The 70842-nt window shown below is 37.8% G+C and overlaps 6 protein-coding genes across 8 annotated transcripts; 4 read left to right on the forward strand and 2 right to left on the reverse strand.

Moving 5' to 3' along the window:
• The first annotated feature begins 15625 nt into the window (after positions 1-15625).
• Positions 15626-22980, forward strand: NRPB1 (RNA polymerase II large subunit). Its single transcript, XM_079075125.1, has 14 exons — positions 15626-15937; positions 16279-16542; positions 16745-17044; positions 17125-17283; positions 17359-17520; positions 17604-17824; positions 17921-18062; positions 18130-18465; positions 18543-18829; positions 18918-19176; positions 19272-22288; positions 22381-22452; positions 22541-22594; positions 22674-22980. The coding sequence occupies exons 1-14, from the start codon at positions 15854-15856 to the stop codon at positions 22774-22776; spliced, it is 5460 nt and encodes a 1819-aa protein (XP_078931251.1). The 5' UTR covers positions 15626-15853; the 3' UTR covers positions 22777-22980.
• Positions 22981-24690: 1710 nt separating this feature from the next.
• On the forward strand, positions 24691-28863 carry LOC145148617 (histone acetyltransferase of the MYST family 2). Its single transcript, XM_079075159.1, has 9 exons — positions 24691-24861; positions 26435-26523; positions 26679-26738; positions 26823-27032; positions 27351-27419; positions 27726-27887; positions 27975-28068; positions 28144-28286; positions 28371-28863. Exons 1-9 carry the CDS (start codon positions 24723-24725, stop codon positions 28572-28574), a joined length of 1170 nt encoding a protein of 389 aa, XP_078931285.1. The 5' UTR covers positions 24691-24722; the 3' UTR covers positions 28575-28863.
• Positions 28864-31339: 2476 nt separating this feature from the next.
• Positions 31340-36543, forward strand: ATSAC1 (Phosphoinositide phosphatase family protein). 2 transcript variants are annotated; one of them, XM_079075138.1, is made up of 13 exons: positions 31340-31724; positions 32266-32431; positions 33222-33444; positions 33605-33681; positions 33773-33960; positions 34041-34138; positions 34222-34355; positions 34435-34569; positions 34645-35041; positions 35122-35354; positions 35431-35847; positions 35952-36063; positions 36157-36543. In XM_079075138.1, exons 1-13 carry the CDS (start codon positions 31424-31426, stop codon positions 36409-36411), a joined length of 2736 nt encoding a protein of 911 aa, XP_078931264.1. In that variant the 5' UTR covers positions 31340-31423; the 3' UTR covers positions 36412-36543. The 2 variants fall into 2 exon arrangements, with proteins under 2 accessions (XP_078931264.1, XP_078931273.1); XM_079075147.1 differs by having other exon boundaries at positions 34654-35041.
• A 205-nt stretch (positions 36544-36748) lies between these two features.
• Positions 36749-38575, forward strand: LOC145148934 (SSUH2-like protein). 2 transcript variants are annotated; one of them, XM_079075191.1, is made up of 4 exons: positions 36749-36951; positions 37674-37733; positions 38036-38091; positions 38402-38575. In XM_079075191.1, the coding sequence occupies exons 1-3, from the start codon at positions 36814-36816 to the stop codon at positions 38084-38086; spliced, it is 249 nt and encodes an 82-aa protein (XP_078931317.1). In that variant the 5' UTR covers positions 36749-36813; the 3' UTR covers positions 38087-38091; positions 38402-38575. The 2 variants fall into 2 exon arrangements, with proteins under 2 accessions (XP_078931317.1, XP_078931311.1); XM_079075185.1 differs by having other exon boundaries at positions 36751-36951; positions 38036-38082.
• Positions 38576-38684: 109 nt separating this feature from the next.
• On the reverse strand, positions 38685-40603 carry LOC145148777 (transmembrane emp24 domain-containing protein p24delta3-like). The gene is made up of 4 exons (XM_079075171.1): positions 40236-40603; positions 39401-39613; positions 39252-39328; positions 38685-38976 (listed from the first exon to the last, which is right to left on the reverse strand). The coding sequence occupies exons 1-4, from the start codon at positions 40449-40451 to the stop codon at positions 38832-38834; spliced, it is 651 nt and encodes a 216-aa protein (XP_078931297.1). The 5' UTR covers positions 40452-40603; the 3' UTR covers positions 38685-38831.
• A 5904-nt stretch (positions 40604-46507) lies between these two features.
• Positions 46508-48917, reverse strand: LOC145104075 (protein SRG1-like). Its single transcript, XM_079041357.1, has 4 exons — positions 48538-48917; positions 48211-48458; positions 46980-47304; positions 46508-46802 (listed from the first exon to the last, which is right to left on the reverse strand). The coding sequence occupies exons 1-4, from the start codon at positions 48841-48843 to the stop codon at positions 46560-46562; spliced, it is 1122 nt and encodes a 373-aa protein (XP_078897483.1). The 5' UTR covers positions 48844-48917; the 3' UTR covers positions 46508-46559.
• Between the last annotated feature and the right edge of the window lie 21925 nt (positions 48918-70842).

Below are 70842 nucleotides of genomic sequence, written 5' to 3' on the forward strand. Positions count from 1 at the left end.
TAGGTGTGATCAAATCTCGGAGATGAAGTCACATATTGACAAGCCGGGAGAGTTGGGTGTCAAGGTCTTGAGAAAGTTGGTGGTTCAATCACTTTCTAAGTCACATAGTGAGTTCCTTTGGGACTCCTATGAAACAGACTATGACAAGACCCTTAATGATCTTATCTATTTGCTAATATCAACTTCCTAAAACTTTATGGACATTGACAATGAAGACACTGAATATCCAGTAAAGCTCTCTCTTCCCAATGGAAAGGGATCGGCCATAGTCAATTCGGTTGACCAAATGGTAAAGAGAAAAGCTAAGTCTGTGATAGTACCGGTACCATTACCAAAGGGTCCATAGGTTTATATTGCCAAAGGAAGGGGCATTAGTTGCGAAGCTGCCAATTTTACCTAAGGATGTTAAAGTCAATAAGTTTGACCCTACTTCAGGTAAAATCCACTATCTAACTCTGCTAAGTTTCTATACTGAGATTATTGATACATGATGTGACTGGGTCACATGTTGATGTTTGTAAGAATCAAAGAAAAGTGAAGAAACTTAAAGAAAGAATATGCTGAATCTGATCGCGTAGATGGATTTCTATCGCATAGTTTGAAGATCGGATTCTTGAGCTACTTCTTAGGAGTTATGATATATTGCTTAGGAATAGATAACACCAAAGTTTTCATGCTCTTTTGCATTGTAAGGATAGTTTTTCCGCAAAGTTTTTAAAATAAAAGGAAAAATGTTGATTTTATTTATTTTAAAATATCCTTACAATGGCATTTGAGGGAAAAAAAATGTTGTTTATATGATTCCATTAATAGCAAGAGTGGAAATATGAATTTGATTCTTTCGTTTGTGGTAGTGTCTAAATTTACCAAATAAGGAAAGATTCTCATCACCCAAGTTTCAGTTGGAGAGAAACTTGGAATCATGCAAGTTGTATAGTATGATGAATGAGAACTTTCAGCTTTGGAAAATTAAGACTAATTCCTTGTTCACATGTATATGTGAGTCAAGTAAAGGACTAAAGGGATCGAGTACACATTCTTGTGCACTGGTCAAGTCCACCACAAAGATCGATAAGACTATTCGTCATGATTTACTAAAGCTTAGTAAATATGGTTATACTTATAAGTTTAAGTATAATTATGAAGCATTGGAAAAGTTCCAATGTATGGCAGAGCAAATAAGAAGAATCAAATTAGGCAGAAGGATAAAAGTTTCTCAAATCTGAAAAGATGGGAGAGTACTTTAGTATCATATCATATGATCATCTTAACGATTAAGAGACCTTATCGCAATTCATCCTCTAAGTGCATTCTGATAGCTAAGAAGAGGAGCTATGAATTGTTGAAGTGGTTAAATCAAGAAGATGAGTCATATTTCATTCCAAAACAATTCTTAGAGTCATACTCCAAGACTATAAGTTGAGTGACATATCTTAAATAAAGGTTTAAAAACACTTGTCAAATGTAAGAGTAAAAGTTTCCTACTCTTCTACATTTGAAATTGGTAAGTTGTGATGTTTTAGATAAAACAAAGACCAACTAAGGCCAATTGTGTAAAGTGTTTGTCTTGATAAAGAATCCAAACTATCTCTTGAATATTTGGTAAGTGAGTCTTATATGTCAAGAGGACAGTGGGAGTCTTAAAGGTCTTGAAAGTCTCAAGAACTAATCAAGAATAAAACCTGAGGTTCTTCACTAGCACACGACTTGAGGTTTATAACCTATCGTGTTGACATATTTTGTGCCCATTCCAGTTAAAGTTGGCTTTGCATAGGAGTTCTGAAAGTTCTCAGTTGGTTGCATAACAACTTGGAAGCAATGGCAGGCCCTGTACTGCCAGGTGGCAAGAAGTTAAGATTGCATAAGTTCAGTCCATATGAGTTTGCATTTGTCATTATCCTTGTATTGTGACTATGGTTTTGACGATTCACATGGATAAGAACACATACACCATAAAATCTAAGGGTCATAAGGTTTCTCTCCGATTCATGAAAATGATGGTGAGGAAACACTTCGACCAAGTAGATTTGAAGCAGATGGAAAAAGGTCTAAACAATTGAGACTATGATTACGACATCCCTTTTCATAGTTCTGAAATTGTTTAGACACACATGCATGCTATCTAAGGAAAGGTGTATGATTTTGATAAAGTCTTATCAAGGCAATCTTGACTCAGAAATCTGAACTTTGGTAAGAAAGTCAATAAAGTATTGATTTGTAGAAGTCCAGCTGATTTCTGAGTACATGTCAAATCTAGTGGGAGCATAAGTGTTATGCTAATAATCATCATGTTAGTGGGAGCATGATAAGTATTGTTAGTGTTGCAAGTTAGCAATGTTAATTATAGAAAACAAAAGTTTCAATTCGTGAGGCTGCAAGGGTTGAAAAAGTTGTTTTGCTATAATTAAGGGAGAGGATATACTTCATTTCAGTTCTAAAGGCTTAGATTGAGACCTTAATCATCTTTAGTCAAGAATATATATATGAATTTTGTGTTGGATTGGTTCAACTTAAGGAAATTCTATATATTCTTAATCATCTTTAGTCAAGAATATATATATGAATTTCGTGTTGGATTGGTTCAACTTAAGGAAATTCTATATAATGCGTTCTCAAAATTCGATTATGATTGCGACATCCCTCTTCATAGTCAAATTTTGAAAACATGGCAAATAAAAATATTGTAGCAAAAGACTGGTCTAGAATCATGTCTTTATATGAGACATCATGAATCGTGTACCATTTGCTTTGGGTACAGGATCGATTGCATGTGCTATAATATTTGTCATTTCTAAATTTTTCCAAATGCCCAGAGGCATTAAGAAGGGAAAAGGTCTAGAATTGGATATGACTAAAATGATTAAGCAATTGTCGAAGACAATTTGAGGTTTACCAAAGATTGGTTGCTCAGGGACAGATGGAAGTATAGTGCTAATTTTGGAAGGACCATATTGACATATTCTGAAAAGAGGCATCTCTTGTTCAGAAGTGATAGTCAAAATGAGTATATGGAGTTGTCTCCATAGGTGGAAGTTATCTGTGTAAGATTAGAAAACTTAATGCAATAAGCATGTTCAAAGCAATGTACTTTGAATATGAGACTTAGTTTCCATGGAGTTGAACTCCATTGGAATACCTTATAATGACTGTTGACAAGTCTTTGTGACTTTGTACATATTCATTACAGGAGGATCAGTGCATATAAGTTTAAAATCTAAACAGATTTCGATAAATGATAGGAATTTGAAGTTCTCACATTTTTCGATAAGGATTTGGGAGTGTGAAATTAGAATCATTGAAATTATGTTCAATTGGTTTATTTCACAAAGTAAGGATCATAGACAAACATAGAGTGCATACTTGGTGTATGTCAAAGCTATTGTTCAGAAAAACATAGTGTACATGCTTGGAGCATGGGACAACTAATGTTTTTAATTCAAGTATAAAGTTGATAAAACCGAAACAATGAATAATCAGTAATCAGTATGGTGATAAATAAAAGTGTTTATTTATATTCATAGGGTTTGATACCATATTTTGATTCATTTATTCTTGTGTTTCTCTTTGCATGTTTTGACTTCCAGAATAACTAAGTCGTTCTTCCTGAATGACTAAGTTATTTAAACTATCCACAGTCGGTCATATGTTGGAAGTAGATATGAATCAAGACTGTCATGGGTTGGCTTGTAGAGGTCTAAGATGTTGGACAAAGCGGTGCTACAACACTCATGAGTGCTCATAAGTTCTGAGTATTGGATTCAACCCACGCTCATTTGAATCACTTCATGGATTTTATCACGAGTGATCATGAGACGATAATATCTTACATTCTTCAAACCTAGAGATATGAGTTGTTACTATGAGTTGGTTGTACATTGATTGCACGAAAACGCATTCGGTAACTCGATGTTATAAAACGTGCCTTTGTGTATGATTCAACAAGTAGTAGAACAAGCCATATGAGTCAAAGTTTATCCATTCCTTTTACCTTCGGGATAAAAGCGATATCTGTGGGCCCCTCGATGATTTAGTGATGACACATGTGAGTGCTTGGCCAAGCCAGGACTGATTTGATTTGTTCAATCAGTCAGTCGTCATAAATCAGAAATCGAGAAACAACAAATGGACAGAGAGAATGATTTTAATCCGTGTCTCAGTCCATATGATATCTAGAATGGAGGAATATATGATCCCTTATCTAATGGACAAGTCATTGACAAAGGTCAGAGTTCATCGACAAGGTCAGAGTTCGACAGAATCTTTTGAGAGCTACGATTGATGATCGGTTCCTGAAGTCATACGCAATAATAGTTTTAGACTTATCCAAGTGGGAGACTGTTGGATTAATGTCTAAGTCCATAACTATAATTGGTAAGACTTGACCCGACCCGGCATGGTCCATTTGGGTTGCATGGCATCATGCATTTGGATAGACTATAATGAGAGAAATAACACTTAAGGTTGATTAATATATTATAAGTTCTAATATATTAATAAGGTTATTTAATTAGTATTGATCAAGAATTAATTTGGAATTAATTAAGTGATCAAAAGGAGACTAATTAAATATATGGGTTGATTGTGTAAATCATTCATTCTTATATATGTGGGCTTGTGATCCAAGATTCCTTATGTTGGACTAAGTCCATGGGGTGACCCATGGATACTCCATGGAGGTTAAAATCCATGGAGCATAAGGAATGGGTAAAGTTATGAGTTACATGGTGTAACCCTAATAGCCACCATATAAAAGAATCCCATGGCTCAAGAAATCGTGCACTAGTGTGTGAATATGAGGGCTAGACGATTTCAAGGAGTGTTCCATTTCTCTCAAGTCATTCCATGTGCATTTGGTGTTATGTGAACCATTTGAGGTGTCACACTTGGGCCACTAGGCACTCAAGCTTCATGGAGACAAGCTACATCAAACAAAGGTATGTATTCTATCCATTTGATTACCCAAGTATCAAGTATTGTATGTTAGATAGGGTAATACCTTGGAAAGTTCATAATTGCATGTATAATAGAGAAAACATAGATCCAAGGTATTTAGGGTTGCATGTACACTTAGGAGTGTTAGAATGCTCAAAACCCATCAGATGTTGCGTGGTTTGTCGAGAGGTGCTTGACCTGTCACAGGGTTAAGGCCGAGCACCAGCGTTCGCATGGCAAGTTGCAGCCACTTGAGGTTCCCCAGTGGAAGTGGGAACAGATTTCTCTGGATTTTATCACCAAATTGCCGAGAACCGTGAGGGGCGTCGATGCAATTTGGGTAATAGTCGACCGACTGACTAAGAGCGCTCACTTCCTTGCTATCAGTGAAAGCTCTTCCGCAGAGAGGCTGGCCGAGTTGTATGTGAGAGAGGTGGTATCACGTCATGGAGTACCAATCTCGATTGTATCAGATCGAGATGTGCGATTCACTTCCAGGTTCTGGAAGAAGTTCCACGAGGAGTTGGGTACGAGGTTCCATTTCAGTACCGCCTACCACCCACAGACGGACGGGCAAAGTGAGCGGACGATCCAGACACTCGAGGGCATGCTTCGAGCATGTGTGTTGGACTTCGGAGGAAGTTGGGACACTGAGATAGTGCTTCAGACGACAGAGTTTTCCTACAACAACAGCCACCATTCGAGTATTGGTATGCCTCCCTTCGAGTTGTTGTATGGGAGGAGGTGTCAGACTCCCATTTGCTGGGGAGAGGTAGGGCAGCGCGTGATGGATAGCACTGAGATAGTGCTTCAGACGACAGAGCAGATACAGCAGGTCAGACAGAGACTATTGACAGCTCAGAGTCGCCAGAAGAGTTATGCGGATAGGCGACGATCCGAGCTCGAGTTCCAGGTGGGAGATTTCGTACTCCTGAAGGTGTCTCCTTGGAAAGGAGTGATTCGATTCAGGAAGAGGGGCAAGCTGGGGCCCCGGTACATCGGTCCGTTCAGAGTGACCGCGAGAGTGGGCAGGGTAGCGTATCGTTTGGAGCTACCTGCGGAGTTGAGCCAGATTCATGATACCTTCCACGTGTCTCGGTTGAGGAAGTGTATAGATGATGAGTCAGCGGTGGTGCCGCTGGAGGACATTCAGATAGATGCGAGGTTGAATTATGTTGAGAAACCGATCACGATTTTGGATCGGAAGATCAAGGTTCTGAGGAACAAGGAAGTGCCCCTGGTTCAGGTCCAGTGGCAACATCGGAGAGGGTCCGAGCTGACTTGGGAGCCGGAGTTGGAGATGCGGGAGCAGCATCCAGAGTTGTTTGCGGAGCAAGACTTCGAGGGCGAAGTCTGATTCTAGTGGGGGAGAACTGTAACATCCGGATTCCCAGGTATCTTATTTTAGTTATTAATCTTGGATTTTATGGAGGGACTCGGCGAGTAGACGCTCAGACTCGCCGAGTAGGATCGCGAGTTCTTGACTGGATTAATGACTGGACACGACGAGTAGATGTGTGGACTCGGCGAGTCCGCGCTGTTAAATGAAACCCTAAATCTCAGGGCCTGATCCCTATTTAAAGGCCCTTATGGCCTTCATTGGCGGCTACCATCCCAGAGAGAGAACCCCCATCGATATTGAGCGTGTAGAGTGAGAGAGAGGAGACCATTTGAGCTTTTGGTGTGATTTTGCAAGAAGGGAGAGGAGCTCCAGCAAGAAGGATCAAAGGAGATTGCTATTCTGAGTTAGCTAAGCAAGGAGTTCACCTTGAGGTATAAAATCAGATCTCTCTCTCTCTCTCTCTCTCTCTCTATCTGTTGTATGGATTTCATTGATTTGGGGCTAGGGTTTGAATCCTTCCTTTTTGGGGGTTTTGGATGCCTCCAACCCCCTTCTTCGAGTTGTAATAGAGATCTGGACCCTTTTAGGTCCAGGAAGTCCCAAGCATTCAGCTTTATGCAAGCAAATGAGAGATTGGGGACTAGGTTGCCATTTTTAGAGTTATTTCTCCATTTGTGACTTATTGTGGGTTGCATGCACGTAAAGGTTGCACCTTTACGTGACATTTGAACACTTGAAGGATAGATCTGATAATTAGGGAAGCAGATCTGACCTTAGAAGGTCATTTGAGAGATGTTATGGAGGCAACTCGTCGAGCCCATAAGGGACTCGACGAGTCGAGTCGGGTTGCCCCACGACTCGCGACCTGTGTTAACCCGTTGAGGAAAGGGCTGACTCAGCGAGTCGAGTGAGATCCAGGGGCGAAGTGGACATGCATGTACTCGCCGAGTCGCACTAGTGCACTCGACGAGTCGGGTCAAAGTTTGACCGTTGACTTTTAGGGTTTGGTCAATGTTAGGGTCTTTGAGCCACGAGATGGGTAAAATGGTCTTTTACCCTTCTGAGAGATTATAGAAAGAGATTTAATCTAGCCTTTGTGAGCTACTATTTATTTGAGGATATTGTGTATGTGATTAGGCAGGGGCTAGATTAGTATATTCGTGTGCGAGATCATCCGAGATACCCGAGGTGAGTCTTCTCACTATACATTACCTAGAGTGGTATTTACGTGTAGACCGGAGGGTCTTGTGTGCTATGTGTATGTATGAGATTATGTGCATTGTGATATGTGTATGCTATGTGTTGTATGGAAATGGATCTCTATATGAGTCGTTATAACCATGCATGATAGTGACTGAATTTCCTGTCTTGGCATTTTTCCAAACGCCGGATTTTGATCAAGGTTTTGTCACCCTAGACTGGCCTAGTCTAACTGTAGCGAACAGCTCAGGTGTGGGGGAGTCACCCCCGTATAGATCTATACACAAACTCTCGTTCTCCCTCCAGGAGACTCTGATTATAACTACAGGCTACAACCATACACTCAATGGTGTCAACCAACAAGTCTCTCTAGATCCCAATTATTGCCACATGAATATGTATACGTTATATGTATTTAGAATTTCGAACACCAGATGATACATGTATATGAAAGGATAAGCCCAACAAACATGAAGAAAAGACAACTATGGCCCATTAGACATGTAAGTTATTTCCAGGCTTGTTAAGTATGCCATGGACACATTAAAGCCCATTAAGCATACGATGAATTATTCCAGGCTAAATTAGCATGTAAATGGGCCACTAAGGCCCAATGACATGTAAAGGCTAATTTGGGCTCATTAAGCATGTAATTGGATCACAAAGGCCCAATAGACATGTAATGAATATATTGGGCCCAATAAACATGCAAATGGATCACGAAGGCCCAATAAGCATGTATAGCAAGTACTTGGCCCAATATTCGTACCATTGTTGTATTTCGTTTGTTTGTTATAGTATGAATTCTTTTGGTTGAAACGTTTACCCATAATGTTATAAAAGTCAAATGTTTGGTTATAACGATATTTTTAGTTTATAAAAAAATATAGCATTTTAACCCTTAAGTTATAAATATTTATATCTTCGGCCCAGTTGTTTAATAATTGACATATTTGGCCCAAAAATACATATTTGGCGATTTCAGCCCCTTTTTCACCGAATATTTTATTTTTAACCCTTGTTTAAGTAAAATGACATTTTTGGTGAAAATAACATTTTTAGCCCATTAGACCGTCAAACCTAGCATTTTCGGCCCAATTTTAAATTTGTTTTACAATTTCGGTCCAAAATACGTTTATTGACATTTCCAACCCTTATTTTGTAAAAATTTACATTTTTGGCCAAATTTCCGAAAACTTTACATTTTTGGCCCAATTTAGAAATAACTGTCATTTTTAGCCTATATTTTTGTTCATTTTCTGTTTTTGGTTCAAGTTTTGATTATATAACATTTTAACCCCTAAAAACTCATATTTTTCGCATTTTGGCCCCCAAAACCGTAAGGCCCAATTTTTAAGCCCATTATGCTAAAATTTACCCATTTGGTCCTTTGAAAAGTGTGATTATCATAAAAACCCAATTTTATGCAAACATGGCCTTTTTTATCCTTATAAAAACCGTAAGTTGCAAAATTTTCCCAAATCTTTTGTTTATTTGTCAAAAATGATCCTTATACAAGATCTTTGTTTTGTTTTTCACATCTTAGGCATGTATAACACTTTTATCCTTGTAGTATGATGTTTAGAGTGTTTTCGTTTATGAATCTCACCCATTTTTGTTAGAGTATTCGATATTCATCAAGATTTATCACATAATCACAACATAAACCAAGAAAATCACACATAACATGCATAAATACATAGATCTACACATAAACACTTGTATTCTCCCCCAAAAACATGTAAAAACCGAAAACAATGGGGTATGAACTCACATTGGGGTGATGGATCGGTTTTGAAGAAGAGATGGAAGAAGATGGTGTGATTTTTGGCTCTAATTAGCTCCTTGAGGGGACCTTTGAATTTTTGAGGAGTTATAGGGAGCATGATCACGAATTTAAGGTGGTAAGAAGAGTGAATGAGTTTAAAAAAAAAGTATGTTACTTAGGTTTGTAAGATCTTACCACTAGAGTGTAACTTGAAGTGATTTTTGGATGAAAAACCTCCTTGGAATGCTCTAAATCTAAAAAATTCTTGATGAAAGAGGAGAGATGTTCTTGAAAGTGTATTTGGAGAGAGTTTGATATTGTGTGTGTGTGTGTTTCTTGCTCTCGGCCGAAGGAATAAGAAGAGAGAGGAGAGAGGGGTGAGGATGTGATGGGTACATAGATGCATGAGATTTATGGATTACTTAATGGCTAATTTGCATGGAAGACCATCATGCAAATGTGATGTGTCAATTACAAGTTAATTCTTCTCTTTTTTCTTTTTTTTTCTTTTTTTACACTCATATATATTTATATATGCATTGGGCCGAGATTGTTGGGTTATGAGGAACAAGAATAAGATAGTTTGGGGCCCATTTTAAGCTTGGTTCGAATTCATGCAGCCCAATAATGGTTTTCGGCCCATTGGGCCCTTGTGAACATTCACGTCCCAATAAGGTATAAGGGAATGGGTTTATGGGCCATTAGGGCTAATTAATTTATTTATGGCCCACCAAGGCCCATTAAGGGTAAACTAATCCATTTTAGGCCCATTATGGCCCAAAATGTTAAGTTTTATGAATGTGGGTCCAATTAGAGCTCATTTAAGGGTTCTAACCCAAAGTAGTCAAACTGGAAGCTTATTGGTCCATTAGGCCCAATAAGGAAGTCCTAGTTCATAGTGAGCTTAAACCGGGATTCGTAGGGTTTTCAACCCCCAATTGACTATTTGAAACGTTTTGTATAAAGTTTTGGACTTCACAATGGATTTTGATGGGAGTTTGTTGTCATTGAGTGAGCATCATACATATTATCAAGTTAGGGTTACAATTGTTATCATAGTTAATGTTTGCAAGAGCATAGAATTTCCTAGCTAAAATTGCTAGTTGTGACAATACCCTCAGAAGTCAACTGGTCAACCCTTGGTCAAAGTCAAAGTCAACTGTCAAGGTCAACAGTCTATGTTGACCTCAACTCGTTGAGTACCCTCCGCTACTCGCCGAGTTCCTTGTATAACTTTCCAACTCGCCGAGTCACTTGTCTGACATGCCGAGCCCATGAAAATCTTCATCGGACTCGCCGAGTCACCCTACTGACTCACCGAGTCTACGACAATCTTCATCGGACTCGCCGAGTCAACCATGCCACTCGCCGAGTCCCTTCGGTCCTTCATCCATACAGATGCTTTTTAAGCCATGCTAAGGCTCCATACTGCAGATCCAGCTTCCCAAGGCATGCTTATCACGTAAAGTTGCAAACTTTACGTGCATGCAAGGCTCTAATGACTCATAATGCCAAATCCAAACTTGAAATGGGGTCTAACTCAAATGGAAGATTTCATACATGACATAGGGTTTGATGGGCTCTCTAGAGGTTTGATGGGCTCCCTTCACAAGTTCCACCTTCCAAAGCTCAAAAACACACTTAAATGAAGCTCTCACACGAAATAGGGTTTGATGGGCTCTCTAGAGGCTGTAAGGGATTAAGGGAGGCTAATGATTCCTTAAATATGGTGCAAACCCCCGGAAATTAGGGTTTCACCCTCCAACTCCAACTCGTCGAGTCACTCTTCCGACTCGGCGAGTTGGTTACTTAAACACGTGGCCCCAAACATGCTGCTACTCGACGAGTCAATGCATCCAACTCGTCGAGTAGACCTTGAAACTTGAAAATTAAAGCCATAATATTAATACCTAAGAATCGATGTGTTACAGGTATGGTGAGCAGACTCACCTCTCAAGAATGTTGAACTGATAAGACAGGATCAGATAAGTCCCAACGCGCGGCTCCAACTCAACTGCCTATAACCATCATGTGATTAACTTGTCAAAAATCCCGAAATACCATAAATACCCTCAAAGTCAAACTTAGTCAACCTTTGTCAAATTCCAAGTCAACAATCAAGGTCAACAGTCCATGTTGACCCCAACTCGTCGAGTGCATCTAGAAACTCATCGAGTTTCTTCAGAGTCCAGAAAGTCGGGACAAACCCTAGCCAACTCGCCGAGTTGTCTCATCAACTCGACGAGTTCACTCGATATCCAGAAGACGGGGAAACCCGAACCAACTCGTCGAGTTGCCAGAGCAACTCGTCGAGCCCCCCCTCCCCCCCATTGGTCGCTTATTCTGATGATACGTCGATTGCAGAGACTCTAAGGCTTAGATCTGAAACCTAAAGGTGTTTAGAAGGATAAAGTTTCCAACTTTATCCTCTAGAACCACTCTGAATGCTCTAAAGCCCTTAACAAAGGTTGGAAAGCTTAAAAGCTTAACCATTTGGTTCAAGACTCTAGGGATCTGGAATCCCTCCTTTCCAGAAGAGGTTCTAATCCTCAAAACGTTCCAAAGATTAAGGCTTTATGGACATGCATGTCCAATGCATTTCTTGAAGTCAAAATGGCTAAAAAGGGAAAATATACCCTAAAATCCATGCATGGCATCCATGCTTGACCAAAAGCTAGATCTAGCCCACCATGGGACCATTTTGCCCTGGAGATTCATAAAGTTGCAAACTTTATGAACCCCATGCATGCAATCAACAAGAATGATGGGAAATAAAGAGTAAACTCAAGATCTAGTCATATTCTAAGATAAAAATCGAATCTTGAGTGCTTACAATAGTCCACAAGATGCTCAAGCTCAAGAGTGAAGGCTTTGTTTGCTGAATCTCCTACTTCTTCTCATTATCTTCTTCTTCTTAAGCTCCAAAAGTCACTCTACCTCACAATATGAGATGAAATGGGATTAGGGTTTAGCACTGATGTTCTTAGGGTTTGGAGGCTGATGAAAGGCCAGCCTCAAGGTTTTAAGGAAATTATATAGGGTGCAAACCCTAAACTATAGGGTTTTCCTTTACAACACCTACTTGTCAAGTTGGGCCTTCCAACTCGTCGAGTATGTCCTAAATCCCGCGTCCCATAATGATCTCTACTCGACGAGTTGGAAGCTCCAACTCGTCGAGTTCCAGTCTAAACCCTAAAATTCTGAAAAGAAATAAATACCTGAAATGAGCGTTACAAATTCCTTCTTGAAACATGTGCTTCGTTTAGACTCCACGACGTGGGCATGCAATATCCACGACGTGGTGGCAACGGATGTGCAAAACCCTAATTTTCGAGCTCAAGGACACCTATTTAAAGGAAGTAATGCTAGGGTTCCTTCCACCTTCAACCTCCATCACCTCCAAAGTGCATTTGATAAAATAAAACCCTAGAATCCTTGCAAGTCTTGAGCTCACCTTTGGTGTTTTTTGATGTAACACCCATATTTTAGGTATAATTTATATATTTCATTTATGGGATTTTTTATGGCCACGACATGGTGAATAAATCACTACAATGTGGCATTCTGCCAAAGTCGCGTTTGCATTAAATGGTTGCCACAGCGTGGCCATGCATTTACCACGACGTGGCGACTCATTTTGGCAAACCCTAAATTTTTCGGGTTTTGTGCATTATTTATAGGAAGTGATGGTTATGGTTTCCTCCACCCTCAGCCTCCATCACATCCCAAAGTGTTCCTAAGCAAATCCTAGCCTCATTGCAAGCTTTGAGATCATTTTGGTGTCTTTGGTGCACTTTGAAGGAAGGAGAAGAAGGTTTTGGTGCAAGGATCAAGCAAACAACTCATCCCCATCCTTGAAATGACTCTCTAGACCATTTGTAAGTCCCCGAGTTTCCATATTGGTGATTCCTTCCTTGTGGATCTAACCTTCTTAGCATGTTTGGGGTTCGTAGTTGTGTTTTGGATGATTCAATGAGATAAATTGTGTAACTTTATGACTCGTCAAGGTCCTTTGAGTTGATTACCTTCTAGATCTATAAGTTGGTTGAGTTTTTTAGAGTCATGTATGGGGTCTAAGTCATTTTTCTCATGTTTTGGCCTAGTTGGGTGAAGGACATGCATGGGTCATGCATGTCCATAAAGTTTGTATTTCTCTGAGCATTTAGGGTCCCAAGAAGCATTTTGGAAAGTTAGAGTTGAAGACTTAACGGATTGAGAGCTTAGTCCATTAATCTGCCTTTATGCAATTTCCACGACGTGATGACTTGCATGCTATGACATGGAGGTTGATCTGGTCGCGACTGATTTGTTTGGACTCTGCCACGACGTGGTGGCATGCATGTCACGACGTGGTAGTGACTATTGATCGGGATCAAGTTGGATATCCACGATGTGACCATTGTCTGGCCACGACGTGGAGGTCGGTTGGAGTTGAATTTGACCATTGGCTTTTTGACTTGGTTGCCTTTTAGTAGCATTACCAGTTTTAGAAGGTAGCCCAAGGGTCTACCTTGTATGATTCCATAGGTGTTTTGTATCACCCACTTCTTGACTGTGTGAGCTAGCTAGTTGTCGACTACGTTTGGGAGGTGAGTCGTTTCACTATACTGTGTAGGTTGCTAAATTGTCTTCGTGTCTTTAGCATGGAAGGCCATAGGAAGACTATGACACTTGTATGAAAGACCATGGCCTTTAGAGCATTGGTGCCCCACCTTTTGAGCTCCTGTATGGTCGGGGATATCGTACCCCAGTTTGTTGGGGGGGAGGTTGGTCATAAAGTCATGGGAAAGACTGAAGTAGTCCTCTAGACCACGAAGCTTATCCAACAGATCAGGCAGAGACTGCAGACCGCTCAAAATCAACAAAAGAGTTATGTTGACCGGCGCCGATCAGAGTTGGAGTTTTAGGTTGGCGATATGGTGCTACTGAAGGTCTCACACTGGAAGGGTGTGATACGCTTCAGGAAGAGGTGAAAATTGCGTCCCCGGTATATTGGATCGTTTCGTGTGATCGCCAAGGTACACATGGTGACCTACCGGTTGGATTTGTCGAGTGAGCTCAGCCAAATCCACAACACTTTCCATGTTTCGCAGTTGCGGAAGTGCATGTTGGACGATGAGGCAGTGGTCCCTTTGGATGATATTTAGGTCGATGAACGCCTGAATTATATTGAGAGGCCGGTAGCGATAATGGAAAGAAGGATGCAGATTTTGTGCAATAAGGAGATACCTTTGGTAAAGGTTCAGTGGCAACATCGGAAAGGCTCTGAGTGGACCTGGGAGCCAGAGGCGGAGATGCGGGAGCATTATCCTGAGACTTGGTCGGCAAGGGCTTCTCTCAGAACGTGACGCGTGTCGACTTTTGGGTGGTGCTGCATGGCCCATTCTAGAAGGTGTGTGCGTCGCGCCTCTTGCGAGCACCTGCGGATTTCCAAATATTCAAAAATTCGTACTTTCTTCATACGAACCCTGTTTTTGATGTTTTTTATATCTACGCATAGTTATCGACGAGATCTACAACTTTCATTTAGACTTTGTCAGCTAATTCTCAGTTTATTTTTAAATCTATATTTTTAACATGCTTAAACTATTAAAACCTGTGTACAAATCATAACTTTCTCATACGATATCCGTTATCGACTGTCTTTATATCGACATAATCATATGAACGAGATGTTCAACTCTCGTTTATATTTTTTTCCTAACAATCGACCGATTTCCATTTCGGTTTTTATGTCGTACACCGTTACACTGAAACTTATAAAAATCACAAATTTCTCTTATGAAGTCAGATTTGGACGTTCTCTATACGCACGCTCTCGATTTTGCGATTACTATGACTTTCTTCAAGACTATTTATTCTAATTAGCCATCTATCAAAATCGCCTATTTACGTGGCTGATTATACTGTAGGCGAAAAAATAGGATGTTACACAAATCATGAAAAAAAGACATGTTGTGGTTTTGTGTCTCGTGTTCCTCCACCTTCCCGTAATGCCGCATCAATCCAGAACATGCAATAAATGTATACTGTTTAACCTAAAAAACAATAAAATCGGTAGAACACATTATATCTTGGCTCCGAGACAAGTATTTTGAGATTACATGATATTTTTAAAAAATACTTAGTTTTGATTGTTTTATATAATCTTACATAAGGTTAATTTTTGTATTATTCTTTAAATCTTTATTAAATGTTATTAAAAAAATTATTTACTTGGGAACCAAGTAATTTACCATTGCTTTTTTTTTTCATCCACAACCAAAAGACCGACTATATCCCTATAGAGGTCATTATGGTAATTTCCATCTCTCGAAGCAACTGCTAGGGCATAACCGGCTGTATCCGCTTATAAATACCCTTCTCCGTCCTCCATCCTTCATTCTTGATGCAACGCTCCTTGGTAGATCCCGAGAGCGAAAAACGAACCTCTCAAAAGAGTGAAGCAAAAAACCTTCGCAATCAATCCAACTTTTAAATCATTCCATAGATCGAATCAAAAATTTAATTCAAAATTATAAACTCGCTCAACCCTCTTCAAATATTTCGATACCCTAATTTTCTTGACTTTCGTCTGCAACTTTGGCCGATCTGTCTACAGAGCAACAGTAATGGATATACGGTTCCCGCACTCTCCAGCAGAGGTTGCAAAAGTCCGGCTGGTTCAGTTCGGCATCCTCAGTCCTGATGAAATCGTAATAACAATTTCTTCCCTTTCCGTTGCTTTTCTTGGTCATTGTAGACGGAATTCCAGAATCCATTCGGTCTTTCGTCAGTTGGTGTTGTCTTTTGTCTGGTCTTGATAACATTTTTTTTTCGGTTTAGAGGTGTTTGCATGAAATTTTTTGAGGTTAGGAAGAGTTTTCATTGTTTCTTGTTAGTGATCATCATTGGCGTCCTATAGTAATCGTAACCACTTGTGTTGAGCTGAGGGTTTGACTGAGTAGATGATTTTTTGTCTATTGTATTTGTGGGAGTAGAACTAGACCAACGCAAGAATCATCATGGCTTATATTGTTTATTTTTCTTGTTGCAGAGACAAATGTCTGTTGTGCATATAGAGCATGGTGAAACGACAGAAAGAGGGAAGCCCAAGGTAGCGGGACTTAGTGACCCGAGGCTTGGGACTATTGATCGGAAAATGAAATGTGAGACATGTATGGCTAATATGGCCGAGTGCCCTGGTCATTTTGGGCATCTTGAGCTTGCCAAACCTATGTTTCATATTGGATTTATGAAGACAGTACTCAGCATTATGCGATGCGTGTGCTTCAATTGCTCAAAAATCCTTGCCGATGAGGTACTCTATACAAATGCAATTTGGGTTATCTGGAGTTATGTAGATTCAACATTCTTTATGAAGTTTGTTTTATAGCTTGAATTGAAACAAGTATTTTGTTACAATCTGTTTGGCAGTGTTATGAGTTATGACCATGTGCATTGAACTCTGTATGCTAGTATGTCTAAATCTTGATGTCCTTTGATTGTTTCTGGTTCTACAGGAGGATCACAAATTCAAGCAAGCCCAAAAAATTAGAAACCCAAAAAACAGGCTTAAGAAGATTCTAGATGCGTGCAAGAGCAAAACTAAATGTGATGGTGGTGATGAGATTGATTCTCAAAACCAGGATACAGATGAACCGGTTAAGAAGAGCCGGGGTGGTTGTGGTGCACAGCAACCAAAGATCACCATTGAAGGTATGAAAATGGTTGCAGAATACAAGCTTCAAAAGAAGAAAAGTGATGACTCAGAACAGCTTCCCGAGCCGGCTGAAAGAAAGCAACAGCTTTCTGCAGAAAAAGTATCATTCTGGAACTCCACATTACGTTTACATAGTGAACTATTGTGTTATAATGGCTCATAAGCATCAATATATTCCAGGTTCTGAGTGTATTGAAGCGGGTTAGTGATGAAGACTGCATATTGTTGGGTTTGAACCCCAAATATGCTCGTCCAGATTGGATGATCCTGCAGGTCCTTCCAATACCTCCACCCCCAGTCAGACCATCTGTGATGATGGATACTTCTGCTCGTAGTGAGGCAAGTTTCTTTATTTAGGTTCTTTTTAGTCAAGATTTCATTTGACTTACTATTTTGTACTCATGTCTGAAACAGGATGACTTAACTCATCAACTGGCCATGATCATCAGACACAATGAGAATCTGAGGAGGCAAGAAAGGAATGGAGCTCCTGCACACATAATCTCTGAATTCGCACAGTTACTTCAGTTCCATGTTGCTACATATTTTGACAATGAGCTTCCTGGTCAACCAAGGGTATATATATAAGTCTCTATTCAATATCAAATTGCACATTTGTTGTAGTATAGTTACATTGTCCTCACATGGAATATTGTTAGGCTACACAACGGTCAGGGCGTCCTATTAAATCCATATGCAGTAGGCTCAAGGCAAAGGAGGGTCGGATTAGAGGCAATCTTATGGGGAAGCGTGTTGACTTTTCAGCACGTACAGTCATCACTCCAGATCCAACCATTAACATTGATCAGTTGGGAGTACCATGGAGTATTGCTTTGAATCTTACTTATCCTGAGACTGTTACTCCTTATAACATTGAAAGGTCTTCTTCTTCTTCTTCTTCACTTTATTATCTTTTTCTCTATTTCTTCCCGTTTGAATTTTAGTTAAACTTGTTTTTTCTTCCATTTTCCATTAGGCTGAAGGAGCTTGTTGAGTATGGTCCCCATCCTCCCCCTGGTAAAACTGGAGCCAAGTATATCATCAGGGACGATGGTCAAAGGCTTGATCTTCGCTACTTGAAGAAAAGTAGTGATCATCATCTGGAGTTTGGATACAAGGCATGTTGTACCTTCTGTATATCCTTGATTATCTTGTCATTCTTGATAACCTTGTTATCCTACACAGGTGGAGAGGCACTTGAATGATGGAGATTTTGTGCTATTCAATCGACAACCGAGTCTGCATAAGATGTCTATAATGGGGCATAGGATTAAGATCATGCCATACTCCACCTTCCGGTTAAATCTATCTGTCACTTCACCATACAATGCTGATTTTGATGGGGATGAAATGAACATGCATGTGCCTCAGTCATTTGAAACAAGAGCAGAGGTTCTGGAGTTGATGATGGTGCCTAAATGCATAGTATCGCCTCAGGCCAATCGGCCGGTTATGGGTATCGTGCAGGATACACTCTTAGGTTGCCGTAAAGTCACCAAGAGAGACACTTTCATTGAAAAGGTGATACTTATAAGCCTTTGAAGACTTTCGAGATGATAGTTGAACATCTATATGATTTGACCCTGTTTGATATGCAGGATGTTTTCATGAACATATTGATGTGGTGGGAGGATTTTGATGGAAAAGTACCAACACCTACCATTCTGAAACCTAGGCCTTTATGGACTGGGAAACAAGTGTTCAATCTCATCATTCCAAAGCAGATCAATCTGATTAGGACAGCAGCTTGGCATTCGGAAACTGAAACCGGGCATATGACACCGGGTGATACTCAAGTTCGAATAGAGAAGGGAGAGGTTATAACTGGCACCCTTTGTAAAAAAACCCTCGGTGCATCTACAGGGAGTTTGATACATGTCATCTGGTGCGTTTTCTTTCTGTACTTGTGACATTGTAATTAGTTGGTGTGGGTGTAATTTATGTTTATAATCATCCATTCATTCATGTTACAGGGAGGAAGTTGGTCCAGATGCTGCCCGCAAGTTTCTTGGACATACCCAGTGGCTTGTTAACTACTGGCTTTTGCAACAAGGGTTCAGCATTGGCATTGGAGACACCATTGCTGATGCAGCAACCATGGAAACAATCAATGAAACTATTTCAAAAGCCAAGAATGAGGTGAAAGAACTTATTAGGACTGCTCATGATAAACAGCTGGAGCCAGAGCCTGGTCGAACTATGATGGAGTCATTTGAAAACAGAGTGAATCAGGTACTCCATTGTAATAATAACTTTGACTATGGTAATGGTTACACTACACTGATTATGTGATTATGAAATAATAACATGGTGTAAGTTGTGTTCAGGTGCTGAACAAGGCTCGCGATGACGCAGGAAGTAGTGCCCAGAAAAGTTTATCAGAAAGCAACAATCTCAAGGCTATGGTGACAGCAGGTTCAAAAGGAAGTTTCATCAATATATCTCAAATGACTGCTTGTGTGGGACAACAGAACGTTGAGGGCAAACGAATCCCATATGGGTTCATAGATCGAACACTTCCTCATTTCACAAAAGATGATAATGGGCCTGAAAGTCGTGGTTTTGTGGAGAACTCTTATCTTCGAGGTTTGACACCACAAGAGTTCTTCTTTCACGCCATGGGAGGTAGAGAAGGTCTGATTGATACTGCTGTGAAAACATCAGAAACCGGTTATATTCAGAGGAGACTGGTGAAAGCTATGGAAGACATCATGGTGAAGTATGATGGTACTGTGAGGAACTCTCTTGGTGATGTTATCCAGTTTCTTTATGGAGAAGATGGAATGGATGCAGTTTGGATTGAGTCGCAGAAACTTGATTCTTTGAAAATCAAGAAAAAGGAGTTTGATCGGCTTTTCAAGTATGAAATCGATGATGAAAACTGGAATCCAAGTTACATGCTTCCGGAACATGTGGAGGATTTGAAAACCATCCGGGAGTTCCGGAACGTGTTTGATGCTGAAGTACAAAAACTCGAAGCTGACCGTGTCCAGCTCGGAACCGAAATCGCCACCACCGGTGACAACACATGGCCTATGCCTGTAAACCTAAAAAGACTGATTTGGAATGCACAAAAGACATTTAAGGTTGATTTGAGAAGGCCATCGGATATGCATCCTATGGAAATTGTGGAAGCTGTTGATAAGCTTCAAGAAAGGCTGCGTGTTGTCCCGGGTGATGATCAGTTGAGTATTGAAGCCCAAAAGAACGCCACCCTTTTCTTCAATATTCTTCTTCGTAGTACTTTTGCTAGCAAGAGGGTGTTGAGTGAGTACAGGTTGACCCGTGAGGCGTTTGAATGGGTTATCGGTGAGATAGAGTCCAGATTCCTGCAGTCGCTTGTTGCACCCGGGGAAATGATTGGGTGTGTTGCGGCCCAGTCTATTGGTGAACCTGCGACACAGATGACCCTAAACACCTTCCATTATGCTGGTGTGAGTGCCAAGAACGTTACCCTGGGTGTACCCCGGTTGAGGGAGATTATCAATGTTGCTAAGAAGATCAAAACCCCGTCGTTGTCGGTCTATTTGAAGCCTGAGGTTAGTAAAACAAAAGATCGGGCCAAAAACGTGCAGTGTGCTTTGGAGTACACCACACTGCGGAGTGTGACTCAAGCCACTGAAGTATGGTATGACCCGGATCCCATGAGTACAATCATCGAAGAAGATGTTGACTTTGTAAAATCTTACTATGAAATGCCCGATGAAGAGATCGACCCGGATAAGATATCTCCTTGGTTGCTCCGTATCGAGTTGAATCGTGAGATGATGGTTGACAAGAAGCTGAGCATGGCGGATATCGCTGAAAAGATCAATCTTGAGTTTGATGATGATTTGACATGTATATTCAATGATGACAATGCTGAGAAGTTGATTTTGAGAATACGTATCATGAATGATGAAGCCCCGAAAGGCGAAATGCAAGATGAATCGGCTGAGGACGATGTCTTCCTTAAAAAGATTGAAAGTAATATGTTGACAGAAATGGCGTTGCGTGGGATTCCAGATATCAACAAGGTGTTTATCAAATCGGGGAAAGTCAACAAGTTTGATGAGAACGAAGGGTTCAAGCCCGAAAATGAATGGATGTTGGATACAGAAGGTGTAAATCTTTTAGCCGTGATGTGTCATGAAGATGTGGATGCGTTGAGATCCACCAGTAATCATCTGATTGAAGTGATTGAGGTTCTCGGGATCGAAGCTGTTAGAAGGTCGTTGCTGGACGAGCTTCGGGTGGTGATTTCGTTTGATGGGTCGTATGTGAATTACCGACATTTGGCTATTTTATGCGACACCATGACGTACCGTGGGCATCTTATGGCTATCACACGACACGGGATCAACAGAAACGATACGGGCCCCATGATGAGGTGTTCGTTTGAAGAAACGGTTGATATTCTTCTTGATGCTGCGGTTTATGCGGAAACCGATTATCTTCGGGGAGTTACTGAGAACATAATGCTGGGGCAGCTTGCTCCTATTGGGACCGGAGACTGTGCTTTGTTGTTGAACGAAGAGATGTTACAGCAAGCGATTGATGTTCAGCTTCCGAGTTACATGGACGGGCTGGATATCGGGATGACACCTGGGCGGTCCCCCATTACTCCTTTCCACGATGGTGCAATGTCTCCCACGAATTATCTGTTGAGCCCGAATCTACGGTTGTCTCCGATTAACGATGCACAGTTTTCGCCTTATGTTGGTGGGATGGGTTTTTCGCCAACTTCATCTCCCGGCTATAGCCCGTCGTCGCCCGGGTACAGCCCTTCATCTCCAGGATATAGCCCCACCTCGCCCGGGTATAGCCCGACTTCTCCTGGGTATAGCCCTACATCTCCGGGTTACAGTCCCACCTCTCCAACTTACAGCCCTAGTTCACCCGGTTATAGCCCAACAAGTCCTACCTACTCACCCACTTCACCTAGCTACTCCCCTACCTCCCCAAGCTACTCACCCACCTCACCGAGTTACTCACCCACATCGCCTAGCTACAGCCCGACCTCGCCGGCTTACAGCCCGACGTCTCCGGCTTACAGCCCAACCTCTCCTTCCTACAGCCCGACTTCACCATCCTACAGCCCGACCTCTCCCTCTTACAGCCCCACCTCCCCATCCTACAGCCCAACATCACCATCCTACAGCCCAACCTCTCCAAGCTACAGCCCAACCTCACCTGCTTACAGCCCAACCTCACCTGGGTACAGTCCGACTTCCCCAAGCTACAGTCCTACTTCTCCAAGTTACAGTCCCACCTCACCAAGTTACAATCCTTCATCCGCTAAGTACAGCCCCTCGTTGGCTTATTCTCCTAGTAGTCCATACAGCCCTACATCCCCCAACTACAGGTACCAATTACCAACCAGTGTCTTGTTGTTTTTGAAAAGCATTATGTTTGTTGATGTGTGTGTGTGTGTGTTATTTGTTAAAATGTTTGCAGCCCCACATCGCCATCATATTCTCCAACATCTCCGTCTTACTCTCCTTCCAGCCCTACATATAGTCCCACCAGGTACATTACATTTACATCTTATCTTAGTTGCTGTATATTTATTATTCAGAGTAGAATCATGGACGTTTCATATTTGGTTTTTGTGCAGTCCTTACAACACCGGTGTGAGTCCAGACTTCAGCCCAGGCTCACCACAATACAGGTAACTTTTTTATTTATTATTATTATTAATAATAAAATATTTTGTTAATAAAATTGTATGTGGTTTTGGGTTTTGTCAGCCCTAGTGCTGGGTACTCGCCTAGTGCTCCTGGGTATTCACCGTCATCAACAAGCCAGTATACTCCTCATACGAGCAACAAGGACGATACATCAAAGCCATAATAAACATATTCTATTTTGGAGAAAACCCCAAAGGATGGAAAGATGGATGGATGCTAGCTAGTCTTGTCTTGCTTGTGTTTTGTAATTTGTATCCATCTCCATCACCTGTTTCCATGGATTGGATTGCTACTTGTTAGATAAGACATGATGGACTTGACTTTTTACTCGTTCGTATAAAGTGGGACAAGAAAGAGTATTATTGTTTTTTTTTTTCCAGATCTCAACTAAAAACTGGGCTAACTGAATATCCATCCATCAACTTGTAAAATTTGCTCTCCCAAGTTTCATGTCATCATCAACAATTAGATTTAGTGCATCTATCACCGGACTTGCTTTGAAATCAAATCTACTTATTTTTAACATTAAAAATTTAATGTATTACCAATTTGCCATACCACATCAGTGTTGGTTGGATGACATAAGAAACAATATTGCAAAAGTAAAAACTATAGATAACAAGTTTGAAAAATGCTAGTAAAATTGACATGAGCGGGAATAGACAGGCAAACACCTAACAAATCATGGTTTATACTTTATAGAAACAAATCAAACACTTGCATGTGATGCAAGTCTAGCGGTTGACGGGTTGAGGTTCAAAAATCCTATATGTCCAAAATGTTAATGCTCCATAATATACCCCTACATCTTTGGGGCGGGTTCAACATGGGCTCTAGAGGGTTCAACTTGCCCCATTTTTTTAGAAACAAATCAAACGTCTCACAAAGCGTCCATTTAAAAAATCAGTAACAAACCATCCTGCTGATTTGCTATGTCCAAAGGGTGCCGCTTACCATTTTTATAAAAACAAATCAAACACCTCATAAAGACTCCGTCTATAAAAAAATAGCAATAAACCATACCACCAATTTGCTGTGTAGACAATAAACTATCCTCAACAACAAATACAAATACGAATAATAATGTGAAAAATAGAAATCAGTTGAAGAATATAAACAAAACCCAAACACCATGATGTTTTAGGCAATACAATTATTTTCTCAAAGCTTTCTAACTTGGAGCTCATGAATCATCCACACATGTTCAACCACTTATAAAATAGCGAGAATAATGGACTGAATAACCATTTAGTTCATTATAATGAGCTAACGAATCCCCTTCTTTTTGCCATTGGACCTCCCAATCAAATTCCATAACACTCATAATGATCAACTTTACAAAGATCCATTGTATTCCGGAAGCTTGTAGTATGGGTCCCGATAAACCCCAATTTATTGCTTCCTCTCCACCAATAATGCCTACTCCTTCAACTTGCTCTAAAAAAATGGGATTCCGTATAATAAGCTTCTGATTTTCAATAATTTCTCTTAAAAAATAATCGCAAAAATCCAAACATTTATCAATCCAAACATATATATATATATATATATATATATATATATATATATATATATATATATATATATATATGCAGCTTTTCTCTCTCTCTCTCTCTCTCTCTCTCTCTCTCTCTCTCTCTCTCCAAATGGCTTTAGGGCTTCTTTTGTTTGAAAAATGTTTTTATTTATGTTGTATTACTTGTATATAGAGTTGCATCCAAAAAAATTGATATTGAACATTTTGGTCAAAACATTTTTAGAAAGCTCGAAAATGATGAAATCCAGGAGGGGGATAAAGAATAAAACGTCTTCCATCTATCACATTATCCATAACACATGAGTGAACAAGTGTTGCAAATTTGCAATTATGATAAAGTTATAGAATTACAATTTTAACGGTGGATAGACTTGGTGGTTAATTTGGACCAAAGGTAACTATTTTGATAATAGTAAATGATTTAAAACTATTGGACTAATCGCGCAAGATGAGAAATAGTTAAAGGACTAATTATGTCATTCCTTCCACTCTTCAACCCTCGTCCTCGTATAAGTTCATCAAAATTTGAGCCGAGGATCCACTTCGTATCATAGCTGTCTGAAATCATCGTTATGCAGCCACTAGAAGTGGGTACTCGCGTTCTCTGCCGCTGGAGGGACGGAAAACATCATCCCGTCAAGGTAATCGAGCGTCGTAGACTTCACACCGGCGGGCCTAATGACTACGAGTACTACGTTCATTACACAGAGTGTAAGATACAGACTCCTTTATCTACTTCCTTTTTGCAATATGTTCAATGATAATTGATATGAACTTTGGTCGTTTCTTGAGAATAATTTCCGTGTGGTACCAATTTTATCTGGAGGGACCTTTTTCTGCTTTCTTAGGCTGTTCCTTTGTTCCGGATAATTTAGGTTTTATGAAATTGGGGTTTCTTAGAATGACAAGGGCTTTCTAAGAATTGCTGGTTATGCCTGCAATTCACAAGTTGCGAAGTTTACTTTTTTTTTTTTTTTCTTTATTGTTTGGCCAGCTGAGCAGAAAGACTAAAAATAATGTATAACTATGTTGTAGCAACTGAACTTAGCTAGGTTTGAATAGGTAGATATATTGGACGCGTTGGGATACTTTTAGTAGATTTAGATAAAAATTGCAAGTATGTATGTGAAACTTCAGCTTCAAATAGATTGGTTTGCGAAATGCGAATGCAACCATTTGCATAAGGACAAGGTCCGCTGGATTCGAAGGATTCTCTCAGTTCATAGGAAGATTTGATGTTGAGGGGTCTTTGTTTAGCAGAATCACTAGGTTGGGTTGATTTTGAAGCTGTCAAACCAAGTTTTAGGCTTATTTTATCAATGTTCAATTCAAGTATCAAACACTTGTTTTATACAATTCATCATGATCTAGTGACCTTGGTAGTTGGTTTCATGCATTTAGATTAAATATAGTCCATGTACATGGTTAATTATTTCTATTATAGCAATTAGTGTTTCTATAGTCTGGTACTCTGGTTTATCTTATACATAGTTTATAGCATGAAAGGAGTCAACGACAATAAAAGTATCAGAACATAAAGAACAGATTTGTGTTTCCAAATGCTTTTTCAGTTTTCAGATTTAAATTTTTTGAAAATGGAACAGTGTTAGTTTATTTACATGGCAGTAGAAATAGAAATCAAAATACTGTTTAGGCTATTTAAATCTTTGACCATAATAAATGAAAAGCGTAATGGCTTCCACAAAAAATATAGGTCTATTGGCACCATATTACTCAGTTTTTGTGCAAAATCTGAATTTGTGTCTTTTATGATAAACCTTTTATCTTAATTCAAGTCATGTTATTTATTTTGAATCTTGGTTAGTAAGTAATCCAAACAAACTGTGAAGAAACTCCAGCATAAATTCTTCCGTTTTGATACATGGACAATTTCCATAAGAGAGCTACCACCTTACCTAGCTTCTTTAAGAGACTATGAATTTGATATCAACCATATAGTACCATGGACAAAGCAGTTGGTTCTGAAGAAGCTATAAATTTGATATCAACCATTAATGCTATACATTGTATTAACATATAAATAATATAACAAATTGATATGAAAGTTCAGTACATTCCTAAAGGCCAACCAAACATGATCATAGAATGTAATGACTTATTCCATTACCTTGCTTATTCAGTTATCTCGTCCATTCCATTCCACCCAACCAAATGAAAGAGACCCTTGATGTTTTGCAGTAGTGACTACTAGTAGTAGTGTATGTATGTGGCATAGTGGTTTTCTGCTTTTGATATGTGATGAGCTCTCTTTATTTCCTGACAGTCAATAGGAGGCTTGATGAATGGGTTAGACTTGAACAGCTTGACCTTGACTCAGTAGAAAACGATGTAGATGAAAAGGTGGAAGACAAGGTAATATATGTCTACTTTGTTCCTGTTTTTTTAATTAGTCATTTAGCATCTTGTAAATTGTAATGCTGTCCTTAGTCCTTACATATTGATTCAATATGCTGGACTTTGAAAGAGACTTTACCTAATATCCTTCTTTGGGCATTGATGTCTTTTAGGTAACAGGTTTGAAAATGACACGCCACCAGAAACGTAAGATTGATGAGACTCATGTTGAGGTTTGTGCTATTTCATTATTGAGTTTGATAAGGCTATTGAGGTCTTCTCAACCTTAGTTTTGGATTGGGTTATAATTTATATAGGGGCATGAAGAGCTTGATGCTGCCAGCTTACGTGAACATGAGGAGTTCACCAAAGTCAAAAACATTGCAACTATAGAACTTGGAAGATATGAGATTGAGACATGGTACTTCTCCCCCTTTCCACCAGAATACAATGACTCCCTCAATCTCTACTTTTGTGAGTTTTGTCTCACTTTCATGAAGCGCAAAGAACAGCTTCAGAGACATATGGTGAGTAGTTGTATGCTACTACAATTTCTTTCATTCTCATAATTTGTTAAATTTAGATGATGCCATGCCATGCTTCTGAAGATTAACAGTGGGACAAAATGCATAGTGAATGGTCACTTTAGGGACAGAAAACACAACAAATGTATCACAGGGATGATCTTGTAGTTTAGTCTTTATTCAACTTAAAACGTTCACTACCAAGAGATGTTTGAACACATAACTTGTCTATCCTAATATCTTTTGGTTTCTTGCCTTTGTAAAGAAGTGGAAGAATCAACTGAACAATTAAGTTATAATATCATTTGTCTTTTTTTGCAGAAAAAATGTGATCTTAAACACCCCCCTGGTGATGAGATATATCGGAGTGGTACTCTATCAATGTTTGAGGTATATATTCTTGACATTTTAATACATGCCAAGGCACTAACAGTAACACACTTCTATATTAAACATTTGTAGAATAAAAACACATGAAGGAGAAGTGCAATATTACAGTCTTACAGCAGAAAATAAATGCATAGTTTCATCAAACATTGTGTACAGTTATGGTATTAGAGCAGGAAACAAATAAAACAAACCAATATCAATGTACAAAGTAAAGTATAAATAGTAAAACTCAAATTGTAAAAGTAAACACGAGATGACAAGTTACTAGTTATAGTTGTTATTAGTAACAATTGTGTTTTGTAACAGGTTGATGGGAAAAAGAACAAAGTCTATGGCCAGAATCTATGCTATCTTGCAAAATTATTTCTTGATCACAAGACCCTCTACTATGATGTTGACTTGTTTTTGTTTTACGTGCTGTGTGAGTGTGATGATCGGGGATGCCACATGGTCGGATATTTCTCCAAGGTTATTTCTGTCTTTTGGTCATCTTTTTACATTACTTTGTAGTTTGTAGCAACAATTTGTTTTATTGGGTTGTTTATGTAATTACAGGAAAAGCATTCAGAGGAGTCATACAATCTAGCATGTATTCTAACTCTTCCTCCTTATCAGAGGAAAGGCTATGGAAAATTCCTAATTGCATTTTGTAAGCCGCCTCTTTCCAAATCCCTTAATTTATTATATATAAAAAAAAATGTTTTTGATTTGACATATGATGCAGCATATGAGCTTTCAAAGAAAGAAGGTAAAGTTGGGACACCTGAAAGACCTCTTTCTGACCTGGGATTGCTTAGCTACAGGGGATATTGGACCAGGGTTCTTTTAGACATTTTGAAAAAGCACAAAGGCAACATATCCATCAAGGTTTGTCCTTGTGATGTTAGAATTATTACTTATTTCCAAATATGCCCTCCCTCCCTGATTTGGTATATGGAATTTTTGGCACAGGAGCTTAGTGACATGACAGCGATCAGGGCGGAAGACATATTGGCAACTCTGCAGGCGTTGGAACTGATACAGTACAGGAAAGGGCAGCATGTGATCTGTGCAGATCCAAAGGTGTTGGATCGCCATCTAAAAGCAGCTGGGCGTGGTGGTCTTGAGGTTGATGTTAGCAAATTGATTTGGACACCTTATAAAGAACAAGGTTGACTTCATTTCCAATCACCCTTCGTTTCTAGGACATGACATTACAGATACTTAATTGACCTCATCCAGTATATGTAAAATTGATGCTTCTTGTTCTTCAATTCTGGAAAATCCTTGATATTCTCTTCAATGAAGCTACCAGGGATTGCGTTCTTGTTCTTGTTCTTGTTCTTGTGCTTGTGCTTGTGCTTCTTTTGCAATGTGTATTTTGTATAGCATAAAGACTTCATTATTAATGTAAGGTTAAACCCCAATTGTTACTCAACAAGATATGACAAAATATGTTGCATCACATTTGGTAATCCGTTGATTAGGACTCTGACCAATGTAATTGGGCGAAAATTGCAGTTTTCACAATTATACTCAACTCTCATAAGGTCATGGAGTAAGGGGAACATTAAATCACATAAAAAATCTCTTTCAAAATCATAGCAAAAATGTAGGAGTTAAGTGTTGATCCGTGATGGAGCCCTATTCTCAATGTGAAAGACTGCATATCACTACTTATTAGATTACCAACACATGTCCTTGACCGTAAATGCATATCATGATATCCATGAAATACCTCCCTAGAACCCGTATATGGTCCTCCAAAAATTTCCCATTAGTATCATATGTCTTCTCTAGGTCAATAAACACCATATTTAGGTCCTTACTTTTCATCTCTATATTTTACCTATATGGCATCTAAGAAAGGCAAAAGCCTTAGTAGTTGACCTCCCAAACATGAAATCAATTTGATTCTTTGTCACAGTTGGTTTACATTGCAACTTGGCATTTGATACTCTTGCTCACGGTTTCATGGTATGACTAAGTAACTTTTACCTTGATAGTTGCCACTAGGGGGTATAAACGAGCTGAGCTATTCGAGATCGACTCATTAAAGGCTCGACTGGAGCTCGAGTTAAGCAGAGCTCAAGCTTAGTTTCAGGCTCATTTATTAAACGAGCTCGAGCCCGAGCTTCATCTATCGAGCTCGATTAGGCTCGGCATCCTAAATGAGCCTATGCATAATTATATAATATAATTTTTAATTTTAATTTTGTATATTAAATTATAATTAAATAATTAATTATTGAATATCAAATAATGATAAACGACCTTTTTACCGAGCTTAAAAACACAAATGAGCTTGATATTTGACTATTAATCGAGTTGAGCCGATGTTCGTTTAAGTACGCCTGACAAACGAGCTGAGCTTGGGCATTTTAAATCATCCACAAGACGAGCTCGAGCTTTGAAACTTAAGCTCGAATCGAGCCGAGCTTTAGCTTGAGCCCCAAGCCTACTTGAACTCGAGCTCGACTCGACTCGTTTACACCCCTAGTTGCCACAACATTGGGATCTCGTTTGTTTTTATATATTAATATCACGGTACTAAGTCCTCCACTCCTTTGACTTGACAGTTTTGCGGATAATGCTAAGTTTTTTTAATCAACATGACAACATTGTTGGTTATTTCCATAACTAAAACATAAAATGCAGAAGCTTTAGATCTTAATCTCGAATCTGTCAAAAGAAAACTTTACATAACCAAAACATAAAATGCAGAAGCTTTAGATCTTAATCTCGAATCTGTCAAAAGAAAACTTTAAATCTTAAAGAACGATTACATACCTGATTCATTATGATTTCCGGATCTGAAGACTAGATGAGTTTTCCAGTTGATCTCAAGACCACCTCTAAGAACCCTCAGCAATGAGACTCACGAATTTGTTTTTGTAATTTCGTGTATCTTGATTTGCTCCTCATCACATGTATTTATAGATGGAGATAAACCCTAAAGTGAGAGATGGAAGGGATCTTGAGGATCTTGAGTCAAACCGGGAACTCAACCCACAAGGTAAGTTAATATTCTATAAATCGGTCCATCAACAATTTATATTCTTACCGTAATAATTGGATTTAATAATATATCTTACATATTTATGAAGTGGTCCCATAATTATCCAACAAACATACCACCCATGGTCAAAACCCCTGAGATTTGAACATGTGACAACTTTATTTTGACGTGCACAAATCCAAAGTAATCATCACTAGGTCACCCTGATGGTGGTGAGAATAATGTTAAGTAGGTTCATTATCCATTTCACTCTCATCTCCTTAAGGCCAATGTCATCCTTAATATTTTACGTTTTATGTCCCTTTACACCATCTTTTTGGATTTTATTAGTGTGTAGTCTTCGCTTAAACAACCATTTTCTTCACCTCTTGTTTAGCCTCCTTGTATCATTATTTGCCTTCCCATTCCCACATCATCATAACTCAATAAAAACTCCTTGAAACATGTTTGTTACTTCTCAACCTCAACTTGTACCTCTTCACTCCAGTCCACCACCTGATTCTTTATGTTTCAGCCAAAACAGTGGAACACGGTTGGATACTGACTTTTAAAACACTTTTGTACATCATAAATTTTGAATAAAATAAATATCAATAATATTCAATATTGATTTTGAATATGTTAATAAGATATTTTTATTGATATAATTTGTTAAAAGTAATATTTGTTGTTGTCATATATCTTTAATAAATTAAGTTAACAATTTAATAAGAATATGAACATAACTTTTAAAACAAAGGGTTGTAAGTTAAATCTTTTACATAACACAATAACGAAAAATGCGATTTACTCATCTTGTAACTTTCATGCTAAGAACGTGCACCAAATGTGTGAACTTTGTGTTCATAACAATGATCAAAGTGCGAGGGGTAAAGTTGTACACAGTATACAAATAGGGGGTAAATGGAAAAATCACGTCGGAGTTTTTTCCGGACTAAAATCAGGAACCAGACCCCAAGAAGTGGGGCAATTCCCAAAAAGATCACCACAACGCCAGCAATCGGCGATGGCGAAGTCCACCAAAATCCACCCAACCACTGATCCCGAAACCGACCCTAGTTCTTACTCCCTTGAGAAATTCAAACTCTATGAAACCAGGGCCAGGTTCTATCTCATCGGCAGTGATCGGAAGAAGAGATTCTTCCGAGTCCTAAAGATTGATCGCATGGAACCCTCGGATCTCAATATAAGCGAAGACCCTGTTGTTTATCCGCCTCAGGAAGTCAAGAGCTTGCTTCAGCGGATTGCCGAAGGCAATCGTGCTACTGGTGGTTTATCCTTTGTCGCCAAGGTCTACGGCATCGCTGGTAAGTAATTTGATGAATTGTATTTATATCTTACAAAATAATTGAATTTCTTTTTGGCTGGAACATTGAAATTTTTATTTGTTTCAATGCCTACATCTTCACGACCTACAGAAACTCGTTTCTGAGCATAATATGAACTTGGATAGACAATTTTGATCACATTCATTTGACTACCGAAGACTAGATGCCCGTTAAGAACTTTATGAAATGTAAAACCCTATTGAAGTAAGGTTAAATGGTGTTTAAAAAAGCTAAGAAATGCGTTTGGCCCTTTATCTTAGCACAAGTATAATGTTTTTTCTAGATAAAGTAGGGCACAAAACTCTTGTACGACATTTCCATTTGCTTTAGGGATAGGCTCAAAACTCTTGTATGAACCATCTAGCAGGAAAGACAATCCATTTGGGATTTGGCAATAGACCATATTGATTTACCTTTCACACAAGGTCAAAGTTGAAAGGCTCTCAATAATTTGGAAGTTAATATTTTGATTACTTGTGATATATATTAACTTCAGTTTAATTGGTGTAACTGATTTCAGGTTGTATTAAGTTCTTGGAGTCGTATTATTTGATATTGGTTACAAAGCGTAGGCAAATTGGGTGTATATGTGGTCATGCAGTTTATAGCATTGAAGAGAGCCAAATTATTACAATTCCACATGTCTCTGTTCAAACAGATGTTGCTCATTCAAAAACCGAGCTGAGGTATTTTTGTGTTGTCATTACCTCATAAGATTCACATACTAATGATCTTTTCTGGTGTTACAAGGTGTATCAAAAGGACACTGATATTAGTTGGAATGGTTTATTGTTGACCAGTTTTATATTTACTTCATAATCTATTGAGTATGTTTTTTTTAATGTTTGTAGTTCCATTGCTTTGGCAACACTGCTGATAACTATATTCACAGCTTCATTCATTTTGTTCTTTCTTTTTGGTGCTATGCTATATCTATTAAGTTGTTCTTTCTGCACTAAGTCAAAAATGGCTACAGGTTTCCTTTTCTTTATCCTAATCTACTTAGTGTAGGTTTAAATTGACCCTAATCTACTTAATGGTGACATTGCTAATCTGGTAAGCTATATATGGGTGTTTTCTTACTTAATTAGGAAAGAGCTACTTAATAGAAAGTCAGGGAAATGAGGCTTTTCCAGTTAAGTCCTAACTTTCTATAATTTTGCTCTCATTTCTGCAAGTGTGCCATCATCTCCTCAAATGTTTTTCCCCATTAAGCTCTAACCTTCTACAAATTTGCTCTCATTTAAATTTTCCTTCCATTTCTGCAAGTGTACCCATTTCCTCAAATATTTTTTAAACACCATTTATCTAGACACACTTTATCCATACAATACTAAATGGAAAACAAGATACTAGTCTGTGTTACAAGCTTGAATTCATTTCTCAGATCTCCTGAAATGCACAATAAATATATTATATATATATCAGGTGAGTTTGATTACTTTGCTTTGAACAGAGTTCATACTATTGGTGCAGGTATAAGAAGCTGTTATCGAGTGTAGACCTGACAAAAGATTTTTACTATAGTTACACATATCCAATAATGCGAAGTTTACAGAAAAATGTTCTATCCACTGGCAATGAAGGGATGCCATATGATGACATATTTGTGTGGAATGCTTTTCTAACACAACCAATTCGATCTAGATGCAAGAACACTATCTGGACAATTGCTCTCGTTCATGGAAATTTTAAGCAGGTTTGTTGATTTTTCTCTTGCTTGTAAGTATCAAACATAAAAAAAAATCATCTCCATGAAGGTGTTCTTGCTGTTATTTATATATATATTTATGCATTTTATCATGTTTTCAGTTCAATGTCCATTCATAAATGTTGGATGTTTGTATCTATGATTACAGATACGGTTATCAGTCTTTGGAAGAGACTTCAGTGTTGCACTGTTATCTAAGCGATCTCGTCACTTTGCAGGAACACGGTATGTGCTGCATTTTGATTAGAATCATTTTAAATTCATTGAGAATTATGATTACATAAATGACTGAATCATGATTGAATAAATGATACAGTTACTTGAAAAGGGGAGTAAATGATCGTGGTAGGGTTGCAAATGATGTTGAAACTGAGCAAATTGTTCTTGATGAAGAAGCCGGATCATGCAAAGGGAAAATGAGCTCTGTTGTACAAATGAGGGGTTCAATTCCTCTTTTTTGGTCGCAAGAAGCTTCTAGATTCAGTCCAAAACCTGATATCATATGTAAGAAAGAATCACCAACTCATTGTCTTGTTTATCTTGGTGTATGTTCTGATAAATTAGGTTTTTGCCTGTGGTTTCAGTGCAAAGGTATGATCCAACATACGAGGCAACCAAACTTCACTTTGAAGATCTGGAAAAGAGATATGACAATCCAATCATTGTGCTTAATCTGATCAAGGTCTGTTTTATAAGTTTATTGGTGTTTGTTGAAAAAGTTACACGATGATCATGTACACATAAATATAATGATTATTATTGTAGACTGTGGAGAAAAGGCCTCGAGAAATGATGTTAAGGCGTGAATTCACGAATGCAGTTGGGTATCTGAATCAGATACTTCCAGAAGAAAATCAACTTAGGTTTATCCACTGGGACTTCCACAAGTTTGCAAAGAGGTAGGTATTTCTGTTTGTCAACCTCCCAACCACCACCATCACCCCAATTGACTTTAATTTTGTTTTTGATGTGTTGAAGTAAGTCTGCCAATGTATTGGGAGTTTTGGGTGGTGTTGCTAGTGAAGCACTGGATTTGACAGGGTTTTATTATAGTGGAAAGCCAACTGTTGTTAAGAAAAAATCCATACAGCTCAGTAGGACAAGCACAGCAAGGTATCATATACATATTGGCTCTTTTTTTTTTATGACTGAAATTGAGAATAATCTTTTCTTTGTGTAAACTGCAAGTTTCTGCAGGGAGGCTTCACTCAAAGATTTGAGAAGTGCTTCAGGGGATCTATCAGTGGCCACAAGTAATAATACTATTACTGATACAACCCCTCAAGACAGAGATCCGAATCATAATCACAATCAGAAGATGAAGAAATATAATCACAGCAACAAAGATCCACAGTTTCAAAGTGGAGTTTTACGAACCAATTGCATCGATTGCTTGGATCGTACAAATGTTGCTCAATATGCGTATGGTTTGGCCGCCTTAGGCCGCCAGCTTCATGCCATGGGACTTACAGATGATCCAAAAGTGGATGCTGATAGTAGTATTGCTGCAGCTCTTATGGATATGTACCAAAGCATGGGTGATGCTCTTGCACAGCAATATGGTGGATCTGCAGCTCACAATACTGTAGGTGTAGTTGTGAAAATTAGAAGATAAAACAGTGCTTAAAAGTTTTAAAAGATTTTGTTGTTAATGAATTGCTGCAGGTGTTCCCAGAGAGGCAAGGAAAGTGGAAAGCAACAACACAGTCTAGAGAGTTTTTAAAATCCATCAAACGATATTACAGTAATGCTTATACAGATGGTGAAAAACAAGATGCTATCAATTTGTTTTTGGGCTACTTCCAGCCACAAGAAGGAAAACCAGCACTTTGGGAACTTGATTCTGATTATTATCTTCATGTATCTGGGATAGGGGATGACCTAATCCCAGAAGGCTAGTAAGTTTTGCTCAAATGCTCTATATATTTGGTTTGCAAGTAGTAATGAAAAAGAATGATTTTGGAATTTGAACAGTTTACCAAGTGATGGTGGTGGTGGTGGTGAAGCTGTAAGGTTTTTGGGGGGTTCACTGACACCTGTTGCAGCATGTAAAGAGGATTTTTCACGGATGAAACTGACATCATTTTCCAAACTAATAGAAAGAACAAGTGGTGCCATAAAGAATGTAAGGCTTTGTAGTGAACCGGATCATAAGCCTCCTGGAAATTCTGGAATGGCACCTGATGCAGTTGAAATACAACTTAAAAGTCCAAACTGGCTTTTTGGTCACAAGAAGTTTGAAGAAGGTGGTAATAATGGTATGCTGAAAAAAGTTGCATCGGATGAATTAGCCATGAGAGGGCGTGAAGATGAGAAGAAATTTGATGAGTTGTGTGACCCCAATTGGGTGTCTTCTGCTGTTCACACTGATGAAGAGGATGTATTCAAAAGGTATTGTCTCCTTTATACTATAATTGATGATTTATGAATAATCATCCATCCATGATGGTATGTATGTATGTATGTGTTAAAAATAAAATACATTCTTTGTGTAGATATCTTGCAATGACCTCAATAGATGAAGCGAACGGATGGTATGGTGGGACATTGCTTGCTGAGCAAGATGAAAGCAGTGAGGTATATAGACATTATGCTCAGTTCTGTCAGGTGAGTAAATTTCTTCACCTTTCTTTCTGCTGTTGCTTGGTGTAATTTGGTAAATGAATGAGAAAGATTGGTATTGTGATTTTGTTTGAGCAGAACCCTATAATGGAACCCTTCCAAAACGATTCTGATAAAGAGAAGCATTATGCTGAGGTGCTTGGCTCAGTAGCAGTGGTGGAGTGCATGGATGATGCAACTGCAACTGTGGAAGATGAGATGGAGGCAGCACTGATGGAGTATGAGCTGATTGGGGCGGATCTTGGTATTTGCCCCAAGACTTTTAATGCTTTGGCCATTGACCCCACTCACTTGACCAGGTGGATGATCGGAGAACACAGGCTGCCTTCTTAACAAGGTCTAAGAGTAACCATTTCATTTTACTTTTGTACAGAATTGACTTTGACTTTGCGGAGAGAATGGATAGATTCATGATTGTATGATTGATTGTATGTTATTATCAACATGGGTGGTTTCCACTTTTCACCTTTGGAGTCTCATTCTTGTACTTGGCTATAAGTGAATACAAACCTGAAAAATAATATTATACTTTACACATTTTTAATTACATATCTTCAACTGAAATGGAACAAATAGGACACTTGTGTCAGTGACTCACTGAAATTGAAAGGTGTGCAACTTTCAACCATAAGCTCCTCATCCACAAAATATCATATCATATTTAAAACTTTTAGTTTCTCCAACTATCATGTATCATATACCCCCCCGCAAAAATAAAAAAAGATAAAAAGAATAATGGCTTCTCATGCTCTCTCTTTCCATTCCTCACAAATCTATCACCGATCCATCTCCAATTCTAATCCTGTTACTCTACAAAGGGGAAGCATCATCATACCTCATGCTTCAAAATCCAGTGGTTTTCCACTTAACTCTGTAAGTTGTTTATTATCTTTAAAACTTATAATACTTACTATTATTTATCATGGTATTTACGAATCATACTCACGTTGTTTGCTATAAACTGGGTATGGTTTCTTTTATGAAACATATAAGTTTTATACTACATATCAAACCAAATATAGATAATTATCATGTGACAAAAAAAGAGTAGATATTTTTTTGAAACTAGTGAAAAAAGGAACAATTACATCAAAGCATGTAAAATAGGGTTTTGAAGCCACAAATTCCATTTTAATTTATATGAAATTTATGCTTCCTATGAACCACCCATCAAAAGACACAAAATCATCAAAAAGCCTATCTATTTTCGGCCTAACAAGATCAAACACATGCTTGTTCTTGAAGTTCCAAAGGCACCACCAAGGAGTAGAAATAATCACATCCACCACATCTTTACGAGTTTTTGATAAAGAAGCCGAATCTATCAACCCCTGAGCATCACCTACCAACAACATATCAAACCAAATATAGACCGATAGTAACGAGTCATTGAAAAATGTTTTTTTAGGGTAAAATTTTAAGTTATTAGTTGGGCAAATTTTACATAATATCTATACATAATCTTTAGTGTTTATGCTTAAAGTATATATTCGCAAGTATTATCTAAAGAATTGTTTGATCATATTTTAGATCATGTGTTAAAAGATGATATATGTAAATGTAATCGTGTTTTTAATGTATTATGATACTTGCAGATTTTCAAGAAATGTGAAACCTGTGGAGGTCAAGGTGCCATAGATTGTGGTGGATGCAAGGTTACATTATTTCTCCTATTAATTCTATAGTTTCTTTATTATACATTTCAATAAAATACTTATAATTATCCGATTATTATATATCCTGCATCACACCTATATCTCACGAGTCCGGTTCCCTCATCCTAAGACCTATATAGGGACCAATCATTTTAACATAACTTACATAAATTTTAAAAACAGGCAAGTAAAACTTAAACAACCGTAATTAATCATTTTAACTACTAAAAAACTGCTTAAGTTGCATAATTTGAGGGAGGGGGAAATATTTTATAAGAATGTGTTGTGTTTTGTTGACACAGGGAACAGGAAAAAACAAGAAGAATGGAAATATATTCGAGCGTTGGAAGTAAGTTAAGTAATTACTTGCTTATTATCTTGTTTCATAAAAACCAACATTTAATATGATAATAGGTTGAAAAATCATTCGGTTACTCCTAAAACAACAAATTTTTTTTTAAACATATATAAAAAGGGACAAATGATTTGACCTTTCAAAATCAAAACATTAACCATGGCAAAGGCAGTAACTGAGTTTTTATTATCTCTTAATTTCGACTCTAATAACTCACTCACACTACTAAAACCTAACTTTTTTTATTAAAATATTGAAGCCTAATTATTCTTTCTTGACTTGAACTAAATTATATGTTTGATACACAACACAGATGCTATGATTGCCAAGGTTTTGGACTGAAGAGTTGCCCAAGTTGCGGAAAAGGAGGCCTAACACCTGAACAAAGAGGAGAACGTTGATTGTCATACTTTCTTATTTTCACTATTTTGTATAAAACTTCACTTCCTTTTATTAGATTACTCAACAATGTTTCGCATTTTTACCATATTTTTTGCTCCTTGTCCTACAAATCCTAACCCAAATGAGTTTGGAATCAAATATGCATCACCCACACAACTACCATATAACAGTTCCAATCAAATCAACTGAAACAATTTGAAACCAAAATGAAATTCGCTGGCAGCCTTCTACTTGAATTATATAAAAAATTATCTAGTGTACATAACAATACAACAACAATCGTACCATTTTCCAAAACTCTCTGAAAGTAGTGAGTGTTTGTTTTGTTTTAATATAAGGGTTTAAATAAGCTTCTTCTTGTGGAAAAATCGTTTCAAGTACCACAACTGCAAAACTGAAACTGCAATGCAAACACCAAGAGACAGGATGCTAAACCAAGCCACCCTTGCATTCGTCTTTTCGCTCACTTCCCTCATCTCTGCTTCCCTACACACCAAATCCATAATAATAATAAATAATAATCACGGCTAATTCTAATTTAACAAAAAAATAGCAATGTACTTTGATTTTTTCTATTGTTTATTATATAGTATCTTTACTTCCATTTCTTATACAACATTGTAAAATTGCTTTGTATTTTGTGACATTTTGCTACGATATGAAAAAAATGAAAGTAGAATGGCATGATAAGTAAATAAATGGTGTTTTCTTGCATTTAGCCTAGATAATTATACTAGGAACAACATATAAATTTTTTTTACCTGTTCTTTAAATAGATCAAATTCTCATGGATGGCTTCCACAGCACCCTCGAGCTTTCTCAATTCGAATTCAACACCCTAAAAGAGAAAAATCACGTGTAAATAAAGGAAGCAAAGTATAATTAATATTGGAAAAAAAAAGTTACTAACATCAATCTTTTCTTTCTTTGCAACGGACTCCCAATCTTTTGCAGCAATACCAATTCGCCAGTCAAGACTAACAGTTAGACCCTTAGTACCTTGATGATGACCATCTACCCAAAAACATGCCAAGTAGTTGCCTGATTCGTTAGTTGTAAATGCAAATTGACCATGAGTCATGTTCTCTTTGTGGTGGAGATTGTTTCCATATGGCGAGGTTACCTGTTCCATTAACACTTAACTTTCTTCATAAAATCATCATTAAAAGTAAAACTACAATATTGCCAAATCTAGGTATCATGGAATCAGGTACGGAATGGAGTGGTTCATTGCATTGGAATGAAGAAAAGCTGTTTGTTTTGTCCCAAAAATAGCTACATTGCAATTGCATTACGACATGTCCTTTTTGGTTATGAAAACTAATACTGGTCCTCACTTCCAAACGATTCAAATCATGCCCCTGTTTCTTTTCATCCTCCAAAATTACTAAAAAGCTCTTGATTTGTACTTCAACACCAGTCATATGGTTGCTAAAGTGTTGTCATCATCCATAAGTACAAACTTACAGCCACACAATTACGTGGATCGACATTTCTTGATGCAATATTTATGTGTTCACATTGAACCTAAAACAAGCACCTTGGCCTGTATGCTACTAAGGGATATTCAAGTGATTATGTAATAGTTAATAATCAAAATCAGGTAATCAGCTATAATGAAAAGCCTATTTCAATCAATCCGCATATAAAATTTCGAATCCACCAGATCAAGATCTAGGAGTAACAGCTTAACCTAGATCATCATAAACATAAAGTAAAGTTGCACAAAAAAGATCGATGTTTACCCGAACGGAAATTGTGGCGCCGGAGGGCATATGGGCGTCCTCTTGACCATTGATGAGGGAGTAATCAGCAAGAACAACCACGTGGTTTTGAATCTCTTCAGAGACACACTTGGTTCCTGAAGTGGGTAAGTCTAACCAGATAGCTTGCGTTGTGCTGGTGATAGCGCACCACCATATGAAAACCACAATCGCTCTCCAGCTCCACCTCGTAGTCATCAAAACTAGTTTTATTTGTAGTTTGTAGTTGAATGTTTATCAATTTATGTGTTGTGTGTGTGAAGAAGAAGAACGATGAGATCTGAGGTTACCCTTTTGTTGAACTTCCTGTCTTCGTCAACTAAAGGCTTGTGTGCCGATTGTATCAAACTTGCCGTCAAAAGTATTTCTACTCTATGTCAAAAATATTTTTAGGGAAAATGACTTATCAAGTAATTAATTTTTCGGTATGTTCACGTCTGAGTAACTATCTTCTTTTGTATACATCCAGGTAACAAACTTGTTGGGAGTGTTCACATATGACAATTATGACCTGCTGTAGCAGGTTAAATCCTAGATGTGAACACTTTCAACAAGTTCGTTACCTAGATGTATACAAAAAAAGATAGTTATCCAGATGTGAAGATACCGAAAAGTTAATTACTTTGATAAGTCATTTTCCCATATTTTTATGTAGATATGATTAAATTATGAGAAAGTAAACATCCTTTTGATTTTTGTTCAAGTCTATAGTTTTATTTATATAAAATACTATTATACATAATTTATTAATTATTTTTCTTAATTTTTTCTTTTAATTTTGATACTTGCATTATATACTGAAGATAGGTAAGAATAAAAAGCAGTGAGATAAGATGAATATTTCACCCAGACCCGATTTTAAGCACGGGCAATATGTGCACGTGCACATGGCCTATTTTTCAGGGGCCCAAATTTTCTTATACTATATTAATTATTAATTAAGCCCAAATGCAAAAGGAATGGATAGTCAGATCAGTAGTCCACACGCGAAAGGAAAGACAGTCGGCAGACGCAAGCAAGCGAGAAGCGATCATTCAGCGAGAAGGCGAGAAACGATCATTCAATCGAGTACCAATGGTCCTGTCGTCCACTCCTTATTCCTGATAATCAGGTTATCATATAATCGATTATTCTAGTATTTATGTTATCATATTATCAGAAATTGAATGTATTTATGTGATCAGAATTCAGTAATTGAATGAATCAAATTATCATAAATTCCACTGATCAGGTCATAGATTATTAAAAACTGAATACCTGAAGTTAAGTGGTAGCTTTTCATGTTTTTTGAAGTTAAGTGGCAGCTTTTCAAGAAACTGAAGTTACCGTTTTGAGGAATCTACAAACAAAGATGAATGAAAAGAAACAAAATATTTACGTGGAAGATGGATGATTGAATATTGAATTCTCGAATTCTTGATGTGTTTTTAAATGATGAAATGTTATAAACTTTATGAAAAAGGTTATTTTGATAACATATTATTATCAACTATCAAGTATCATAAAATCTTGATTTTAGAGAAAAGAATATGCACAATTGAGAGTATTAGTTTTTGTTAGGCTCATATCCATATCTGGATTTTATCTGTCTATACCATTTGTCATTTGTTATTTTTATTTTGTGGGTCCTATTTGATAATTCTTAGTATTGTTGTATATGTTAGGTTTTCATAAACCATGAAATGCTATCAGGCAAAACATAAGTACATTCGAGGATTGATGTACTATATTTGACATCATGATAATTACATGCTATACCTTAAAGATGTTATAGTCATTTTGAGATAACGAATGATACAATACTTTGAGATGTCCTTTTACTCTAATCTTATATGCATCATAGGCAATAATATAATTTTACACCACTTTAATCCTCATTTCCTAACAAGTGCAGCCTTGAGATATAAGGGTCATATGCAAGTAGCTTCATAGGACGTGTTACTAACTTACTACACAATTACCCAACATGACAATATATATATATATTCCCATGTTAGTCATCTCCAAAAGATATATGCATGTATCATAATAACATCTTTGACACATCGACATTACAAACTATGATTTTGCTATGTCTATTGTTATAAAGTTTATTGTCGTTTTAAAAAAAAATGTTTATATAATTTAATTCGTTACACGTTAGGGCTCAAAGGCATTTTTTTCAGCTCGTCCTAGGCATTTGAATCCTCGGTACCGACCATGATTTCACCGTGCTAACAAACACCATGTTGTCGGTGCGGTGACAGAGGAAGAGATCACCGTGCGAGGACATCCCCCCCCCCCTCCATTTTTTAAACATTCTCTAAAAACAGTTTATCACTCGGTAAATACCAACCATTTTTAACATTTAATCTCACACTATTTTATTTCATAAATTCATTCATCTACAATGTCATCATCTACTTCGTCAAATACGTTGGCATTATGGGAAACAACATTTATCGGGAAATTTTGCGGCCTTTGAAAGAGTAGATGTTGATACACCACAATATAGGGTACACAAAAAGAAAATACATGAACGTGATATCCATCACGTCCGTCACGTTGATTTGGGGAACATATTCACAAGGCTAACATACAACCATGGTTGAGGTCCTTGAGGATTGCCACAATAATTTGTTTGAAGATATAAATGAAGATTTAGATTTGTTTGTCGAGGATTTGAGTGAGGATTCAAATGATGAATCGGAAGAAAATTCGGCTTGATGTGATATTTTAATTAGTTTTATATTTTAGTTATATTGTTTTATTTTGGAGGACAAAGATATTATTTATATAATGTTCAATTGGACAATTTAGTTTAGATATTTGGATTTTGAAATCGGTTTTTTAGCAACATCGAATTATTATCTTCGTTTTCATATTGTTTTAAAAAGAAAAAAGAAGAATCGAATTGTCCAAAACAATGGAATTACAATATATAATTTAATTATTTATTTTTAATATATATTTTTAGTCATTTATCATTTTTTTTAAATAGATCAGACATCCGATTAAAAACGTTCAAATATTTTTCTTATTTTTTATCTGTTAAACATTAAATTATAATGTATTTATTACTTATTTATTTATAATATTTAATCCACAGATTTTACGTAAGCATAGATTTGGATAATAAAAACAAAATGATGCGGTATATTATAAATATATACAAAAAGTAACTTTTATGAAAGTTATTTTATGATAAATAAACAATTTTTCATGTCTAAGGTATATAATTATATTAATGCATAAATTACAATTTTAGTCTCTTAACTTTATATAATCCATCGTTTGCAACCTTTTATTTTGTAAAATGTTTTTTTATCCATATATTTTTTAAAATATTACTTTCACACCTCCATCTTCGATTTTGTAAAATTTATCTTTCACCCCTTCATTTTTCATCCCTCAACTTGGTATAATCTGTCACTTGCAACCCTTCTATTTTGTAAAATACTATCTTCCATCTTTTTACTTTTAAAAGTATCACTTTCACCTTTTCATTTTCTATACTTTCGTGTTTATCACCCGTCCCCGTATTATATATAATATGATTTCCTCTCATATATTTTCCTAATACACAACAAAAACACATAAAAACTCGCGGCAGAGCACGATCTCAATTACCAGTTACATACAATTAACATCTATATTTTTATCCATCAAACTCTTTCCTAAAATATGTCAGAAATATGCTAATAACAGTTGTAACGTCCAAAAATTTCACGCCAAATTCAAACTTTTTAAATCACAAATAAAAGTCAAATAGTATTGTTTACAAAATGTTTTCAAATCAATATCCATCAGAGTGTCCCAAAATCATAACATAAGGATGAGGAGCGGTACGGTCACGCCTTCGCCTTGCCACGATCTCTTGAAGTACCTGAAACAATAAACTGAAAACTGTAAGCCCGAGGGCTTAGTGAGCTACCCCCAAAATACCAATACCATATCAGTAACAATCAATCAATCAATCATGCATACTGGGCCATCGGCCTGACTGGTCCGCCCTACCGGGCCTACAGTCTATCTGAATCTATTCATGCATATTGGGCCATCGGCCTGACTGGACCGCCCTACCGGGCCTACAGTCTATCAGAATCTATCCCGAGCCTTCGGCATGACTGGTCCGCCTCGTGGGCCTGCAGTCTCCCCGGACCGCTCATAGGGTATGTTGGCCTTCATCACAAAGCAGGACCGCCTCAACCCAACCAATAAGCAAATAACCAAGTTCGCATAACTATCATATACTGGCATATACAAACATCAAACATATCTGTCATACTGATCATCAACCATAGAATCCTCTCGTAACTAGAGTACCGACCTAGCAGGTCACTAACATAACAATCCTTATGGATCATAAAGCATAACATACTGTCTACCCTGATTCCGATCTAGCAGACCAAACCATATGTAGCATACCATAACAATAACAACTAAAAGGGCCGGCCTTGGTGCCGTAGACCCTATCGATATAGTGAGGATAACTCACCTCGCAGATGCCGACTCGAAAGGTAAACTCCAATTCTCGGATCACTTGACACAGGCTCCACCACCTATGACCATAGTACAATATACTCATAAGTCCTTAAATCTATAAGGTACTCCATAACCCACCAGTCAACCCCTGGTCAAGGTCAAAGTCCTCAGTCGAGGTCAACAGTCCATGTTGACCCCCAACTCGCCGAGTACCCTTGGCTACTCGCCGAGTTCCTCGAAGCACATTCCACTCGTCGAGTCGTCGGGGTGACTCGTCGAGTTCCTTCGATTCCTGTTCAAACTCTAAGGCCACCCGTCGATTTTCCTCCTTGCCACTCGACGGGCACACACGCATACATATCCTAGGGAAAACTCATCCGACTCGCCGAGTTGTTCTTCAACTCGTCGAGTCTTATGGTGATCTTCATCGGACTCGCCGAGTTGTTCATCCAACTCGTCGAGTTCACGACCATCTTCATGTGACTCGCCGAGTCAACCTTGCGACTCGCCGAGTCCATTCAGTCATTTTTCCATACAGACTTGTTTTGAGCCATGCAGCGGCTCCAAATCACAGATCCAAGCTTCTAGGGCATGCTTTTCACGTAAAGTTGCAAACTTTACGTGCATGCATGACTAATAAGGCTCTTAATGCCAAAACTAAGTTCTTAATGGGGCTTTATGCACAAGGAGGGCCTCATTCTCGACCAAAATCAGAGCTTTATGACTCTAGAACCCAAGAAGGTTACAGATCTGAAGTTACAACTTCAGATCTAGCTCATATCCCACATTACCATCTCAACCAAACCATAAAAACCCTAGATCTCAACCAAAAGAGGTCTAGAAAGAAAAAGGAGAAAAGATGACGACTTGATACCTCCAAATGATGCTATTTGAGGTAGATTTCTGATCTCCCACACTTCCTTGCTCCTAGCCCTTTTGTTTTCCCCAAGCTCCTTTCCTCACAAGATCTCCTCTCCAAAGCTTTACACACACAAGAATGAAACACCACACGAATTAGGGTTCTCTGAGCTCTCAAAGGACTGCAAAGAGGCCAAAGGAGGCTTATGCTTCCTTAAATAGGGTGCAAAACCCCGGGATTTAGGGTTTCATCTGCCAGCTCCTACTCGCCGAGTCCCAATATGGACTCGTCGAGTAGGTCACTTAACACGCGATCCCACCCCGCTGCTACTCGACGAGTAGGTCAACCAACTCGTCGAGTAGAGCTTCACCCAATAAATCTTATTTAAACAATACCTGAGAATCGGGGCGTTACAACAGTTCATCAAAAGACCTTAAAAACTCAATTAACCCTACTAAAACTTATATTTTGTAATTTTTGTGAAAACAAAGCATATAAAATTGAAATTTAGGGAAAAAATTAACACTTCTTAGCGAAATTAAAGATATTTTGGAAAATAATGTATTTATGTATAACTGAAACAATAACTTGCCTTATTCGTTGATTTAAGAGCTAATAGGTAGAACTCGAAGATATACTTTGTCTAGTTTGCCTCAATGAATTTAAAGATATTCGTTTTTTGATTTTACTCGATGAATGTCGATAACATGTTCCTCTTCCCCTTTGTCACTTCAGAGTATGGCCTACATTTTATAATTTTCCCTAAGATTTGCTAAAAAATTTAGGGCCACTCGTAACTTTGGGCCCTAGACGGTCGCCCAGGTCGACCTTGCAAACATTTATAAATACAACCAAGTTTTAGAATGCAAATACATATTATTTTAGAGAAAAATAGTCGGGTATAGTTTATCATGAATTATCTTTAATATAGTAAAATAAGGTACACGATATAATTAGAAAAATTATAAACATGTAAACATCAATCATATATAGTATTGCTCAACATTTGTTTTCCCTTTAAGTTCACTCGAAAACACGTTCTTGATGTAATCAACAACGGTTATCCTCTTAAATCGTGGTGGTGTCTCATAACTGATGATGCTTGTTGCAGGACCTACATCCCCATCCAAGTTTGGGCTTAGAAATGTGGCGATGGATAGTCTCTCTTTTTGGGAGTTCACAACTGCTCTATGCTCGATGCTTTTATAAGTTCCATTTGTTACAATCTGAAAAGTCAATGTAGAAGATGTTATTATTTATACCATTTTTTCTTTAATTATCCATTATGCACTACATATGGACTCTATCACAATTATTTTCAACTCAAGAAAACAAATCATTTTGTTTGTTGTGGCAAAAATGCAAATGTTACATAAAAATGATGATTAAGAGGAAAATCTGACCTCCAATATATCTCCAATATTAATAATGAAAGCATCGGAAAATGGTTGAACGGGGATCCAAAGGCCATTATTTTTTATTTGGAGACCTTCTACTTGATTGAGTTGGAGGAGGAAGGTGATCCCAGCAGCATCTGAGTGAGGGGTAAGACCAATGACTTGTTCGGGTTCTGGACATGATGGATAGCAGTTCATTCTCATCATTTGTATTCCATCGGCGAACAATACTTTCATCTCCTCTTCCTTCACGTTCAAAGCTTTTGCAATAAACACCAAGATTTCTAAGGCCACAATTTTAACTTGTTCTGAATACTCTTCTAGGGTATCTCTGTTTATATATAATAACATCATAAGCATTAATATGAATCTTCTCTAATCTAGGTTTTATATATATATATATATATATATATATATATATATATATATATATATATATATATATATATATATATATATATATATATATATAAGAGTCACTCTTTACCGCTAGGTCATTGGTCATTTGGTTGTCTTAGATTGGTACTGTGTGATATCCTTATCTAAAAGAGAATCGTGTTTGATAACTATATCTATTATATTAATAACACACTATTTTATTTATTAATTAATTAATAACATAAATGCTTAAATGTTGATTTTAAAATTACGTTACTTAAAAATAAACCCGTAATAATTTTCTGTATATTTTACCAATATATATAAATAGCATAATCTAATCAATTGACTTATGTATCAAACAAGGTACACGTTATAGCAACTGATGCATATTATAACATTAAAAACTAATCAACCAAACTACAACTCATACTAAATGAAAATGAAGACAAGTGGGTGGCATTTGTTTTGTTGTTTAGAATCATTATGTGTATGACTTTTGATAAATATGATGGAATGAGAACAAATACAATCCATTAAAATCAAATTGTTGTTTAAATGTTTAATAAACTGAATTTGCTGGTTATGATTTTCAAATTGGCTTTTAGTTTCTTACATATGCTAAAATATGACCTTCTGTGTACAAATTTCCTTCACGTTATTATTACTGAGAAATTATATATGTATTAGATTAATGAATGAACATTTTTAACACAATACAATTGACATCACACTACTATATCACTAAATTAAGATAAGATATTCAACCAATTAAAAATAGTTATACTTATCAATCAATCAATCATATACTTTGATAAAATTACAATCAGGAGATGATCAAGGGAAGGAAGAAAATGACCTGAATGGAAGAGGTAGATTAGGAAACAAGTGCGGTTTTCTGAGATGGGAAGGGAGTGTAACCATGTAAAACATGTCACCCCAATCAAGCTTTTGTTCATCTGAAACAACAAATGCTTGTCCAAATCCTTCAAGATCTCCACTCTTCTGCCAATACTTCTTTTTCTCCTCCAATGGCAATTCGAAGAATTCTTGTGTTTCTTTCTTTACTTTCTCTATTAATGAACAACTCACCTTATGATTTATCAACTGTAAAAAATCATTTATATAGTAAATAAATATCCTTATGTAGTCCAAGTTAGTGTAATAGTAACAATATTACAATTACCTGAAAGAACCCCCAGTCTCTACAAGCAAGGTGTAGTTTTTCCAGTTCAGAATCAGTATTTGAGTTATGATCAGAAACAGAAAGTAGGTGCTCCATATCAATGATGGGTACTTGATGTGAAGAAGATGATAATGGTGATGTAATTGGAGGGTCTTGATCATGGCGAATATATCGAGGTGGAACCTTCGTCAGTTGTTCCTTAACGAGTTCTTGTACACTAGGGACTAGAATAGAACCCCCAAAATCTGTTTCCTTTTGCTCCATCATATTCATATCCCTCCGATCCTCTTTCTCATGTTCATTCATTTTACATAATTTCTTATGCTATAAGACTATTACAATCTTTTATGTTGATCAATAGTTGCTTAAGAATTTTTATTAAATTGTTAATACTACCAAGGTACCCACTAGTAGTAGTAGTAGGTGATATGGTATATCCTCCTTAGTAAATGAAGGTTTTTTTGCCACATGTCAATCTCTCATGAGTTTTGACACTTGTCATTTTATGGTATTTTTAAAATAAATATTATCCACTTGTCAATTTTTGGTTTGTTTCAGTTTTTAAAATTAAAGTCATATACTTATTTATATATATATATATATATATATATATATATATATATATATATAAAGTATTAAATATCATATATATGATATTAAATTACAATAAATATATTTCTTCATTTCTTATTTTAAAGTTGTACATTAAAAGATATTTTATGTTTACACCTTAATGTTTAATCTTTTTTTAAATCAATCCGTGTAATACACGGTGTCACACCTAGTATTTAATATTTGGTTGAAGTCGACGTATGGCACACAAATGGTTTTTTTATAACAAACATTTGAATTTTTTATATTAAAATTGCTAGGCAAATTCGGCTAGATACCTTAAGTAGAAGCTACTTGCTACTTTATGCAAATGATACTAGTATCCACAATATAATTTTTTTTTTAAAATTGTCACGGAATAAACACATTTAGTTATCTCCTCCTGTATAGCTTAATTTGGTATAATCTAAATCACTGTTGATGCTAATTGGTAGAACAAACAAGAAGATGATTTTACGTTTCTACTTATCATGTCAATGAACATAAACAATTGTTTTGAAAGTTTAAACAAATATAATGATGATTAATGTTAAGTAGGGGTGTAAGCGAGTCAAGCTACTCATGAGCTATTTGGGATCGGCTCGTTGAAAGCTCAACTTGAATCTGATTTTAAACGAACCTGAGCCGAACTCGAGCTTAATATTAAGTTGGTTTATTAAACGAGCTCGAGCTTGAGCCTATGTCACTAAGCTTAATTAGGCGCGCGAGCCTAAACGAGCCTATATATAATATAATTTATTATTATTTTATATATTAAAATAAAAACAGATTTGGAAAATTACGAATTTAGAGTATTAGCAAACGAGTTTGAACCGAGCCTACGCTTATTTAGGTACATTAGATAAAAAACGAGCCGAGCTTGTATGATTCTTTACGAGCTCGAGCCAAGCTCAAGCTCGAGCCCCGTATAACTTAAACGAGCTCGAGTCGGCTTGGTTCGTTTGCACCCCTAATGGTAAGTAATAGTTTGACCAACAAAAGGGCTTGTGGTCCTGCCCTATTATGAATTGACGAAAATGTGTCCGGTTAAAGATAGAGGGTTTAAGTTTCGTTTAACACAAAATGTATTAGATTTAGGAATAAAACAGTGAATGTGTAACTCGTTCAAAAAAAAGTAATAGTTCGACAAATTTTAATGGAAATTGGTAAATCGTATAATTGTTGTTTGACTCTAACATATGGTAACGAGTAATAATTCCTATGAATTATGTTTGAAAATAAAAATAAAGGGATACAAATCCAAGTTAATTATAATGTACCTGATAAAAAAAATTAAACTGTGTTTCAACTTTCAATGAATCATGCGAAGGGTCAGCAAGATCGATAGGTTGTGGACAACAACGGTATATGCTCGGTGAAGGGAGCGAGAAGGAAAAAAAAATGGTGGTAAAATTACAAAAATCAACGTGATAAAGTCAAACAAAAAAAATTAGTCATTATCCTAATCGATTTGCATTTTAAAAATCTAGGGGATAAGGAGGTTTTTAGTTTTTGCAAATGATATCAACATATCGGATTATTGTTTGGTCCTATAAAATATACCCCCCCCCCCCCCCCCCCCCCCCCAGATTTTATACAATATTTACATAAATAACATTTATGTCTGACCATTTTAAAATAATAATATTTACTATCACATCATCACTCACAATATAATTTTATAGGTAATTTAGATTAGGTGACAAAAACACTCGACATTTGTTTGACATACCATACAAACACGACATGGCATAATGGCAAACTAAAATGGTATTTTAGTACCAATGAGAGAGAGATTATTTCTTTTTTTCTTTTTATTATTATTATTTTTTACCATTGATTTATGACTAAACTGTACAAATGGTCCCTGTGGTTTGCTCAAAATTGTCACTTTGGTCTTTTGGACTAGCACCAGTGGTCCAAAACTTTCATTTTGTTGCGTTTTTGGTCCAATCTGTTCTATTTTTTTCAAAATGACGGATTTGCCCCTATTAATATGATTTTCTCCTTTTTATTATTTGTTTATGTTTTTCAAATTAAAAAAAACAAGAAAATAAAAATAAAAATAAAAATAAATCTTTCTCTCTTTCTCTCTCTCTCTCTCTCTCTCTCTCTCTCTCCCGTTTTCTTCTTCCCCACTATAATTACATCGCTGCCCACTTGCCATTCTTGCCGGATAACACCGCCGGCCACCATATCATTTTCACCGGAAACAGCATCGGCCATCTCTCCAGCCATCAAATAGATCAGAAGACAAAGAAACAAACAGAGATGTCTTCATTTTAGGGTTTCTAAATCAGATGAGCTACTATCGAGGTTACAACACTACCGTCATCTCTCCTTCTGTTCGTTGATTGTTTACCAAGAGAAGAGAGAAAAAGCCGGCAGTGGAGGGAGGTCCGACACCAATTTCAAAACTGCCCTCCATGACTATTTCTGTAAAAATCAGAAGAAGAAAACAACACAAAAACTAAAATGGGTGTATTCGAAGAACCCTAAATCAACAAATTGTAGCATATAAACATATTGATCTTACCCTTGATGATTTTGACGAGACCCAATTTCCAGATCTATGATAAGTAGTTTCAAATCGCCAACGATCCTGGTTTTAATTTGGTAAGACGAAGACCCAATGGAAGAAAAGCAGCAGCAACAATCATCGATCTTGGCTGTCTCTCTTCTGTCCAACAGAAAACACGAAGAACAGGGGAGGGTGAAGCAGATCGAAAGCAGCAGCGGGAGGCGGCGATGGCAGTTTTGCCTCTTCCTTCCTCTTCTTCGGTTGTGAACAACCATTGGAGAGAGTGAGAGGCGACACCGGTGATGGAGGGGTTATAGTATTCGAAGGAGGAGGTGGGTTAAGATGGTGGTGGCAGTCAGCGTTCCCAACTGCCTGTCGTGTGTCGTTCTGATGCTCGTCGACGAGAAAGGAGGTGAACGGAGATGGGGACGGCGGAGGGAGGAAGCAGCAGCTTTGATCGATGGTGGGGTGTTTGGATTGTTGAGTATTAAGTGAGAGAGAGAGAGAGAGAGATATTCTTTTTTATTTTTCTTTTAATCAGAAAAAACATTTAAATAAATAAATAAAATAGGAAAAAAAAGTATCAAGGGTAAAATAGTCATTATGAAAAAGTTTATAGAAAACTGGACCAAACTCGCAACAAAATGAAAAGTTTGGACCTATGGTGCTAGTCCAAACCTTTTTGGACCAAAGTGACAATTTTCAGCTAACCACAGGGACCATTTGTGCAATTTTGTCTTGATTTATCCCCTCCAAATCATGTTAGGTGGCAAAATTGACATGCCAACAATGAGTTTATGGCTTTAAGGGCATTCCATTAAACTCTAAGGAGTTCAATGGATCGCCACATCAACATTTCACATTTTATTTAATTTTACTCTTTAACACCTACACTCCATTGAACCCAACACAGTTCAATGAAATTCCACATTTTCATCATTATATATTTAAACATAATTATAAATTTAGAAATAAAAGATAAAATAGTTAAAAAAAAAATACAACACTTAAAAATACATTAATTCAAAATTATGAAACCTAAAACATTTAATACCTAAAAATACATTAATTAAAAACACAAAACCTAAAAATACATTAATAAAAAAGATGACACCTACAAGTTATATTTTATCTTGACTTCTTCACAACGATTCATCCAAATTTGTCGTCCCTCCTCCGATATGCTACTTAGATCCATAAAAATGATTGACGTCTCTTCATGCTTCATTTTTTCTTTTTTAATTGTATTTTTTTCTTCTTTTAACATGTTTTTTAAATCCACAGATCTTTGGTAGCGTTCATAGTTTTTTTGATTTTCTAGTACATGCTTTTCGAGTATCTCATCCAGTCGGCTACTTAATGACGAGGTGGATTTAACTGCTTTTTTGGCTGCCTTTGTACCAACTGGACGAGTTACAGTTTCACCATTTTCCAAGTTGATGAAATCATGTGCATTAGATGCAGTGGTTGACGATTTCCATTTCGGTTCATCTTTCACCAAATTCCAAACATGATAGTGCTTGAAGTCTGTAGAGATACTGGTCAGCGGCTCCCGTTTTAAGATCTTCTTCTGACCATCCACTAAGGTGTTGGCTTTTCAACACCAGATAAATTTGATTAAACACAACGGCTAGTGGGTTCATGTAATGCCAATGTGCTTTGAGGTTGCTTTGAGTTCTAACACCTGAATTGTTGTTGGATTGGAAGTAGGTAGTGATTCATTGCCAGAACTCCCTGTCACGTTGTGAGGTGCCAATGATACTATCTGCTCATATATGTAACCAACCTTTTGCAAGAAGCATTTCTTCTTCCCTTTTCCAAAATATTTTTTTTAGATTTGGCCCTTTTGTTAATGGGAGTAACTTCCAGAGTAGGTTCTGTATTTGGAGGATCTGGGCATGGATATGTATTCTAGTATGGAGGGAATGGAGGATTGTTAGGATTTTCAGGAAATGTGGAATTTAACAAGTTGGTATAATAATTCGGATTGTTTGGATTCATGATTTGGATACAGTGGAGAAAAAAGATTCTTTGAATTGTGATGATAGACCCAATTTAAAAACTTCACAAACGTTGTACTCGTTATAAATGATTGGCATTAACTACATAAATATTAATTGCTACCAACCATTAACTAAATGTCTGAGAATTACTCCCACCAGCAAACATAATTCGTTCATTAATTGCCTGACTTACTCCCATCAACAATTCTATTCGTTCAATTGTATACGACATATGATTCATTCAATTGCTAGACGTATTTATGTTCAATAAATGTGTGAGAGTTACATCTACCAACACAAAGATGCTGAAAGTTCGAGACATCTTAGACAAAGTCGTATATATATAAAAAGAGATCGTCTATCGGGACATGATCGTCTTTGGAAAGACTATTTCGATGAGCACCCTACTTATCCACCTACCACTTTCAGACGAAGGTTCCGAATGACGAAAGAACTATTCCTTCAGATAGTTGACGGTATCTCTAACCATTCTGTATATTTTTAACAAAGAAGTGATGCTTTAGGTCAAAAGGGTCTCTCCCCATACAAAAATGCACTAGTGTCATACGCCAGTAAGCATATGGCACAACAACTGACCTATTTGATGAATACATACGAATAGGTGAAACAAATTCAATCAAATGTGTACATAACTTTTGTAGATGTTTGATTGAGGTCTATTCACATCATTATTTGAGAAAACCTAATGCTAACGACATACAAAATTTAGTTCAAAAACATTCGGAAAAGCATGGGTTTCCTGGCATGCTAGGAAGTATTGATTGTATGCATTGGCCTTGGAAAAATTGCCCTATTGCATGGCTAGGTCAGTATACTCGAGGTGATTAAGGGTGTCCGACAATTATGTTGGAAGCAGTCGCATCACAAGACCTTTGGATATGGCGTGCATATTTTGGGTAGCAGGGTCTAACAATGACATCAATGTACTTAATCAATCACCGTTATTCAATGACGTCTTCTAGGGTCGTGCGCCAGAATGCATATTTACTGTAAATGGAAGTACATATAGTAAAGGATATTATTTTGCAGATGGTATATATCCTGAAAGGGCTACAATGGTTAAAAGCTTTCTACATCCAGTTGATCCAAAGAGGATCAAGTTCAAAGAAATGCAAGAAGCTGCAAGAAAGGATGTCGAGAGAGCCTTTGGTGTTCTTCAATCTCGTTGGGCAATTGTACGAGGTCCGGCAAGATCTTGGCAACTCACAAACATAAAGGATATAATGTACGCATGCATTATATTACATAATATGATTGTGGAGGATGAATGAAATGTGATTTCTAATTGGTCTGATGATGTTGATCCTCCAATACGTGTGCATCGAGGACCTACCCAAGAAATTGAATATCAAATTTTAAGGAACTCGAAACTATGTGATAGTGAAACACATCACGCACTTCGACATGATTTAATGGAGCATATTTGGGAACGTTTTTTACACGTCAGTCGGAATTAATGTATAATAGTTCGATTAATGTAATATTTTATCGAAATCAGTTTGTATTAGATTTGTAACGGGTATATTTCTTTTTAAGTGAGCTTTTATTTTTAAATACTTCATTTGTATTATTTATTTAAAAAAAAATAAGACACCTAAATATTGATTTATTAAATTAAATAATATAATACCTAATAATATGGATAATTTTATTTGTGGTTTAATTAAAAAAAATATAAAAATCAAATATAAAAATATAAGAGAATATGATTACATATATATTTTGTTTGAAATTTAATTAAAAAAGAAAAGATTAATTTCATTCAATCACTCAATGATCATACAACTCTTCCATTCAAACCTCCTCCATGTCATCACTCACGCTCCATTCAACATCTATTCATTTTTAGTCACCATCTATTCAACTCCTATTGAACCCCATTATGGATGCCCTAAAGATGATGTGACAGCATGTCATGTCATGCTCTACTTCCTCTAACCTAATAGGTTCCGGTTTTTTTAATTATATCTTATTTTTAACCGAATAAACATTTTTCTGAATTTCACATTTAAATCCCTTTAAGTTTTGGGCCACTTCATTTGTTGGGATAAAGAGGTCACCTTCGGGTAAGATTATATTAGAGATAGGAAACTTACAAGCTTAACAAAATAAATAAATTTTGGACACTCCCCAAAATTGAACAAATAACCAAACATCAAGAAGGTACCTATTTTACAAACAAATCTGGTCGGGGAAAACCAATCAAAACAAATCTATAATCCATCTTCCTTCATATTTTGGAGACTCCAAATTCTTTAAATGGGCTTTTTTCCGCCCAGTCAATTCATTTTTTGCTATCCAAATACAACAACCATTTCCATATCAATCTAGCCCATTTTCAATTTGGATCAATTCATTTCGTTTCTCAATCTCGATTTTTCAAACGCTCGCTCAAACTTGAACCCCTCAAACTCAAAGGGTGTATCATTCCGTACCGCGAAATACCAAAAATTCTGCAAGTTCTGCTACTTTATTTGTATTTTACTACTATTTCTCACGAATTTCACAATGATATGAATTTTTCACTAAGATTTCTTTCGCAACAAAGTAGTTTATAATTAAGTTATATTCAGAAAAAAGAAAAATAACACTTTGATTTTTTTTTGATCATATCTAATTAATTTTATCATCTAAACCAAAAATTTTGCCTAACTTTCCGGTTTTGCTTTATTACCCAGTCTACAGGTTTCCATCCAGTAAGACTAGGCAGAGTGGACCTCGGCAACCCTCGGCGAATCCTAGGTGTACTCGGCAAATACCGCGTCATCACCTTGGAATGTGTTGCTCGGTATCGTTACTTAACAGGTGTTTACCGAGTTTAAACCATTCCCTTCAACCAATTAGCTAACGATTCTTTTTTAAAAATATTTTTTTAATACCTATAAATACAATCCCACATACCATTACATACCACATCAAAACCTACTTCTTCATTCTCTCTAAAAATGTCATCTTCATCTTCATCTTTATCTCCAGATTTTTTTGATGCGGCGTTAGAATCAGCATAGAGCTCATTCAATTCGCTGAAGAGAAGATACAAGAATTACGTTAGCAAAATGTCGAAGATGCGAGGCAGAGAAAAAGAAGATACATACAAAGAAATTGTGAAGATGCTCACCAATGCCTCATGCAAGATTATTTTGATGAACCTGCGAATTTTCAAGGCTATTATTTCCGTCGGCGGTTCCATATGCACAAACATTTGTTTCAGCGTATAGTCAATGATGTAACGGAAGCGTGTCCATATTTCCAACAACATGTAGATGCTAGAGGTACAATATGTTTTACTCCCTTACAAAAAGGCACGACCGCACTTTGTCAACTAGCAATATGCCACTTCCCCAGATGCATTAGATGAGCATCTTAAGATGTTCGGACGTACGACACGAGAAAGCCTTCACAAATTTTGTAAGTATGTCATGAGATTGTATGGTCCTTGATATTTGTGTAAACCTGCTTGTAGTGACGTCCAATAACTATTTGCTCATCATACAAATGCACATGGCTTCCCTGGAATGTTAGGAAACCTATATTGCCTTGTAATGTCCTAGAAATTACTAGATAAAATTTTGCTTTTAAATAGGGCACTAATCCCAAAATCTAAGGTTTTGAACCCTAGCCGACACCATGTTGTGCCCAAGACCTTACCACATCGTGGTGGTTCATGAATGCACGTATTCCAGAACAGGACTGCCATGTCGTGGTCATTCCATTACCACGTCGTGGCCTAGACAAAATCCTAAACTTAATTAATGAAATTAAATTTAGTAGAACCATACCAGGAAACGGGTGTTACAACTCTCCCCCACTTGAATTAAATTTCGTCCTCGAAATTCGTTGCTGCAAATAACTCAAGATAATGCTCACTCATCTCATCTCTAGGTTCCCAAGTCCATTCTGAACCTTTCCGGTGTTGACATTCCACCTTCACCAAACCCACATCCTTGTTGCGTAAGGTCTTCGTCTTCCTGTCTCTCCACATAATCCAGGCGATCATCGACTTGAATTTCATTGAAGGAACCATTGCGAATCATTGGCTAAACACTTCCGCAGCTGAGAGACATGGTGTAACACCCAGTTCCAGGTATATATACTTCTTCTGTTGATATGTATTTCAAGTTAAAAAAAGGATTGATTTTCAAGGCCACGACATGGAGATGTAGCCTCCACGACGTGGCATGACCCTAGGGAAACACACATCTTAAGTGGACGCCACAGCGTGGCAGTATAATGGCCACGGTGTGGCAACCATTTTATGCTAAACCCTAAATTTTGAGGTTTGTGCCCCTATTTAAGGAAAGTGAGGGCTAGTGTTTGCACACCCTCAGCCTCTATTACCTTCCTTTTATTCTCAAGATGTAACATCCATAAAAATTCAAGCCAATTTAAAACTTTTTAAATTATATAAAACCATTCAGTTATTACAATTTGTTTTCAAAATAGTTTAAACATCAGAGTTCCCATAAATCATAATCATAAATCGGGGAAGTGTACGGTCACGCCTTCGCCTTCTTGCGGTCATCCACTGAACCTGAAACAATAAACTGAAACTGTAAGCCTGAAAGCTTAGTGAGTTACCCCCAAAATACCAACGCCATACCGATATAACCATATCATATAAACATGTAAGCAAACAATACAACATGCGTAATGAGCCATCAGTCTGACTGGACCGAATCCCGGTCCTCAGTCTATCTGGACCGCTCTCCGAGCCCTCGGCACTTCTGGACCGCCCTCCACGGGGCCTTTAGCCTATCCGGACCGCTCGCTGGGCCTTCAGCCTGACTAGATTTGCCCGGCCCTGGCCTGCAGGCTACCCGGTCCGCCCAGGGTGTCTTGGCCTCTTGCACACATCAGGACCTGCCTCAACCCTTTCCCCAAACCAACAAACATGTGCACATACGTATAAACAAGTAAACATGCAGCTTTAACAGATCACTATTCATGGCAACCATCCTATAACCAGGATACCGATCTAACCGATCACTAACATAACAACCATCCTATAACCAGGATACTGATCTAACCGATCTCTAACATAGCAACCATCCTATAACCATGATACTGATCTATCCGATCTCTAAGATATCAACCATCCTATAACCAGGATATCAATCTAACAGATTACTAGCATAGCAACCATCCTAAAGCCAGGATGAAATCTAACAGATCAATAACATAGCAACCATCCTAAACCAGGATGAAATCTAACATATCAATAACATAGCAACCATCCTAAACCAGGATGAAATCTAACAGATCAATAAAATAGCAACCATCCTAAACCAGGATGTAAATTATAGAGGGTCGGCCTTGGTGTCGTAGACCCTGTTGATATAGTGAGGAGAACTCACCTCTCAAGTAGCTCGAATCGATAAAGTCAACTCAACCAAATGCAGCTCCAAATCCAACACATATATCTACCGATGACTTACTTCCATAAATTCTCAAAATACCCCCAGAGGTCAAGCTGGTCAACCCTTGGTCCAAGTCAAAGTCAACGATCCATGTTGACCTAACTCGTCGAGTGCAGCTAGCAACTCGTCGAGTTCCTTAAGAATTTAGAAGGTCATAAAACCCTCACTAACTCGTCGAGTTTCCGACCAACTCGTCGAGTCGATGCGTGTCCAAAAGTCGGGAAAAACCCTAGTTGACTCACCGAGTCACCCAACTGACTCGCCGCGTCCACGACAATATTCATCGGACTCGCCGAGTTGACTATGCAACTCGCCGAGTCCCTTCAATCCATATCCATACAGATGCTTATTAAGCCATTTTAAGGTTCCATATTGCAGATCCAGCCTCCCAAGGCATGTTTATCACGTAAACTTGCAAACTTTACATGCATGCAAGGCTCTAAAGTCTTATAATGACAAAACAAAGCTTGCAATGGAGTTTTACACTTGAGGACAGGTTCATACTTGCCAAAACTGAAAACTTTATGGACTTAGAGGCCAAGGAGAGTCCAGATCTGAAGTTACAACTTCAGATCTTAGCTTATACCCATGAATGGCTTCTTATTATGCAGGAAAAGCCCTAATCTTTAACCAAATAAGATCTAGAATGAAATGAGGTAAAGGTAACGACTTGATACCTTCCACTGGATGCCAACTGAGGTAGATATCAGATCCACACAAGTTCCTTGCTTCTAGTCACTTGATCTCCAAGCTCTTCTCACCAAGAATCCTCTTACTCGTCGAGTCCTATCATAGACTCGGCGAGTCGGTCACTTAAACACGTGGCCAAAACCCGCTCCTACTCGACGAGTCAGGGCATCCAACTCGTCGAGTAGACCTTGCAATATGAAAATTAAATCCATAAAATTAATACCTGAGAGTCGGGGAGTTACATGAGAAACCCTAGCCACCATTGTTGAGTTTTGAAGTCTTGTGGTGATTTTTGGTGAGAATAAGAAGAAACAGACACCCATTGTTTATAGATCCAACAAGAAAGCTCCTCCTCCACCTCCTATCTCATCTTCTCGACCCTTGTGAGTCTTCAAGATCCAACCTTTATGCTTCAAGTTTCTAGATCTAGGTTTCATTGCCTTATTCTTCATGTTTGAGTTGATTGGTATGGTTGGAATCCATAAAGTTGGCAACTTTATGGATCATTGAGGTCCTCTTGTGGTTATATGTCATGGATCTGAAGAATAATTGAGTTTTGAATCCCTACATGAGGTTTTGATCTCATTTTCTTCCATTTTAGCCTAGTTGGAGTTCAATACGTGCATTGGACTTGCATGTCTATAAAGAACTTATTTTTACGACTTATCAGATGAGAGAAAGCCTTCCGGAAAGTATGAATGAATAGTTTGAAAGATTAAGAGCTTAATGAATTAAGCTATTCTGGACAGATTGTACGACATGGAGACATAGTCTCCATGACATGACATAAGGGGCTTCTATGACTATTTTGTCCTGAGGCCACCACGACATGGCTGAAGTTGGCCACAACGTGGCGACCAGCTATGCGACTTTTGAATGCTAACTTTAACCTTGACCTTTGACTTTTTTACCAAGTTTGACTTTAGGTCAATGTGAGGGTTTTGGGCTGTAGTTTAAGAATTGGTCAATGATTATTGTCTAGGTGACCGGTAGTACCAGTTCTTGGATTGTGAGAGCAGTGTTATTATTTGCTAGACTACGAGGTGAGTTTTATCACTATACTTTGTACTGCAATATGTATCCTTGTGTGTAGGATGTTGTTATACTGTAGTGATCTATGTGTATAGGATGTTGGTATGTTGTAGTGATTTGTTGACTGGTAGATCTATTATGATTATCTGTATTGATCGCTATTGTATGTTTGATTGTTTATGTGTATATGTCGATATGTTATGGTTGGATTGAGGTGGTCATGCTTTGTGTTCTAGGCCAAGATACCCCGACGGTCCAGTGTACTATAGGCCTTGCGACTCGGTCCAGTCAAACTGTAGGCCCAAAAGAGTGGTCCAGTGTAACGCCCGTAGATCCGAGCTAGTCAATTTAAAGACAATAAACGTCAAAAATGACTTTTGATAGAAGATTATTTAGAAGGATTAATCTTAACCAAGTGGTAGTATGTGTTACAAGGGTTCTGTACATATAAAGAACGCTGAAATCCGAGTTATAACGAAGAAGTTATGGCCCGTCGAAGTTTTACGGCAAAAACAGCACGGCACCGGGAGATGTAAATAGTGAATTTACGATAGATGACTTTTTAGCCTTAGTGATCTAAACAAAAGTTGTAGTATACGTTAAACCGAGAACATACACAAAAAGAACGCCCAAATCTGACTTCGTATGAGGAAGTTATGAATTTTCTAAGATTTGACATAACAGTGCACGGCCCGAAACTCGAATTTTAGTTCGAGCGGTTTTTGGCCTACGCAACCTAAATGAGAGTTGAATATCTCATTAATAGGAACTCAACGATAAAAAGATAGACGAAAATGGAGTCCATATGAAGGAGTTACGAATTATTCACGGTCATTTAACAGTCTAATCTCCTCCTACTGTTAAATTTAAGATCAGTCGAGAATTAGCCGATGGAGTATAAATGAAAGTTGTAGATATTGTTTTTACCTACGCGTGAATATAAAGAACGTCGAAAACGGAGCTCGTATGCGAAAGTTACGGGGTTTAGAAGTCGGCAGGGTGCTGTGCGAAATCGGGTGACGTGGCTGAATATGGGCCAAGGCTTTCTCCCCAAGGCAAGCCACCAGGTGGTGACACCTGGCCATGGACTCAACGAGTAGGACCTCCTACTCGAGGAGTAGAGCTGTTTTCCAGCCTATAAATAGAGGTGTCGGGTTCCCTCATTCTTCACACCATTCCAACCTCTTCTCTCTCTCTCTCTCTAAACTCTCTCTCTAGCCTCCAAAACCTCCCTAAGCCTAGGTAAACCCCCTAGCACCCAAAGAAAGCCCCGAGGCTCCCGAAGCCCCAAGAAAAGAGCCTTTTGGCTTGGGAACGCTGCTCCAGCAAAGCCCGGTTTTGCGAAAAACCCGCTGTAAGTGAGCTACGCCTACCCTATCGTTAGTATATCTTATGTTTAATATAGTAATGTTATTAGGACCTTATAATAAGTATTTGGGCTACTATTATGAGTTATATAATTGTCGTTATAATATCTTTTAACCACTCACGGTACGGGGAATCTGGTTTAAAAGGCCGCATAGGGTTGTTGGATTTCAGAAGTGCTATATGCCAAAATGGTCCTGCCCTCCGGTGTTTTATGTCTGGCCCCTGTCTGTACATAGTGGTTGGATAATATTGTTTAAACGCTTATATAATAATAATAATAATGCTAAGACTAATAATTAGTCACGGTAAATATTAGACTAAAATCTAGTGGTAATAATACTAGGTTTCGTCGGAGGAAAATAGAATCGTTAGACTTAGAAGCGAAGCGCTGCCCGAGTTTGGAATCATCACTTTAACAAGTGAGTGCATAGTTACTTTCATCTTACACATAGATATGAAGTATTTTATATAAATTACGTGCTATGTGTCTGAATACTTGTTGTCTATACTGGATGAACGATTTTATACATGTTTTAAATTATTTAAACTGTATATGTATTTTATATCTACAAAATATGTTGGGTAAAACATGGGTAGATGAAATATGAGTTGGATGATGAGGTGAGAGGTGAAATAAACCATGAGGTGATGGTGAGAGGTGGACGATGTGAGAAGCCTTTTTCCCAAATGATGGCCCCGTCATCTAGCAGAGTATGGATGACAACCATGGACTATCCTAGACAGTCCAGTGGAACACTAGCAGGCTCGCAACCTGTAGGTGTTGTGAACGATGTGTTCACCGGTGTACTCTAAAAACCCATTGACATGTATTGCGAGTGGACTCTCGAAAACGATACTGTCAATAAACGAGATAAACCTCGACGACTATGGAGTTAGCGCCTGTTGAGTAAACCCTGACGACTATGGAGTTAGCGCATGTTGAGCAAACCTTGGAAAATATGGATTTAGTGCCCGTTGAGAAAACCCTGGCAACGATGGATTTCGTGCCGATTCCTTAGGATAATCCTTAGGAATAAATGAACGAGGAATAGCTGATTCTTAGGGTAGATCCTTAAGAGTAAAGAAGATAATGGGGATGGGTAATTGGGTTGATTATTTGATGTTTAAACATAATAATTATATTATTGTGGGTTGAAAACCCTATGTACTCACCAGGTTTCCCAACCTGACCCACTCAGTTTATTTGAATCACAGGTGTCGATATGAATTTTCGTTACACTGAGAGATTAAGGAGATATAAATCACTAGTGATAATGAATGTAAGTTCTGTTTATGCTTATGTTTCTGTATTGACGATGACATCCCAATGTTTTAAAAATGAATAAAACACAATTCTTCGGAAATGCTTGATAATGTATTTATCATGTTTTTCTGGGAACAAATTCCGCAACACTTTTCTTTAAAAGGTTACTCTGATTTTCAAAATAAAGTATAAACAAATCAGTCTTTTCTGGCCGTGAAAAATGGGGATGTCACATCCAGCTGTTGTAGGCCTCGCGAGGCTGACCGGTAGATTGTAGGCTCGGTAGAGTGGTCTAGATATCCTGTAGGCCTTGCGAGGCGGTTCACTCAGACTGTTGGGTCATTTGTGCATGCATTGTATGTGTATTATTATGTGGGGTGTTTTAGGGGAACTCACTAAGCTTTGGCTTACAGTTGTGGATTTATATGTTTTCATGCACTTCAGATGATCGGGGAAAGGCGAAGGCATGATCGTACACATCCTCCTATTGATTCATGTTTTGAGATATTATCTTGATACTCTAATTTATATGATTTTGTCTTGAAAACAATCTTTGATTGTCTTATGGATTTTATGAAAATGTCTTTTAAAAATGAAAAAAAATATCGTGGTTTTTGGGACGTTACACATGGAATGTGTTGTGAATCTGGTTAAGCTCGGCGGGTAAATCCAATCGATATGCAACATTGCCCACCCGGGTGATAACTCTGAATGGACCAATAAATCTAGGTCCTAACTTTCCCCACTCCCAAAATCGGATGATACCTTTCCAAGGTGACATCTTCAAAAGCACAGGAACTCCCACTTGAAACTCAAGGTCACAGCGGCGTCGATCAGCGTAACTCTTCTGCCTGCTCTGTACGGTATGCAACCTATTACGCGCCTGCTGAATCAACTCAATAGTCTTAAGCACCGCTTTGGTGCTCCCCATCACTCTCTGACCGACCTCACCCCAACAAATTGGAGTCCGACATCTCCTCCCATAAACCAGCTCAAATGGAGGCATGCCAATGATGGCATGATAACTATTTTTGTAGGAGAAATCAGCCAAAAGAATTTAGGTATCCTAACTCCCACCAAAATCCAACACGCATGCCGCAACATATCCTCAAGAGTCCGAAAGGTGCGTTCACTATGCCCATCAGTCTGTGGGTGGTAAGTGGTACTGAAAAGTAGTTGAGTACCCAACTGCTCGTGAAACTTCCTCCAAACCTTGAAGTAAAGCGGATGTCATGGTCGGAAAAAACTAAAACCGTCACCCCATGTCGTGCAACCACCTCTTTGACGTTTAAGAGAGCTCAAGAAAAGTTGAGGAAAGATGTTGAACAAGCGTTTAGCGCTCTTAAAAAACGTTGGAATATATTGCAATACCCTGCAGTTTTTGTTGAAGATAAGAAAATGAGTGAGGTGATATATACTTGTATCATATTGCATAATATGATTCTCAAAGATGAAAGAAATGAAATATGTGAGTATAACAAAAATGAGATCGTTCCACCGACACAAGCATTTTAGGTTGGAAGCGAAGAGTACTTGGCATGAAGAGGAATAATTCATGTGTTGAGATCCATCATGATCTTCGAAGAGACTTGACAGAACATATTTGTTATACAAATTGATACCAAAAGATACATTTTGATTATGACCAATAGGTATACATGTACAACAGGAGGAATACAAATAAAGAAAGAAACTAATTAGGGCGTTATACAAAAAAGGTGTATACGATGGAAAGAAGATCAAGGAGTGAAATAATGAATTCTAATACTCCCCATCAAGTTGGCGCATGTAAGTTCTGAATGCCTAACTTGACAAATAACATTTGTAATATATGAGAACCAAGGGGTTTGGTAAGCAAGTTGGGAATTTGCTGCTTTGAATTGATTTGAACAGGCACAATCGCTTTTTGTTCAAACCGTTCACGAACAAAAAAATCCATCTCAACGTGTTTCGTTCTTTCTTGAAAAATAGGGTTGTTAGCTATATGTTTTGCTGCTTGGGTTTCGTGGAAAAATGGTGTGGGACTAGTCACCGTGACATCAATTTCTTCCAACAGCCATCTGACCCACATGATCTCACTAATTGTCGTTTCCATTGTCCGATACTCCAGCTCAGTTGAGGAGCGTGAAATAACAGATTGTTTCTTTGATTTCCATGATATTGAAGCTCCCCCTAGTAGGAGCACGGAACCCAACCTCGATCGTCTATTAAGTAGACATCCGAGCCAATCAACATCACAATAAGCCACAATGTTGGTGTCGTGCATGTTTGGTAAAAGAATACCTTGACCAATAATGGTCTTAAGGTATCATAAAATTTTGTTTTTGTTTGCAGCCTTCATGTGAACATGTTGTGGGTCTCCAACGAATTGGCTTAAATTGCTTATAAAATAAGCTATATCACGAAGAGTGACTTGTAGATAAAGCAAGCTACCTACGAGTCTTCGGTATTTACTTGTGTCAATTTTTTCTTCTTCGTCTACTTTGTTAATCTTGATATTTGGTTGCATGTGGAATGAACTAGGTCGGCATCCCTTGAACCCACTATCTTCAAGAATGTCTAATGTGTACTTTCGTTGGCTAAGGACTAGCCCTTCAGACGTTCTTGCCACTTCAGTGCCAAAGAAACGCTTCAAGGAGCCGAGATCTTTTGTGATAAACTCTTTGTCAAGATAGGACTTCATTCTTTCAATCTATTTCATATCATTCTCAATAAGTATCACATCATCTACATATATAAGAGATGCTACATATGCACCGCCATATTTGTATATAAACAATGAATGATCGGCCTCAGATTGTTTGTAACCGAGGATAACAAAGGATTTTACGAACTTATGATACCAATTCCTAGATAGTCGTATATATACTTTTTGAATTTATATGCCCTTGTTTCGTTCTTGTCTGGGAATCCTTGGGGAATCTTCATGTAAACCTCCTCTTTTAGGTCTCCATGCAAAAAAGCATTGTTGACGTTGAGTTGTTGAATCTCCCATCCTTGTTTCACAACAATGGCTAGGAGTATCCTTAAGGTTACCAATTCTGCAACGAGTGTAAATGTATCGTGATAGTTTGCTCCCTCCATTTGTGTAAAACCCTTCACTATGATTCATACTTTATATCTTTCCACCTTACCACTCAGTTTGAACTTCATCTTGTACACCCATTTTGAATCGATGGCTTTCTTTCCTTTCGGTAATTGTTCAAGAGTCCATTTCCCATTTTGCTCAAGGGTGTGTATTTCTTTCCTCATGGCTTCTTTCTAATTTTCATTTTCGGCTGCATGATGAAAGGATTTCGGTTCATCATGATTATTGATGGCGCATAACAAAGCTTTGTGATTATAAAAAAATGTTCATAAAATACATAATGAGATCATGGATGTACCGTCGAGGACTCTTGACTAGAAGTGAGTTGTGTATGGTCGCTGGAGGGGGGAAGCTTTACTTGATAATCGCTTAAGTTCCTCAGTTGTGCTCTTTGTCTCTTCTGTCTTCCTTCTTCGGTTTCTTGTTGAATGACAGGTGGTTCCACATGATTTTCCATGTGTACATCTTCAACACGAATATTATTTTCTTCCTTATTACTTTGTATATTTTGCTCTTCTTCAACCAAGCCCTCTGGTTGTTCTTCCAAGATGTCTTCTATGATATATGTTTGTGTCTCTTCACTATTTTTCATTGCAACCCCCTGTCTTCATATTCATGGTGGGTTCTTCATGTGGTTCATCACATTGTGAGATGGGACTCAAGTATTCAAAAATTTCTTGTTCAAAATCTTTTGATTCCACTTTCGAGAAAGGAAACATGTCTTCGATGAATTTAACATCTCTCGTCATCACCAACTATCTTTGTTCTAAATCATAAATTTTGTACCCCTTTTTTCCCGGAGGGTTGCCTAAAAATACTCTTGGTTTTTGTAACAGCCGATGGTTCTAAGGTAAAATTTATTTAATTATTTATTTAATTGTCTAAATCAGTTAAGTTGTTTTGGGCTTAATGGATTGGGCCTTTTATGTTTGGGCTTAGTCGAGGCCGTACGTTGGGCGTAAGCCTGGTGTACGCGGGGCGTAGATGGATCATATGGAACGTGGAGGCATGCATGTACGCACTGCGTACAAGGTGGTACATGCAACGTACGTGATCAGATTCAAAACCCTAATTTCTAGGGTTCAAGCCCTATATAATGTCAATAAGTCCCAAGTTTTAGCCTCCTTATCAGCCCCTATCATCGAAAAACCCTAATATCAAACCCTATAGCATCTTGGCGTGTTCTTGACCTTGTGGAGTGTATTTTTGGTAGTTTGGTGCCTTGGAATGAAGAAGAAGAAGTTGGTGAAGAAGACTTGGTTGAGCTTAAGCTTGAAGATCCGGGTTATCATCATCATTTGGCAATCATTTGAGGTAGAAAGCTCTGAACTTGTTGTGTTATAGCTTAGATCTCCTTTGTTGAGTTTTGGACCCTTTTTGGTCCCATAGATGAAATCTTGTGGATTATTATCATTCCTGAAGCTTAGAGTTGCTACTCTTGGTGTTCTTTTGGTCGTAGAGTCATAAAGTTGCCATCTTTGATGCTTAGAACCATCCATGCATGAGTTTGAGTTCATTTAATGGAAGTAGAGTGTTATATTCTGGGTTTGGGTTCATTTAGGGCATGCAAAGCCACCAAGTTAATGACTTTATGGTTTCAGATGTTGCATATGACTCAGATCTGTGATTGGGACCCTTAGACTTAAATAATCAAGAGCTTAATGGGAAATGGCTTAATGCGTGAGTACGTTGGGCGTACAAGCTCTTATGCGCATCATACAAGCCATGCAGCGTGTACACTTAGCGTACAGTTGAGTACACTCCACGTACTCAGTGAATGGGCTTTGTCACACCCTGAAACCAGAACGGCGGAAACATTCCGGGGTGGAGGACGTCATGCGTAGTATCACAACAGTTGTATCATAGCAAGCATAGTAAACGCAACCAAACATTGAATACGTATATGAAAAAGGTTTATAGTGTCTTAGTACATAGTTTTGTTCATGACAAAAGTAAAATCGAAAGGCGTGACTCTAACGCGCCGACTTCTCCAAAAGCCTGGAAGTACCTGTTCACTAATCCCCTGAGAATACAAGCAGTTTTGAAAGAATATTAGCAAAAAGCTGGTGAGTTTATAAGCATTTAGTTTTGCTGGAAAATGTTCTCTGAATCCTTTTGAAAATTGTTCCTTAAGAAAATCCTATATTTTCTTATGAAAAGCGGTTTTGAAAGAGTGTCTATTAGTAGAAAGTAAACTATCAGTTTTAGAAATGCCGGTGTTATCCTGGGAAAATCCCATATTTTCCCTAAAAACAGGTTATCTGTCCTAGAGGTAGAGATGCAAGTTTAGAAATCCCTGATTACTATCAGTATATAAGAAAGTAGTTTTATTACTCAAAATAAAACAATGAAGACTAGAGTCCGTAAACCAAAGTTAGTTTATACTTATTTGCGAGTCGTATAACCATACTTGATATGACCTAGAGACCTTTATTACGTTTTTCAGGCGTTTAAGCTAAATGACATTTGTTCACCTCAGGCATGCTTGCCTCACTGTAGCTAGCAGTTCAGGTGTGGGATTGTCAGTCCCGAATAGATCTATTCACAAATCTCACGCTCTCCCTCCAGGAGACTCTGGTTATACTGAGATAGGATTTAACCCTGTACACCTAAGGGTACAATATTGAATTAGAGCCTCACAATTCTGTATAATCTAGTTTACTAGCTAGAAACAGTATAAAACAATAATTATCCTTGAATAATAATACTTTATCCTCCTGAGAAAATATATAACATAAACTGAATCTGCCATAGTTTATATATATTCATTCATGAAATCAGATTTGGTGGAAACTGCCTAGAGGGTTATCCCAAACTATACCCATTATAGTTTATTAGATTTGATATGGAAAATGCTGTGTAAAAACCTTTCTGAAAGCTATGAAGTTAGATTTCCAAAATAAAAGTTTCCCTTATGCTCAACATATTACAAAAATGGGTAAATATTCGAATATGTTATTAAACGTGGAAATAGTTGGACTGTATTAATAAGTTTAAAACTTAATAAAATACTATGAGTTTGGCTTGTATTCCCCCCTGAAAACATTAAAAACACGGAAAATGTAGGGGTATGAACTCACCTCGGGCGATTTGAATGAAAGATTGATACGGAATGCTGGATGTTCAAGTGAAGCCTTGAACACGATTTGATCCTAATTAACATGAAATGATACATAAAGGAGTCAAATGAAGGTATTTCACCACTAGATGTGATGGAGAACCACTCTCGGGACTTGGAACTACTTGCACTAAGTGTTAGGACCTTAAAGGATTGCATGAGGGGAGTGTATGGCCACCTTGAGTGTGTGTACGGCCATGGGTGTGCGGCCCAAGGGGTGTGCGGCCATACACTCATGATGGAAGGTGCCTTCGAGGTATTTTCAAGGTCCATACTTGCATCCATGAAGTGTTCTAGGTCCATACTTAGTTGTAGTACAAGTTTAGGGTCTTAGAAATGGGTTTGTGGTCCTAGGGTGTGTGTATGGTCGCACACGGGAGTGTGCTGCCGCACACAAGGAGTGTGGTACCGCACAAGGGTGTGTGCGGCCGTACACAGGTGTGTGCGGTCGTATACCCTACCTAATGATGTCCAAAAAGCCAATTCTAAGGTGCAGCAAGGCTATGGTCATGTCTAACTCGAAGATGGAAGTCCAACTCTCACTTTGGAGGGTCTTTTAGGAGTGTGAGGCCACCTTATGTGGGTGTGCGGCCGCACTCCTTCAAAGAGATGAAGAACATGACAGGATTCAATGATTCAAGGCTTAGATTAAGTGGTTCTTCAAGCACAACAAGCTAAGGGATGGATTACTCACGTTTTTGAAGCCTTGGGAGGGTTTGCGGTTGAAGAAGCTTGAGAGAAATGGTGTTGTGTGCTGCCAAGGTGTTAAAGGAATGAAAGGAAAGGGGTCTACCTTTTATATAGGGGTGGGTGTGCTGCCTAGAAATGAGTGTGCGGCAAATAGGTGAGTGTGCGGCCGCACACCCATGTGTACGGCCGTACACTCCCCCTAAGGGTGTGTATGGCCCGGTTTTGTCACCCTACGGCTTGTTGACTCATTCCTAACCTCAACCTTGGCTATACTCAAGCTTAGAATGCTTAAATGGACCCTTAAATAATACAAGAAGTCAATAGAACAAGTCTAACTTTGATTGAATTGGCCAAGTGTTCAAGATAAAATTTCCGGGTTGTCACATCATCCCCCCATTAGAGGGGATTTCGTCCCAAAATTCAAGAATAAAGATGTAAATCGCGGACTTGGAAATGATGGGGGTACCTCTGTTTCCTTGTATTCTTGTGCTCCCAAGTGAAT

Source organism: Lactuca virosa, chromosome 1, assembly GCF_052849685.1.
Source record: "Lactuca virosa cultivar CGN04683 chromosome 1, Lactuca_virosa_CGN04683_v6, whole genome shotgun sequence".
NCBI classification, from domain to species: domain Eukaryota; kingdom Viridiplantae; phylum Streptophyta; class Magnoliopsida; order Asterales; family Asteraceae; genus Lactuca; species Lactuca virosa.

What these genes read in the sequence shown, in the direction of transcription:
- NRPB1 (XM_079075125.1), top strand. Translation starts at nt 15,854, where the DNA reads ATGGATATACGGTTCCCGCACTCTCCAGCAGAGGTTGCAAAAGTCCGG. An exon ending in CAAAAATCCTTGCCGATGAG is followed by an intron (nt 16,543 to 16,744) that starts GTACTCTATACA and finishes CTGGTTCTACAG; the next exon opens with GAGGATCACAAATTCAAGCA. An exon ending in ACTCCTTATAACATTGAAAG is followed by an intron (nt 17,825 to 17,920) that starts GTCTTCTTCTTC and finishes ATTTTCCATTAG; the next exon opens with GCTGAAGGAGCTTGTTGAGT.
- LOC145148617 (XM_079075159.1), top strand. Translation starts at nt 24,723, where the DNA reads ATGCAGCCACTAGAAGTGGGTACTCGCGTTCTCTGCCGCTGGAGGGAC. An exon ending in ATGAAAAGGTGGAAGACAAG is followed by an intron (nt 26,524 to 26,678) that starts GTAATATATGTC and finishes GATGTCTTTTAG; the next exon opens with GTAACAGGTTTGAAAATGAC. An exon ending in TGGTCGGATATTTCTCCAAG is followed by an intron (nt 27,888 to 27,974) that starts GTTATTTCTGTC and finishes ATGTAATTACAG; the next exon opens with GAAAAGCATTCAGAGGAGTC.
- ATSAC1 (XM_079075138.1), top strand. Translation starts at nt 31,424, where the DNA reads ATGGCGAAGTCCACCAAAATCCACCCAACCACTGATCCCGAAACCGAC. An exon ending in CAAGGTCTACGGCATCGCTG is followed by an intron (nt 31,725 to 32,265) that starts GTAAGTAATTTG and finishes AACTGATTTCAG; the next exon opens with GTTGTATTAAGTTCTTGGAG. An exon ending in CATTCAAAAACCGAGCTGAG is followed by an intron (nt 32,432 to 33,221) that starts GTATTTTTGTGT and finishes CTATTGGTGCAG; the next exon opens with GTATAAGAAGCTGTTATCGA.
- LOC145148934 (XM_079075185.1), top strand. Translation starts at nt 36,814, where the DNA reads ATGGCTTCTCATGCTCTCTCTTTCCATTCCTCACAAATCTATCACCGA. An exon ending in TAGATTGTGGTGGATGCAAG is followed by an intron (nt 37,734 to 38,035) that starts GTTACATTATTT and finishes TTGTTGACACAG; the next exon opens with GGAACAGGAAAAAACAAGAA. An exon ending in AATATATTCGAGCGTTGGAA is followed by an intron (nt 38,083 to 38,401) that starts GTAAGTTAAGTA and finishes TACACAACACAG; the next exon opens with ATGCTATGATTGCCAAGGTT.
- LOC145148777 (XM_079075171.1), bottom strand. Translation starts at nt 40,451, where the DNA reads ATGACTACGAGGTGGAGCTGGAGAGCGATTGTGGTTTTCATATGGTGG. An exon ending in CAAAGAAAGAAAAGATTGAT is followed by an intron (nt 39,329 to 39,400) that starts GTTAGTAACTTT and finishes TTTCTCTTTTAG; the next exon opens with GGTGTTGAATTCGAATTGAG. An exon ending in TTGATCTATTTAAAGAACAG is followed by an intron (nt 38,977 to 39,251) that starts GTAAAAAAAATT and finishes TTTGGTGTGTAG; the next exon opens with GGAAGCAGAGATGAGGGAAG.
- LOC145104075 (XM_079041357.1), bottom strand. Translation starts at nt 48,843, where the DNA reads ATGAATGAACATGAGAAAGAGGATCGGAGGGATATGAATATGATGGAG. An exon ending in GAGACTGGGGGTTCTTTCAG is followed by an intron (nt 48,459 to 48,537) that starts GTAATTGTAATA and finishes GATTTTTTACAG; the next exon opens with TTGATAAATCATAAGGTGAG. An exon ending in AATCTACCTCTTCCATTCAG is followed by an intron (nt 47,305 to 48,210) that starts GTCATTTTCTTC and finishes ATATATAAACAG; the next exon opens with AGATACCCTAGAAGAGTATT.